This window comes from Cibotium barometz, chromosome 51 (assembly GCF_041138505.1).
Source record: "Cibotium barometz isolate CiBa-2024 chromosome 51, ASM4113850v1, whole genome shotgun sequence".
Taxonomy (NCBI): domain Eukaryota; kingdom Viridiplantae; phylum Streptophyta; class Polypodiopsida; order Cyatheales; family Cibotiaceae; genus Cibotium; species Cibotium barometz.
Genome location: NC_141096.1, coordinates 1,103,146 through 1,175,234, shown reverse-complemented (window position 1 = coordinate 1,175,234; position 72,089 = coordinate 1,103,146). Strand labels below are relative to the sequence as shown.

Here is a 72,089-nt window from a genome sequence, read left to right as displayed (position 1 = left end):
ATGAATGTGATGTGGATGTATACATGTAGATGTATATGTATGAATGTGAATGTTGATGTGGATGTGGATGTATGGATGTAGATACGGATGTGTATGTATGAATGAGGATGTGAAAATGGATGTATGTATGTAGTTGTGGATGTATGGATGTATGTATGTAGATGTGGATGTATGTATGTAGATGTGGATGGATGTATGTATGTAGATGTGGATGTATGGATATGAATGTGAATGAAGAGGTGGATGTGGATGTATGGATGTAGATACGGATGTGCATGTATGTATGTGAATGTGGATGTATGAATGAGGATGTGAAAATGGATGTATGCATGTGAATGTGGATGTATGAATATGAATGTGGATGTGTGGATGTGGAAATGGAGGTATGGATGTATGAATGTAGATGTGGATGTATGCATGTAGATGCGTATGTATGAATGTGAAATTGGATGTATGACGTGGACGTACGAACATGGATATGTATGTAGAATAATGAATATGAAGATGTATGTGAGATAATGTAGTCTATATGAAGATGTATGTGGACGTACGAACATGGATATGTATGTAGAATAATGAATATGAAGATGTATGTGAGATAATGTAGTCTATATGATTGAATGGATGAGAACGAATGGAATGTGGAATAAGTAATGTGGTCCGAGAGTGGATAATAGGGAAAGACAAGAGTTCGTTATAGAAACTGTATTTTGTGTTTGTTTGTAAATGATTGTTTTATGTCAAGAATGCTGGAGAAGCATTTTGACCGTCTTGAGGACTAAGGTCATGAAGACTGAACTGATAAAGTTGCAATTGCTGACGGAGAGTCAATGGAGGACGTCTCGCATAGCAAGGTCGATTGAGGTCTTGACCAGCCTCGGTTCGATTTAAATGGTGAGCTTCCGGTACGGTGGATGAGGGACCAAGGAAGCGGCCTATGAGTGAAGCGCTAGGTCACCTGCGAAGGATCCTAGAGGGTGCTGACCATACGGTGCTCGGGCTCTGGGTCGCCGAAGATACCCAACGTGCGTCGTGGAAGATATTGGAACAAGGAGTAAGAGTTGTTTTCTGAAACCGGGCATGGATCTGGTTGATTGACCTTGCTGGTCCTCAATAGATGAGACCATGGCTCTTTTATATGGATCTGTGGGTTGATCTTGCTGATCTTCCACGCAGATTCCATTCTATTATATGAATATATTGCCGGTAACTATGAGCTAGGAACTATGGAAAAGGCCCGTGAGATAACAGGTGGTGAGCGTTCTGGTTGCCAATGATGCCATAAGTACACCGATGAAAGAATGACTGGAAATAAGGATTCAACCAGAGACTTTGAGGATTGTCATCAGTGACATAATGGTTTTATTAAAGGATTGTTTTAAAGCTAGTTGATGCTAAGAAAAAGGCAATTTCATATTGGGTGTGTAAGTGGTATGACTAGTTTTATGTTTGTATGAACTTCCGGCTAGGGGGCCTTGGAACTCTTTTCCTTGGTACCCGGGACAAAACCTAACCAAATTATTAATTGGATCCCATCACTACAGTGGTTGGCCCATGGGACTGGATGGGGTTAGGCTGGACTGATGGATCCGTAAATCGAGATTTTAATTTCTATTATTACGATAGATGAAGTAAATCCCGAATAGAAATTGTTCTATGGATAGGAATCAACGGCTGTGCCTCTTGATGGGGAAAAAAGCGTTGATCCCAATGATCCAAGTGCAAGTTTCTTCCTTGAATTGACTAAGTACCGTTAAAGGTGCAGTCAGATCAGTTGATCCGTAATGATCTTGACTACGTTAGAGTAAAGAGTTATCCTGGTGGAATCGCCCATGCTTTCCGGGTAAAGGGAGTTTTTCCGATTTTGATTTTGGACAAACCGACGGATTAGTCTCTTGTCCGGATATCCGTGGGCGAGGCCCTGATTGTGAGACCCCTACCCGCGCACGATGTGCTACTTCCGCTGCTAGTACCCGAATCTGTTTGCGTGGTGGAGACCGGGATCTCACAAATTGGGTACAAAGAAGGTCTGCAAGTTTAGAAGCTTCCTTGAAGTGCATGTGTGGAGTTGAGCTCAAGGGGGAGTGGTGAGATATCAAGCTTAACAGAGTGCATGTGTGGAGGAGTGGTGAGATATCAAGCTTAACGGAGTGCATGTGTGGAGTTGAGCTCGAGGAGGAGTGGTGAGATAGCAAGCTTAACTACTGCAATGCACTCATATGGCCTTCCAAGTAGACTCAATTCAAGGTTGGGAGACAGAGAATTATCCTCAAGAAGAGCCGTGAAAAATGCCCTTAGGCTACCAAGAGTCATCCATGCGAGCATAATGCATATGTAGCAAAGAGAATAACCATGTTTGGTCCAAAAAAGATCACAAAGACCCACTAGACATATGTGTGGCTGGTACCTTGTCACACCTCACAAGGCCATATGCACTTCTCTTTCTACAACCTAAATAGGTCTATTGAAGTTGACTCTAGGGTACTTCTAAAGCTATATAGGGCTTATAAAGAACAAGATGCAAAGGTGGCAGTCTAGAACTTTACAGAATATGTTTATAGCTAGTTAGAAAAGCTCATGATAGTGGGGAGGGAATTGCCTCAGGGCAAGACTGCTACTTATGAGGATTATCTACTTAGGCCTCAAAGCCCTTCACCAATCACAGCCCATGGAGAGGCCAGTAAAAGGGCAGACCTCCAATTACAAAAGCACAGTAGGAAAGAAGCTGATGCATCAAGGACAACTTCCCCATCTACAAAGAAGTTAAGAGTGGAAAAGACCACATAAACCACTACAAAGAGGTCAACTAAAGCCAAAGGCAGAAAGAAAAAGTGAAAACTTAGGCGATAATAAATTTAAAATCTGACATCAACTCTGAAAGAACACCCTCTTCACAGAGAGCAGACAATAACCATAAGGGAAGAAGGGAAATAGGAGGTCCAAACAATGAGGCCTAGCAGTAGCAGCCAATGCACAAAAGAGGCCACTACCAACAAGAACTTGTGAGAGAAAGGGCTCAAGAGCCAGCAACCCCAAACTTTGCAGAAGAGTAGAAGAGGAGTAGCTTTGAGGCGCAGTGAACTTGACAGACTTGGTGCTATGGCACCTCCAAGCAATATCCCTTATGTGCATCCATCCATCAAGTATATGCCTTGGATTCTATCCTTTCACCCTCCATTTATTTATAGAGTTATGCCGCCTTAGAATACATGCATATTTGTTTACAGAGTTATGTCCCCTTAGAATACATGCATTTAGTCAACATGCATACTTTCAACAATGGAGGCATGTACCCAGAGCAACTGGTAGTAGTAGGCGCTTATATTCAAAGGGTGTACCCAATTATTGTAAATTACTAGGCTTGGTGCTCCCTCTTCAATATTTCATGTGTAGAGGTTAATGTAGAATAGATAATGCTGAATGTAGACCAATTTGTTGAGCTTACTGCCATAGGAAATGACAACATGGGTCATGTAGAAAGATGACAAATGACAAGATGAGTCATGCAAAAAGATGGGTACATGGAGAAGGCCTTGCTCTTATGCAGGTTACATACAAAGTGCTGCAAACTAGTTCCAAATCCTTAGATAAATGAACATTAAGGAGATTTCTTGGAGTGCCAACTACTGCAAGTATTAAGCTGGGTTGTGATGCTATAGTGGGGTGACCGATGCAAGACCACTTCTAATATCAATTGCTCCTTTTTGGCTATGGCTAGCTCCTAAGCCCTTGCTTTTCTCTCTCGTGCTAATAGCTCTTTGATTTTTGGCATTGTCTTTGGCTGGTTCTTGAACCCTTGCTTTTCTCTCTCTTGCTCCGAAGCTCGTTGATTTGTGCATCTTTTCTTCTAAGCTCCACTGCATGCAAGGAATTCACGTCTCAAGCCATTGCTATAAGTCTTTCTCTTTCTCATCTAAGAGATACTTCTCTTGAATATCCATGATCCAATCCTTATGCACTTTGGAGATAAATGAGCATGCCCAGATTGTAGATAGAGCAACCACATTGTCTTTTTGCTTTGTGTATGTGATCTCAAAATCATACTTTTGCAATGTGGCCCTCCACCTTTGCTTGAGAAAGGAAATAACCCAGTACCCTATGATCATTTGTCACATAAAAGTAATTCCTATAGAGATAATGATGCGACAGCAACCATCTCTTGGTCATACATATATATTTTCATTTTCTTCTCATTCAACTTACAATTCTCATAAGAAATCACACTATGTTGGTATAAACCGGACCTAATTCCTTTCACACATGCATCATCCCTCATGATGAACGGCTTAGAGACATCCGGAAAAATAAAAAATATTTTGAGCCCCTCAAATCTCGTTTGCTATTGCATCCTAAAAGAAGGATGCCTTCTTAATCTTATCTGGTAAGAGGGGTTGCAATTTCTATATACCTCTCAATGAACCTTCTATAGAAAGAAGATAAACCCAAAAATCCCACATTAGTGGGTGTACTCCACTTCTTCACACATTCATTCTTCTTGGGATCCACTTTGATTCCTTCTTTACTCACAATGTGAGCAAGATACTCCACTTCTTGACCCATAAAAGCACATTTGCTTCTTGGGATTAACTTTGATGCCTTCTTTACTCATAATGTGACCAAGATATTCCTCTTCTTGAGCCATGAAAGCACATTTTCTTCTTGGGATTAATTATGATGCCTTCTTGCTGACAAAGTGACCAAGAAACTCCACTTCTTGAGCTATAAAGTTCATTTTCCCTCCTTTACATACAAGTGGGTTGTAAAGGAATTTGGCAATTGCCTAGCCATTAAACTTTGTGGTAGTGTGGGCCTCAACCCACTTGGTATAGTAGTTTGTAGTAGTAGCCACGCCGATGATAAATCACCTTGAGTTTCTCGATCTACTGGAAGAATCTGTCCAACAAAGTCAATGTCCCATTTCTCAAATGGTTCTAGAGACATTGTAGGGTGTAAGGGGATTGTGCCATGGTTATGAACCCCAACAAATTGCTAACATTCATCATAGCCTTATATAAATTTTACCACATCTCTGAGCAAGGTGGGCTACCGCAAGCTTTCTATAATAGATCTTCTTTTGTGATTGTATTTTCCACCGCCTACTGAGAAATGTCTCCTATGCTATGCCAGAGTGGGCTTAGTCCTAACCAAGGACATCCACATATTTGAATTCTTGAGGATAGTGCCTTCATGATCCCGTCTTAGCCTATAGCTTGTTAAAAACGGTTAGCTAAATAATGGGAAATCTCTTTGGCCCATTCCAAAACAATGGAGAGTTTGAATAGCAAGACATCAAGTAGTTTGTCCTTCACTTTGATCACATGGCAGTTCTCCATTGGTGGGGATGTGCAACAAGCCGACATGCACATGCACAATGGAGAGTTTGAACAATAGGGTATCAAGTAGTTTGCCCTCCAGTCATGGTCTCACCATCATGAAATTAAACTCTAGTAGGATCAGGAGTCATTGGGTGATCCTTCCCATGGCACAAGGCTTATTGACCCAGTAGAGAAGTGCCTAATATTCTACAAAAAATATTAATTTCTTTGCCAAAAGATAATGGCGGTATTTATTTACATCGTAGGCCATTGAGAGTCCTTCCCTTTATGCGGTGGTGTGGTTTTGTTTAGCATCATTCAGGGTGGCAAAGCTAATAGTAGGGAAATCCATGTTATGCTCTCCTAGTTGTACCGAAATGTAACCAATTGCCAAGTATCTATGTGCACATGTAAAATAATATCATAGTTGGGAGATCTTAGGATTAGTGTGCTTGATAGGGCTTTCTTGAGAGGTCATAGGATTTTTGACACTCATTCATCCACCCAAAGATGACAAGTAGTCTATATAACGGTCTTGCTATGTCTACATATAGGATTATAAACCTTCTATCTGACATGTCCCATGAAATGTGGATACCCTTGAAGTTACTGGGTCGTGGAAGCTCAAGAATTATCTTCACCTTACTATCATCTTAGTAGAGATGCCATGCTAAAAAATAATGTGGCCTAATATTAATCCATGCCTCACCCAAAATTGGCATTCGAGTGGGTTAAGGGATATTTTGTATAATCTGCATCTTTCCAGTACCTTCCTCAGGCACCAGAGATGTGCTTCTCATTGGGAATCGATGCAAAATCCATGAAAACCTCAAGGAACTCCCTAAGGTATTCCTTGTATGTTATGAACTTTGGAAAGTGCCTAGGGTGTTCGTTGGATACATAACTCTATATGTAGGAGTGTTCTATTCTATGGCAATTGACATAACTCTATATGTAGGAGTGTTCTATTCTATGGAAAATGTAGTCTTATGTTGATCATTTGGGTCTATTTCCACTTGGTTAATAGCCTGAGAACCCATCAAGGAAGCTATAGGCCTCTTTACCTGCTCTGCTACTCAATCTAGCACATACTTAGTAGATGGTAACACGGGTAACCTTTTTGAGGTAAATAGAAATCCGGATCTTTCCATTTTTCTTAAGCACTATGACTATTGGGGGTAGTCATTCCATGTGCTCTATCCTATAAATGAATCTAGCTTTGATGAGTTTGTCAATTTTGTCCTTAACACTTCTGGAGTATTTTGGATTTATTTGATAGGCCCTATGCCTTGATGGCCATGCTCCTTCCATGGGAATGGTGTGCTTGACCCCACCTCTAGGGGTATGCCCTCAAAGCAATCTTGGAATTCAGTGACCTAGGACAATGAGGTCTTTTTCCTCTTTTGGACATAGGTCCTTTTTTCCAATGTATATAGGTTTGGGATCCTTGTCAGGTCCTACTATGTTGACCTCCTTAACTTCACTGAGTCCATTCATAATATTTTCCAGGGTTCCCGTGAGGGGTTCTCTTTGTCCTCTCAAAGTATACAAATTGGTTACCCACATTATAAGTTTGCTCATGCACCTGTCTAAGGTCTTCAGCATGGGTTCTCTCTTGCAGGATGCACTTAGCTTCTGTTTTAACCTCTACTAAGGCTTTATTTTTTACCCTTCTTACAAAGTGAGAGATTTATAGACTCATTCAATCCTACAAGTGAGAGAGATTTATAGACTCATTCAATCCTACAAGTTCATCTCTCTTTGTGCCATTATGGCTTTGACGTACCAAAGCTAATGGTTTTCCTCCTAGAAAAGATATGGGTCATCCTTTTTTGATTTTTTGGGCCTCAACCTATCATCTCCTATTTGCAGATATCACCTTAAAGTTTTGGCACATATTACATTGCTACATCACTCAACATATATATGGAAGCAATTTCCTTGCCATTTGATGCTATGGCATATCTTTTGCCTTGTCTCTTGGGAGGATGTCTATAGTTACAAGAATGTGTATCCAATTTTTAGAGTCTTTTGGCTCTCAAAGTGAGGCAAATCAGAGCTCTCACATTCCTTATCTAGTTAGCACATGTTTAGCTTACTAGTGTTATTGGTGGTTATTAAGTCTTCGAGACAAATGGCCCACCACTCATAGGATGACTTTTCCATGTTCCTAAGTTTAAGGGTTTTGTTCCGTTTCCAATTATAGATGTGGTCTATGTCCTAATCATGGACCATTCGAGTATCTCTTATGAAGGGGCTAACAAAGGATACAACCATAGGAATTAGACTATTTCTCTGTGAAAAGTTCATCACCACAAAAGAGTGGTGAAAACTTAGACCAAAAGTCTTAATTCTTGGAGGCTACAATATCCCCATGGAAATTGCTATGGCCTTCATCAGTTGCTTTTGAACATGAGTTTGTGAGAAATTATATTAAAACCACCTTAAGAACTTGAATAGAAGATGCCCTACTGAGGAAAAATTGAGCCAAACTAGGCTGATCTCATTGTTCTTAGAGGGTTTGAGGATTAAAAAATTGCATAATACATTGTATACCCAAAGACACAGAACACTAGTAGAGTGTTGTGTAGATGAAATAGATTTTGATGATAACTTTACAAGCATCCCTTCCACAAAAAGAAGAAAACCAAACTCTTTGGTCAAAATAGAACCTAGTGTAAAAGTCACAACACTAAGAAAATAGAAGAGCCCAAGAGCGCATAAGACATTGCTACTACGGCAGTGATATCAAAGGGCTAGAAGAAGTGTGTAAAGCCTCTCCTAGGGAGAGAGGCCATTCAAATCTAGCTCCAAAATGGAAAATGACTCTGTGTGATGTTTGCAGAAGCAACCACATGGTGCATGAGTGCCTAGTCCAGAGAGTAAGAGGGAACTAGTGGTGCAAGTATATCATAGAAGATATGGAAATCATGAATCATTTCATCGGCTACCACACACAACAAATGGGTAGAGTAAGAGGGAAATAGTGGTGTGGGTATATCATAGAAGATATAAAAATCATGAATCCCTTCATTGGCTACCACGCATGGGAAGCCCTTACACCATAGAAAGAGTGTAGGAACTAGCCAATGTCATGGAGCCTTGCCTCACCACACTTGGTAGCTCAAATTGAGAGGTTAATCTACCATAAGCTAGCCTATAATTTCATAAATAAGATGTGCCAATCACCTCGTTGATTTCTTGTGCTCAGATACTTGTAGGAGAGCTTATTGCTGTGCAACCACACTCCAAGCTCCGCTCCAATGCCGCCCACCACACTCCAATGGAAGCTGGACCCTCCTTTCTCACTCATTCCTGCATTCACTCTCTCACACACATGAAAGAAAACACACAAGAGATAAAACATGCAAGAGGCAAGCAAGAAAGCAATAGCATAAGAGTATAGAGAAGAAGAGCACTCTATTGCATTAGCATAAAAGAATGAATGGTCACTATACACAATAACCCTTATCTTGGTCCATAGCCTTCACACCTTGGGCGGCCATACTTAAAAAATAGGTCCATGGCTATCCATGACCACCTAGGCTTATGCAAACACCTAATCTAAGAATACAATCTCCATTATTAATCCCGTGGCACGCTTTCTTAGACACACACGTAAAATATACAATGACACTGGAGAGGTGTCCACGATGAGGGTTAACAGGCCCCCCTTCCTAGTGTAGATTCCATCCTTGAAACATGTCAATGAAGATTTGTTGAGGCTGTTGTTGGATGCATGCAATGTTGGAGGTCATAGAAGGTCTAGAAAGCAAAATGGTACCACGAGTAAGGTGCATTTAAGCATAATGCAAACACTAATCATGCACTGAGGAATGATATTTAATGAATGGTCAAATTTTCTAGTTAAGACAAGGATACTATGAAGCTTGGTCCAAATTTGATCTAAGCTAAGAAGGAGCTAAAGCATGCCTCGGGTTATGACCTTAGTCTCGACACACTATCCTTTGGTGAAACCATCTCTAGCTAATATCAAGCTTCTAAATGGAAATGATAAGTGATTATTATAAGGTTTCTCTTTGATTTAAAAAATAGAAAAGTAGGACACCACGTTTGCAGAGACCCAAGCAATGGTCCCAGAGACCTCATACAAGAGTATCTAAGAATCGCTAAGTACCTCCACAGTGATAGGTTTTTTAAAAAGGCCCTTTTTATTGATAGATTTTTAGCCACACAAGGTCCCTTCCCATGGAAATCAAGGCTACAGTCTTAAGGCTCCATCACTAAGAGCCAAAAGTCCTACCTAGATTGCACATGGCGATAGTGGTTATCTTCTTTTGGGTTTTGTTTTGGCTTTTTTTTGGGGTTTTTTTAAAAGAAACTAGTGTCACCTTACAATTCACCTACGAGGCTATATTCTAACTAAAGAGGGTACACTAAGGAAGGTGGAGTACTTGGCATACTCCTTGGGCATACTCCTTTGGCATACTTTAAGGTTGATCTCAGGATAGATGGAACTAGAACCAAAGCCTAAATGTTACCATGTAATAACTAGAAAATTGATAGACCAGATACCTATAGCAAATGAATGCAAGCACTCAAACAAAAAGTAAATGGAGAATCAAAAACAGGAAACACAAGGTGAGGATGGGCTAGAATATACCTGGGCAATGAGGAAAAGTCTGTCATATTGAGGTTGCACATGCATTGAATGTTGTAATTTTGGATTTGGTCTAAATGACAACACCTCAATAACCTATAAATCATACTATTAGCAAGCTCATTCTCGTTAGATAGCCATAGTGCATAAACATGCTCCGTTTTGTCGTCATTTTGACTTTCCCCCTCACTAGGGTGTGCTCCATACATATATGCATTCTCTAGTCTAATAGGTAATGATCTGAGTGCCTCCTCATTGTGATAGGGCATGGGTACTATAGGTAAGTTAGCTAAGTAGCTACCACGAGCTAAGTTGTCTAGGAAATCAACCACTATACTCAAGAAGAAACAAGCAAGTGGAAACGCATATGACATATCTAATGGTGTAAGTCCATAAGTTCTTGGCCTCCTCCACTGCTCTACAAGTTATTCCTACGTAGTTCTATCTTGCTGGGGTCCTCCCATTGGTGGGTAACAAACACACTCTTGATCGTGTCGCGTTGTGGTGTCTCTCCTACCATATGGACTGTGATAGTCCTATCCCATAGCGCTTAAAATAAGTTCTACATTGCCAACATAGGTGGGATGTTGCGTACAACATGCGATGCCTACAGGTAATGCATGGTGCAAAAGGGGATGGAACTGTAGGTGTAGAATAGGTCCAAAAAGGTGGCTTCACAACATATCTCCCCTAGTGGTGCATAAAATAGCATGAGTGGGTCTGGAAAGGGGGAATAATTAGCTGTCCTTGATAGTACCATTCCCAACAATCCAAGTCCAAGATAGGTCACTTGTGTCGGTCCACAAAAAGTACATTCTCTTCATTGTTATATTTGGTATGTGATCCTTCTCATCATCTTAAAAAATAATAATTTGTATGGTTAGTCAGTTTTCAGTATGTGTATGGTTGCTATATTGCTGTACACTATTGGTTCAAGCTAGATTGTCATGGGTTAGCTTTTTTCCAATAGGCTCCCTCTTGATAAGGACATAAACTTTGTCAGGGAGCAAAACATGGAGGGAAAAAGTAATGATATTAGCATAAGTCCCCCCTTCCTATCGTTTATCATACCTTGACCTCGCGGAAGGGATTGTAGGTTTTGTACAACCATTCCTTCCAACTTTTCTCCATCAATGTTTGTTGGCTAGGGTTGCTCTTTGTTCCTTGGTGTAGGTCAACTTCTAGCTTTAATAGTGGTAAAGGGCTCTCATAAGATTGGATGGAGCTTATGTTTTCACCAATATTGAGGAGCAATGGAGTTGACACTTGCGTAGTGGATCTCTCATCTGGGGAGACCAATGGGGTTGGGACTTGGATAGCCATCAATGATTTTGTAACCTTTAGCGATGTAGGGGCTTCTCTATCAATCACCATGTCTTGTGTGATAGTGTTTCTCTTTGGGATCTAGACCTTTTTGGGTGTTGGTGGTGAAGGTTCTATTACAATAGCTTTTCCTTTGTTGGCATTTGAGCTATTGAAGCCTTTATCCATCATTGATGAGGAGGTTTGGGAATTGGTAAGTGGCGGTGGTAGTGAGACTAGGGGTATACTTTTATGTTTTGGTATCCAAACACAGTGGTCACCCTCATAGTATCCTTGAGCTTTCAATAAGCATTTAGGGATCCATTTTGGGGTAACTTGTAATTTGGACTACCTGCACTGATTCTTATGTTGTGGTCCTCTTTCTAGGTCGGTTGAGGTGGTATGGATTGAGAATTTTTGGAAACCCATTTCCAGGTAGATTTGGGTTGCCACTTTGTAGCTCGTCGAATCTGTTCATTCTTTCCATATACAGGTGTCTGCTGATGTGTGGAGGTAGAAGGATCGAGAGCCTTTTGGATAGTGGACACTAAAGTGGAGGGGGATGAAGCTTCCATAGATTTTGTGGATGTTGAAGCTTCCTCCTCTTTGTGACCCTTGAGAATAATGAGAGGTGGTAGTGGTTTATGAGTAGATTGTTTAGTTGTGTAACCCACAGAGACCCTCCCCGTCGTCGACCAATCAATCATACATCCAATAGCCTTCATCCAAGTACGACCAAGCATTATGGGTTCACGTAATGTTTTGGTAGGCATAATGAGGAAGTCTACCACGCCAGTTGCTTGCTGCCATCATAATATATCTCTGTTTGTAATATCCCAAGAACCTTGGTATTTCTACCATGGATACCTTTCACCTTTACAGAGGTATTTTTGAGTTGGGATTTTCCCAATTGGTTCCATGCATCATAGGAAATTAGATTATGACTAGCCCCCGTATATCAAGTGATGCATTATAAAGTGATGCATTATAAAGAACTTGACCATAAGGGCTAGGCAATTGAATGGATGTTCATAGGGGCACTATGTGCTCCTCTGTGTCTCCTTCAACTTTGCCCACAAAGGCTTGTGTAGCGGGTGTAAGTTTTCACTCTCATCATTTTGCAATTTGGCTTCTTCTTTCTCTTGCCTCCTCTTGGGCTTGTGCATTCTTTTGAGTGGCCCTTTCTTGCGGCTTTCTTATCATGTGAAGTACATAAGGATTATTCAGTAAGAGGTCCATAGTATTTTTTAAACTTACTTCCATTAAGGAAACGAATAGTTTCAACTCCGTCAAGAGTCTCAACACGTATAGTACCTTGTGGAGGAGTAACTTCACAAACCCTAAATGGTCCCTTTTCGGTATATTTAAGCTTTTTCTTCTCACCTGCATATGCCATACATAAGCACAAGATCCCCTAACTTAATCTCCTTGTCCTTGAGATTTTTGTCAAACCACTTCTTTCTTCGGTCCTTTTCTGTCAAGCATGTTTTGCACTGCAATTTGTCGCTCCTTGGCTCCTCCTTGGTAAGTTGTTCTAAAATAAATAGCCGATTAGCCAATTCATTACCATCAAGATTTTCAATAATAGCTACCCTTAAGCTAGGGATCATGAACTCCCAGGGCAATACTGCCTCAAGTCCATACACCACCTTAAAAGGCATGCAATTAATTACAGCTTTGTATGATGTGCAATAGGCCCATAAAGCTGATGTGAGCTTTGACTCCTAATCAGTGCGTTGAGTTTCAACAATATTTGTCATTATTGAAATAAGAACCTTGTTGGTGCTCTCTGCTTGGCCATTTGCCTATGGGTAATATGGTGTTGACTTACGGTGAGCGATCATGAATGTGCTAGTGAGATTTTTGATTACATCATTGATAAAATACTAACCTTGATCACTCACTAGCTCAAATGGACATCCAAAGCGTGTAATGATGTTATCATAGAGAAACTTAGTAGTCGCCATGGCATCCGCTTTTTGTGAAGCTCTTGATTCAACCCATTTGGTTACATAATCTGTGCCAACAATGATGAAGCATGCTTGTGTGCCACGTGCAACAGGTCTAATAGGACTAATGAAATCTAAGCCCCATTTTTCAAAAGGTTGATGTAATGGCATCATGTTCTTCTTCTATGGCTTTGTGCATTGTTGGCACTCGTCACATCCCTTAACAAATAGGTCACAATCTTTGAAGAGCATGGGCCAATACCCCGATTGGAATATTTTTCTTGCTGTAACGTCGACTGCTGCGAAGTGTCCACCATCTACTCGTTGTGTTGGTGTGCTTGTTCGATGATGTATAAGTATTCATCCTCCCTAGGGCAGCGTCTTAGTATGTCATTGTTACCTCTTCCATAAAGATTTTCAGTAAATATCTCCTTAGTTCTTTCCTTTTGGAAAACCTTTAGCCAACAAGTAAACAATTTTCTCACTCCATTCTGGAATAGCCTCAACCTTGAATAACGTAGAATGTGGTAACTCGTCCATCAATCCTGATTGGTCCTTTGCCATCAGGTATGCGCCATGATATGTTTCTTGCCAAGCATCACAACTAATGTGAAATCAAACTCGAGAAGAATCAACCACCACCTTGTGATCCTTCTTATGGAGCATGGTTTGTTTACTAGATATAGATATAACAAGGCTTAATGGTTAACATAGAAAACAAATTTGTTAGCAAGAAGGTAATGGTACAATTTCTTTACAGCATAAACCATTGCTAACCCTTCATGCTTATTGGTGGTGTAGTTGATTTTAGTCACATCTAGTTGCCGCTTGCAAAACTAATAGGACACTTCCAATTATAAAGCTAGAGGCATCAATTTGCACATGGAAGATGAGATCCCATTTAGGTGTTGGCAAGATTTAAGCATTGGCCAAGGCTTGCTTCAACGCATCATAAGCTTGTTAACACTCCTTGGTCCATATAAATACAATCAATAGCTTGTACAAAGGGCGAGCTATTTTTGCATAGAAAGGAATAAACTGACAGTAGTAGCTGACATGGTCCATGAATCTTTGGACTCCCTTGTAGTTTGTGTGGAGGTAATTCCATGATGACCTTGATTTTTCTCTCATCAGTGGATATCCCATTTTTGGACACTATATGCCCAAGAATAACTCCGTGTTTCACCCCCACCATAATTGGAATTTGTAAGGTTTTAAGGATATGCAATAAAATTGACACCTTTCAAACACCTTTTTTAGGCACTAGGCTCTCTTTCCAAGACAAATGAATGAAAAAATGATCCAAGAAAGCTTCAAGAAACTTTCTTAAGAAGTCCTTAAAAGTGGTATTCATAAATCTTTGTAACATGGCTGGTGCATTGGTTAGACCGAATGGCATAACTCTGTAAGCATATACACCTTGCTTAGTTTTAATCCCTAAGGATGTTTTGAGGAAGACTTTAAAAACCAATGTTAGCTGGTTGCAAAGGGTAACCTCAATGGTAGGATGTTTACTTTGGATGTTAACATGCCTAAGGTAAAGGCAGCCATGTCTGCATATGGGATAGGTAAAAAAAAAAAAATCTTTGTGGTTAATTTTCGGACTTTTTAAAGCCAACGATGCATTTGCATTCTCGTTTTATAATTTCTTTTTCCATTTGAAAGGCATCTTTGCATATTCATCTCTAAAAGGACCAAGGACACAGTAGTGTGCCATGGGTATGGGTATATATATATATATAGATAATATTAACCTCCTTTGCAAAAAGTTTGTAGTTGCCCAAGATCGGAGCCTATTCTAGATACTTTACATTACAATTGAGTAGCTTATAGAATTTCCTTTACTATCATGTCAATCTCTCTCTCTCTCTCTCTCTCTCTCACACACACACACACACACACACACACACACACACAATCATTGTGTAGATATTGATCTATGACAAAAGTGCATTGGTCATGTGAATACATAATGGCCTGAAGTCTATGCAAGCCCAAAATATTTTTGCAAGTTTGCCAAAGTTTAAGGTTGATGGTATGCATAAAGTATGTGAAGCATGTTAGCTTAATAAAAAACAGACCAAACATGATTTTTCACAACAAAAAACATGTCAATGCAAGGCCATTGGATGTTATATATTTGGATGTATGGGGACTGACCAAGACTACAATAATTATAGGTTACAAGTATTATGTTACATTCATTGATGAGATCACACAAGGAAAGTGTGGGTTTATTTTATGAAGGAGAAAAGTGAGGTGTTTTCTCACTTTCAGAGATTTAAATCCTTATCAAAAAGGAAAAAGGGATACAAATAAAATTATTATGAACATGAACCCCCCCACTGCTGAACTGTTCATGGTATGATGCCTAAACAAAAGCTTACATACATAAAACTAGATGTGTCTCACTTGAAAGTATTTGGGTGTACATTGCATATGTGCATGTTCTTGATAATGTGAAAACAAAGTTAGATCTAAAGCTAGAGAAATGCATCTTCATTGGTTATGCTTTAGAGAAAAAAGGTTATAGATGTTATAACCCTACCACTCATGAGATACTAGTAAGCAAAGATGTTGTCTTTGATGAGATCAGTATCCGATGAAGGCAACAAAAGATGTAGAGATAAGAAGTAATGATGCTACCCCACATGTAGATCAGCAATCACTCATCACAGGATCTTAGTGGACTTGAAGAGTCCTCTAACAATGGATTCAATGTTAGTCCATGGTCAAGAAGGTTAAGAATAGATGTCTTTGATGAGATCAGTATCCGCCGATGAAGGCAACAAAAGATGTAGAGATAAGAAGTAATGATGCTACCCCACATGTAGATCAGCAATCACTCATCACAGGATCTTAGTGGACTTGAAGAGTCCTCTAACAATGGATTCAATGTTAGTCCATGGTCAAGAAGGTTAAGAATAGATATAGATACACACGTGCCATGCAAAGGGAAGGAAAATGTAGATCAACCTTTTGTGTCTGATCTGTTCAATAGGTCACTCACATGTGTTGAGAAATGTGATGCCATTGAGCACAAGGAAGAGATAGAGAGTGAGAATGAGTAGCTAAGCAAGAGAAAAGTCTAGCATGAAGTCACATGAGCAAAGAGAATTATCCCACATGCAAGAGAAAAGCCAAGTTGTACTCTCCTCATATAAAAGGGGGACATTTCAAGCAATGAATTATATCACTTGCACTTATCTCAAGTCTCTTTATGTATCCAAGCTAATTCATCTTGGTGTCTAATTGTATTTGAGTGCATCTTAATTAGCACACACTCATGATGAGTTTTCTTTACGTTGATCCACCTTAGATTAGTATTGTCATTAGTGTAAGATTGTCTTTTGATTAGATAGATGTCTTTTGTTTAGGAGATCTCGATCCATGTATCTCAACGACATGTGGATGGTGAATCTAATGGCTTAGAGTGAGCAGAGCCTTAATGAGGAGCTTGATTATTCAATGTATATTTTTCACTTTATGTGAAAAGACAAATAGAGGCACTGAATTTATTGTGCAACTTTGCACCAAAATAGAATTTGGGCATAGATAATCAAAATTGACACTTCATAGAGTGCTTGCTCTCCAAAAAACTTGAAGAGCCAAAATGGGGCCTGAAACACATCCAAAATTGCACCAAAATGTGCAAGAACCTAGTTCTTCTACTACAACTTTGCACTAAACTAGAAATTGGGCATATACAATCAAAATTGACTTTATAGTATTATTGTATACTAAAAATATACCAAGTAAACATTAATATGCTAGCACATTGAATGTTAAAAATATGTATATAATACCTCTCTGGTGGAAGCCTACTTGAGGCTAGTGTGTAGAGTTTATCCTTTATTAGAGAACCTTGCTTGTTTGATCAATCATAGCTATACAATAGTTGAAAAAACCCATCACCATTAGCAGGGTTAGCAAGTGATTGAATCTTGTACGATACCTTAAAGAGGTCACCACTATTAATAAAAGAAATAGATACAGTGCTCAAAATTATCCATAGCCAAATCCAGGATCTCTTATTCCTTTTAACCTGCCAATGATCTAGAATTTGGCCTTCCAGCCTTTATAGATTAGGCAATCCCTACGGGACCATACACCTCATCGTGGCAGCTGGCAAGGACTCAAGCCGCCCTATTACCCTCTCAGGCTCCATCGCTTGATCCTTCCGCTCCTCAGAGGGATTTCTACACACTAGGGAGGGCTTATTCATTGCACTAGCATGGGCTCGCAGAACTAGGCAACATCATATTACTCACCTAAACCAGCAAACCTCGTCTTCCCAATGGCAGGAGGGATACCTTAGGCCGACTCCAAGCCTTGCTAACGTTGTCCTTCGACTACACAAGCACGGAAATGGGGTTAGCCTTGAGGCAGGGAGAAGATGTACCTATACTCTTTAACTTAATCAAGATAACAATTACTTAAACTAAACCATAGAATACGATAAACACATGAGTCTCTCTTGTGGTTGGTTGTTCTAGTTGCTTATGAGTCTCTCTTGTGGTTGGTTGGTTCTAGTTGCTTATGAGTCTCTCTTGTAGTTGGTTGGTTCTAGTTGCTTATCTCCTTTTTTACTGTTTTAATGATTTCATGGTTTTCCTGGTGGGTAGCTGAGAGAGCGTCACCTTCTTGAGAAAACAACAATATCACAAGGATTTTGGTAATTTTCAAAGCAAGGATAGTGATATCTTTCTCTTAATTAATTTAATGCTAATATTAAAAATTCAATTAAAAATCTCTTTTTAAACGATGACCAAGCTGACTTGGCCATTAATTCCTTATGGGACTCTGAAATGGGGTAGCATCCGCTGTAGCATTCCCTCTAGGGTCGCTATTATGTATGCTTCCCAAGGTGGTATTTTTGGCATCTTTGTGGAGGAGCCACTCTCTTCACCTTCTCGTAGCCCACGTCGCCGCCGCGAATGCAATGCTTTAGTCGGATCACAAATCGGAGCTCATTTTCGCACTTTATGAGCATAAAAATCCTAGGTGGGAACCACTTTTAAGAGCCAGAGAGCCCTTACTAAAGTCACCGCATGGGGGGGGGGAGATGTCCTTAAACTGGAGTCACCGCATGGGGGGGGAGATGTCCTTAAACTGGATTTTGGGGCAAAAGGCTGCACCTACAGGAAGAGAGGGGGGAGTTCTCCTTTAAGTCTATTCACACGTGGGGGGAGAAGAAAGGATTGGACCCAACAACTGGAGAGGAGAAAGTACTCTACACCCGAGGAGGCCTTGCACGAGGGCAAGGACAAGGAAGAGGTAGGGGAGGAGGAAGGACAATTGTGGGAATCTAGGACACATGGCTAGAGACTCCTACAGCAAACCAAATGAAGAAGGATCGGCATCGGCAAACTTCATGGAGACTCAGAATATCTTCTTTGAGAGAAAAAGAGAGAAACCCCACAACCCAACATAGTTACGGGCACTTGTAGTAGCCTTGGACAAATAGAGAGAGAGAGTGTCAAGGACTATGAGTTAGGGACTTAAGGCATTGGTCACGGGCTACCAAGTAAGAGGGAAACTTGGTATAGGATCTAGGTATGCTAGAATCATTCACTTGAGGGGAGGTGTTGAAATATGCAAGTGAATGGGTGTGTGCGGAAATAAGCCCTTAGCTAGAGATTGTAAAAGGGAGTCCGTTAATTGAGTGGGTAGTAGTGAAAAGGTGAGAAGAATCTACTGGATGAGAGAATCAAGGGTAGCATGAATGAATATAGGGGTGTGGAAAGATTCTAGGAAAAGGTGCCCCCAGGGTGAGGTGGCACAAATCAAGGAGAAATCAGTGGTGGGGAGTGGGTGCTTGGCACCTTGTGGATGTAAAAGCTATAAATTGAGGTATTGGCCCAATGAGAATTTGCTGGTTTTTGAGTATCCATGCCTACATTATGCTATTAGATTAATTGTGTACTAATATTACTTTAATCACTTTCTAATTGCTTTCTAATCATGTTGATTCTTGCATTTGATCCACCATAGCCCATCACATTGCTAAAAATTCAACTACTATTTTGGAATCCTTCTTAAGAAGATCCGCAAGGGTGTAACTACCAGGGCATAATCTTTAATGAAAATCCTATACCATCCTGTGATTCCCAAAAATCCATGAACTTTGTGGACTAATTTAGGTGGTGGCCATTTTATTATATCCTTGACCTTGGTGGGATCCACTGAGATACCATCTTGGGAGACAATGAATCCAAGATACTCAATCTGATGAGTAAAGAAGGTACATTTTCTCTTCTTAGCATAGAGTTTATGTCTACACAGTAATTGAGGAACTCTGCGCACATGCTCCTCATGCTCTTCAATCAACCTAGATTAGACTAAGATGTCATCAAAGAAGAAAAGCACAAATTCATCCAAGTAGGGATGGAATATATCTTGCATTAGGCAGTTTAAAGTTGCAGGAGCATTGATTAACCCGAATGACATTATAGTAAACTCATACTAGCCATAACGGGTATTGAAAGTTGTCTTGGGTATATCTGCTTCTTTGACTATGATATGATAGTAGCTAGACCTCAAGTCTATCTTTGAGGAAAACCTTTGTCCCATGAAGCATGTCAAGAAGCTCGTCGATGTGAGGGATAGGATACTTTTTCTTGACAGTGACTTGATTTAGCCCCCGACAATCTATGCAAAAATGAAGAGTGCCATCCTTCTTCTTTTGGAAAAGAATGGGTGCTCCCCAAGGAGAAGTCCTGGGGCGTACAAATCCTTGCTCAATAAGTTGGGAAAGTTGCTCCTTGAGTTTAATGGCTTCAAGGAGAGACATCTTATAAGGTGTTCTTGAGACAGGTTGAGCACCAAGGATTAGCTTGATGTCGTGATCGACTTCTCGAGGAGGAGGTAACCTTGTAAGCTTGTCAGGAAAGATCTCAGAGAATTATTGGAGCCAAGAGGGTTCTACTTCCTTAGTAGGTTGAGCAACTTTGTTGAGTTTAACTAGGAAAACTTGCTGTCCCTTATGTGCTCCCTTAAGAAGTTGTTTCTCTTTAACTACCCTAGACTTGGGTTTACCTGTCTTCCCCTGAACTGATACTACCTTGGCCATGCTCATTTTTAAAAGTGATAATTCCCTCATTATAGTGAATACTAGAATTGTTTACAATTAACCAATCCATCCTAATGGTAAGATTTTAAAATGGCTATGAGTCTGCTCACTAAATCAAGGTTTCCTATATAGTGGTGAGATACTACTTCCTTTTCCCACTAGCTAATTTTACAACCATCCTCCTAGCTAGTTTTTGACCCAAGTTTAATTTTTGTAAGGACCTAGGAGAAAGAAATAAATGGGTACTGCCACAATCAATCAAAAGATGGAATGGCTTACCGTGATGAGTGGCTGGGGTTTGAATTACACCAAATTGTTGATTTGGACCTTGATGTTCTACTACCGCATCATGGACGGTGGCACGCTCTTCTTCAGCTATCTCCAAATTTGGTTCTTTATTTATAGGACAGGCTTCGTGGGAAACTGCTCCGCGACCTCTGCCATGTCAATCACCTCTTGCACCTTAGTGGATGGGGGTATTACATTCGAAACACAGAGGGGCCTCTCTAGAAGCAGCAGCAGCAGTAGCAGCATACGAATGGGGAACAAAGGAGTTGGATTGTTGCCCTCGGTTGTAGTAGGGAGCATTTTGCTGGGGCTTCTTGTAAGATTGATCTTTAGGGTTTTCTTCAGGGTTGTAAGGCCTCTTCTGAGGCTTAGCTTTGCTAGAGTTCAGCTCTTTCACAAGAGTTTTTACTTGTATGAGAGTATCTTGTAATGTGCTCGACCGTATTGCTTTGAGGCAAGAGTCCAAAGGTTCATTCATACCTTAGCAGAAACGAGTTACTTGCTGGGAGGTAGTCATGGCTGGGGCATACTTTAGGAGAGTGATGAACTAGGAGTAATATTCTTCTTCCAGGGTTAAACTGAGGTGCTTGAGGCTAAAGAACTCATTCATCTTGATAGATTCATGAGAGGGGGGGAGATGCCACTCCTTCATAGCTTGCTTGATGTCATCCCATGTTTGGGAGTGTTTACTGACCCCCTTGTCATAGCACCATTGCTTCCAATAGAGTTTAGCATCTCCAGTGAAGCAAAATCGTGCAAGCATGGACTAGTTTGTTGCTCCAGTACTGGCAATTGAGAAATAATCATCCATTGCTTCGATCCAAACCTTTGCATCCTTCTCAATTTTGGAACCTTCCCCTTTAAAGGAGGGATGTTGCATCTGCTTGAGTAGGAGCTTCTTCTCCTAGACATCTGTGTACAACGCATTGGGGAGTGGAGGTTGATCATCCCAACCATTATCGCAAGATTAAATTTTAGTATTACAAGATTCATACATTGTACTACGCTCATGTTTTTAAAAATAAAACTTTGAAATCATTTTATCTCTCAAATATTTACAAGGCAAGTTTTATTACAAATACTTAAGACTAATATAATTAGTCTTATTCATCATAAAAGAAAATCCTAAGCTCAAAACTAAGACATAAGTCTAGAGTGGTCCACATAGGTGAAATATGGGGGTTCTGCCATGGTTTCTAAGACATGAAAGACTGATGGTAGAGGAGGTAGACTTTGGATTAGGTTGCATCCCATAACAAATATTCTATCGACGAGTAAGATCTGTGTTACTTGGTCATATACCTAGCGGTCCTGTGGTATACAATCCCTATCTATGGTCACAGAGGTGTCTGGGAGTACCCACGAACTAAAATAAACGGACCATCTTCAGCTTTTTGATCTAGCAAATCCGAGTGGCGAGGTTTCCAATTCAGTCCGTTAGGATGAAAAAGCATCTCGACCCATGATTCCAAAAGTGATCTCTACCCCACCCTCTTTGAATACGAGAGGGATGAGGGAGGGACAACCTCTCTAGAATCTGCACCATTATACCACGAAATTCCAAATTTGAGGAGTGACAAGCCATCTCGAGAAGATGCACTGGAAGACTAGGAATCTCGAGTATGCATCTCCCTCTTCCTACAATCATTCAACACTTATGATAGTGTGAAAGGGGGGTCATGTATATAGGCCACATACACCAGCACTTGCGATATCTTTATAATACAAGCTTGTCTTGCTCTTGGACATAATTGATTTATGCTCGCCAACGCCAACCCTCCTCTACATACAATAGCGGCTGCAGTCACCAGCCCGTGAGCCCTTTGACGCTAGCCACAGCTGCGTCCTCTCTACTCACACCAGAGCCGCCCTTTCACTGCTCTTCACAGGGAAGGCTTCCAGTAGCTCTGCACGTTGGCCACACACCTCTGGCGTCTCTCTGCATATACGCGCTGTTGCCCAAGAGCCCCCTTCACTGCACCCTGCTTCCCAGAGCCCCAGCTGTTCCACCCCAGGCGGTTCCTTCAGCCAGTCCACTGTGATGACTGCTCCTGCTCCTCCTCTGCGTATGACTACCTGCAGCCTCTCAGTCTCACTGGTTGGAGGGTCACCTGCGCGCCTGTTGTCACCCCTCAGGCTCCTCTGCTCTGCTGCTCCACGGCACTCGCTACTAACGGCTGCACACAAGAGCCCAGCTCTTCACACGGCTCTCCTTCCTTGTGGCTGCCGCCCCCAGTATTATCAGCCTGCCTTCTTCTTCACACGGCTGCCCTCCATATCCAGTTGCAGCCCGTCACCTTTATTTGTCGAAAATTACAAGAGGCGTATCGCTAGATGCAGCCTGAATTCCTCTGTATTTTGAAATCCTACATGACATGAACAGAAGATGTTTTCCATTTTTTTGAATCTCTGGTTCGTCTCCTTCTCTGGTCCTGACTCCCCCCCCCCATTTTCTGCATATCCCCCCTTTTCTCTACCCGGCGGTTTCATCTCTAGGCGGCCACCTTCCTTCACGTGCTAGCCAGCTTCCAGACCTTCGAGCTGGCAGTCCCCAAAAGTTCCACGCATGCCTCGTTTTTTATAGCCACATTTTATTATCATTTCTTTCATTTTTGCTTAAAACCCTATGGATGGCCATCATTACTTTATCCTTTTTACACCAAAGCTCAAAGCTACCTTGTCCTCTTCATCTTTATTTACCTATGCTTCCATACCACTTCAAACACAGCATACGAGTGCCCACTCCATACACCTTCATACGGCTTCCAATGCCACTGTATCTGAGTGGATACCTTCCATATCTGTCCTTGCTACTCAGGGCCCAGATTCCACATAAGTTATTCCACGAACATGCTTTCACTGCATAGACGTGCCACAGCACGACACCCACCCCCTCTAAACCTGCACATCCTCCGGTATGTGCCACACAGGTCCTGGAATTCAGTGTTCATGCATTATTTGCACACCAACATTGGTATATGTACAAGTATCCAACTAGGCGTCTTAAACCCTGTCAAACCTTACCCAGTTGGTATCACCCTAGTAAACATGAAACAGTAGAAGAATATACATAGTGCCACTCACAAGGGGTTATCCTTTGTTGAAACATAGCATGACATCTTGACCTACCCCCCTAGCCTGCAAGATATTTATATCTTAGCAATCACATCTGAATGGTTCTGCTTTCCCACCTGGATCAAATACCAATCGCTTTTGGCATATGTGCCATATCCTTTGCTCATATGAAGCCCTATCCTCACTTAGATTCGCTGCATATGCATAATGACCCTCATCATTCAAAGTGGGATGCTCAAGATTCAAAATAATTTGCTTCAAAATTTTCCTCAGGCCATGTTTGAAGCCTTTGCACCACATATTGTATGGCCACACCAAATAACAACTGCATTAACAGCATGGAACACACACTTGGTAACATCCCATCCAAATCTACCTTGCCTGGATCCAGCTCACCCACTGACAAACATTCATTCTTCTCATCCAAAGACGGAAAAGCATGGTCTTCATTGGCTTCCTCTATGCTATTATATACCTCTTCTTTAGGCTGTTGCAAAGTATGCAAAGCATCCACACCATCAACACATACAAAGTCCAACAAGGCATCATCGAGAATAGCCTCCAGCTCTGGATCAATCTCATCATAATCATTTGGCTTACATAACACCTATACATCCTCACTTGCACAACCGATAGTTGACTAGCATCAAGCATAGAAGAGCCCAAAGCTGATGGGGATCTATTATATACCATGAAATCATCCAATGCATCATCTAAGATAGCATCCCCAATCCAGGATCAATCGCATTGAAGCCATTATCATCTTGCAATCCCACATGTTGATTATCATGAACATTCATACCCCCATAACTATATCCATTTGGTTGCTCATATGCAGCCTCTTGAGGCTCTGTGACCACACTTTGCATATCCTGCATGTTATCTCCCCCAGTATTTCTTGATACCTGTCTGCAGATGGGCTTAGAATTATGGGTCCCTCACCGAAGTACCCTTGAATCTGTATGTCATTGAACCCTGTATGATCCAAAAAGACAGATTCAATTTCCTTCTCCAAATCATCATCATAAACAGGCTTCCAAGCTCGAGATTGTTGCTCACAAATGTGGTTGCAAGGTAACCCTGACACTGATGACATAGCATCACCCTGTTTATTTTTGGAACACCCAGTTAGCATTCCAGGATAACCCAAATCCAAAGAACCTTGGCAACCAGCTTCAGAAGCAACATCACTGTTGGAATCACCCATATCACTCACCCCCTCTAAATCAATCACACATACTTGTGGCCCATCTTGTAATATTTTATTTTCCTCGCATGCATATTCATGTACATCATCCTGCTTATAAGCATCATAACCAGATAAGAATGCAGTAATGATAGCATCTTCTTCTTGTCTTAGATCTTCAAACTCTGCAATCATGCTTTCAGCAGCAAGAAGCATTGGTTCCTGCTGTTCTTCACACATATGATACGACACCTGAGGAATACCCTTCGAAGGAGCACTTTCGTCATGAGAATCCTCAAGTTTGCACAGCTTACATGCTTCACAGCCCAAGAAAAAACTATTAGCAATGTCCTCTTCCTCGTGTACTGGGTCTTGAGCACCTGTCCTGAAGCTCTCTGAATCAAGTGTCTGCTCAAGCATAGGCATACACACATCATGTGGTATGGGTGCGTCTATTTAGCGAGCCAAGAGCAGTGAGCACAGAGCAGTGAGTAGAAATAAAGTCCTTGTGAAAGTGAGCAGGTAGGGGCATGGTATGATGTTAAGCGAGCATGTAATGTTAAAGAGAAGAGTGAAACCATAGTGCAGCTCTATAATGAACAGAACAAAGAAGACTAAAAAAGTTTAAAAAGGACTATTGCAAATAAAGCATTTTCAAATGAATGGTGCGGATATAAAAAATCACTACAAAACTCATACTACTTGGCTCGCTAAAAAGACGTTGAATTGGTCATTGAGCTACTAATAGAAACAAACTATTGTTTGCAGCCACATGGAAACCACAGCGACCAGAGAGCATAGAAATCAAGCCATTAAGATGCACACCAATTTTAATAGCCATACCACTGACACAACAATATAATACTCTTTAGAAACCATAACCATAGGATTTAAAAATTTTATAATCCAAATAAAAATTGTCCAACAATCAGCTACATGCTATTGTAAAAAACATTCAGAAGCATAACATCCATCAAAACATTACTTCCAATAGTCCCAAAAAAATGATTGTCTCAATTAAAAAAAAGACTATCTCTAATGGCATTCTGATGTAGACATGTGATCCTCATAACTGCAAGAGACACTAAGAAAAGAAAATAAGCTTTATCAATACAAAATTATTCTCTACTAACATATTTATCTTTTCAACATGCATACCTTTGCTGAGTATGGTTCTAACAGGTGATCATAGATCCGCTCATCCTTGTCTAACATTATGACATTGCGATCCATAAATGCTGCCACTAGCCCAAGAGTTCCAGTGCCAGCAAACAAATCCAAAATCGTGTCCCCAGGACGACTGAAGACGGAGACGATGTATTTGCTAAGCCGCTGACCTCTCTGACAACCGCCCCGCCATGGTCTACCCTTTCTCTTCACGAGATCCTTTGATGGCACTCTTGAAAACGCACACAAACCATAAAGATCACCGAAAATCATTTTAAATTCTATCTTGATTTGAATGCATACATACATGTCAAAGATAAGATCTTGCCCTACATCAAGATCATCACCTAGTGCCAAATCCCTTAGTTGATCCCCATGCATCACAAAGCTTGTAGCAGGAGATGTTGAGCGAACAAAAACAGCCAATATTAGACAAGTGACCTACAAGCAAAGACACATTGGTTGTTCATGCATTTTCACCTTAAATGGGACAAAGAAGATTTGCACAAATGACAACCCCAAAGAGAACAACACCAATACCTGGGTAGTAATCATTTGCCCCATCTTCTTCCCAATAGGTGGAGTACACCTCACAACCTGTTTATGATAAATGCCAAACCCAACGCTCTGTGCAACCTGCTCAATGGTCACTCCTTCTTCCATAGTGTAAAGGCATGTAAAGAAGCCTCGATCCGAGAGACAAGAATCAACAACTTTAAAAGTAGAGTCATACATGCCATCCCGAATCTTATTCCAATATGGAACCTTGTTTGCAACACAACCTCCAATGATGATATTTGAGGGGAAGTCTGCAAATATCAACTCCACACAGTAATCGGACCCTCTACTCTTGACATTCCCTACTGTGCAAATAACATTCATGGCATCAAGCACTTGCTTTCCCAATGAGGATGCATCCTCCATGTTCAAAAAGTAGCTGCAAGGTCCTCAATACTGACATTGAAGACATAACAGGTTTTTGACATTTAACACACATAGTCTCAAGTCAAAACAATCGGATCACGATAGAGATGAGGTAGGAAGCTCACATACCTGGAGCTTGCAATGTCTTGGTTATGATGTCAGTTGGTTGTATCCCGCCTGCACTACTATTGGATGTCTGTTGTTGACTCTGCTCCCTATTTGCTTCCATTGCTCGATTCACCTCCAATGCACGATTCACTATTTCCCTCCCTAAATTCACTGGCAATGACTTACGAAAAGAAGCCGATGCAATCGATGTTGCATGTGATGTGGATGTGGCCTCATTATGATCAATTTGCTGGCTACGAAGCTCCAATATAGACTTATGTTGGCGATACAGATCAAGCTCCTCCTCAGGCACATGGTTTCTTTCAAGGTCCAACCACCACGGGCAGAAACAAGACTCTATGCTTGACATGGCCTGTTCAATGACAAACATGGGTAAACACAACTCACCCTCAATATGAACATGTTTCTCAATCATGGATTCAAAATGACAAATTCAATCACTTACTCTTCCAAGCTTCAAATCGGCATACATATAAGATTGATTGTCAACACAAAGCCACACACTAGCGAGAGGGGGTAAAATATCCAATTGGTGCTCCTCAATTTCAGAAAGCAACCATCTGCAAGCCAAAGCACAAATGATAAAACAACACACAGAAAGAAGCATGCATGTTTTTTAACAAGGAATATCTGGGTTATGTTGGAGGAAAACCTATAAACGACTCGCCGTGCAGCACTTTGTAGGCCTGGTTGATGGTCAATATCATGGCTAAATTTTATGCCTCCTTCGTGCACTTTGAAAGCCCTTTTGAAGTACTTTCTTCTACATAGAACAACAAAAGAGGTGAATCGGCTCTCACTTGGCAACCTGACTCGATCGGCATTTTTAATATCATTTTGGATTCTCAAACCTAGCTCCGTGATCTGAAGCCAGTAGGAGTACATGTGCAGCCATTCCCTAACCTTTGTCTTATCATTTGGCATACCCTCAAAGTGATCGCACTGCAGCCTGAGAGTTGTCCAATAGCTTGACAATGTGAGCCTTATCTGTGTCGCTGATGCAAGCAGAACCTATCATATTGAGCTTTTCCTCTGTGGCCACATGATTGCTTGACGCGTGCCATGGGAGGGAGAGCACTGCACACCAAAAGGCCTCACCGTTGGAGGGATCAGCAATCCTTGCATATTTTGATGTTTTTCCTCTGTAGAGAACTTCTACCTTTCGAGTCACATTCTCCCTAGCAGACTTGGCAAGTGGTCCATTTGATGCCTCATCAATTTTTTGCTCCATCTCATCCTTGAACAAGAGCCAAGTCATAATCTGGATTGGCAAATGAAACCAACTAGGCCTTCCTCTGGCAGATGCACTCTGCATCTCTCTCTCAACCCATAGCTTGTCCTCATTGTCCAAATGTGCCATGAGAGTTGTTAGGTCGGACTCTCCCAATCTTCTTAGTTGAAATAGACGATCACCAAATGTGGTTGGCACAAATGCATAATCATGCGTCCTACAAAACAAAGAAAAAATATGTTAATATTCTTGAGTACAAACAACTTACTTGACATAGAAGGAGACTCTGATAACAAATTAACTTAGATGTTCAACCTGGACAATGAAAACAAAAGCTCACCCACATCCCTCCGCTCGAACACATAAAGCTTACAGAGAACACAACAATGCATGGACAAATCCCCTTGAAACCCTGTAATAAAACACAAAATTAGGAAGGACAAAGAAGCATAAGAAACTATAACATCCCAATGAGAACTCACCTGTAGAAATGCAGTCCATCCAAGCATTGTGTCGATTATTACCATCAAGAATATGCACCATTTTTCGGCTCAAGTACGGACCCCACTCGGGGTCAAGTGCAAGAGTTTCCTCAAATTGTTGATTCACAGTCCTCCAATGCTCATCCCAAGATTCCTCCCTCTCTTGTGTCAATGGTGTCTCCTCCCCTTCCAAGTCCATAATTGACACTGTGAAAGCTCCCATGCTCTCAATGTACCCACCTAGTTTTTTGAAGCTTCGAGTAAGAGATTTATCTGTTGAGGGAGAAACCTTTCAGATTGCCTCCGTCTGGATCATCCTACAGAGAGGAACACGTGGAGGTGGAGACCTAAATTTGACTCCTATCCTATCTAAAAAAGGCTTGTGGAGTAGATGTCTCTAGAATCTTCCCAAAAATATCAACCTTATTTTTTTCTGCTTGCTTCCTTCAGTTTGGGTTGTGACAACTGTTTCTTCTTGATCCTCTAGTGGATGTGTGTTCTCTTCCCCCTCTATCTCTCTCCCAGTATCCTCAGTATTCTCACCTTCATCCTCATTATCACCACCTTGAGTATTCTCACCCTCATTTTGATCACCTTTATTTTCCTCAATTGCCCCCACAACATTTTGTCCATCCTCCTCATTTCTTTCATCACTATGTAGATGCTGCCTATCCATATCCACCTCCAGGTTAGTGTCATCTATGATATGTACCGCATGCTCTGTAGTAGTAGTAGTAGGGTTTGAGGAGGCGGCTTGCTCCAAAGTGCTAGAAAAATCAGCTTGCCTCCTTGTGTGTCTCGATGAGCTCTCACCTGGGCCAACCTGCACACTCTTTTTCCGCTTAGCAAGAGGTAACTCATCCATTTTTGCACAACAAGAACCTTTCAAGCAAGATGCTCTAGTGAAATGACTCGAACTCATTTGAAAACCAGATAGCCATGCAAAAATACAAGAACAAATCTTCAAATAGTATTGTACTCGTATTGTATAATTAATTGATTATTTTAACAGCAAATTCAGTAATACGACACAAACTTAAAGAAAAGGTGGCACATTCACTAAAGAGATTAAATTCAGTACTGCAACACAATCATCAAACAAAGGTGGCACATTCACTACCCAACAAAATGGCCAACTCATTATAACGAACATAATATCTTTGAGATTATCATATGGAGTGCTTTGGCCCAAATTCCAAGGCATTCAAAGCCGTATTGAATATTTTAAAAAAATCTCCATTGGAAAATATTTACGGAGCCCTTTTCAGGTGTTCAATTCAAGGCATTCAAATTTATTGGAAAATATATAAAGATTCGGTAGCCCAAATCTGAAGGCATTCAATAGTGAGTACTAATAAACTTTAGAAGTGATATTTCGCAATCCAACACTTTTTTAAGGACAAACTTTTTTCTTTTTGTGCTATTGTTCTTTAGATGCACATGTTTGCTGGTCTCCTCTCTCGACTGTGTGAGCCGTTTCTCAACCAAGAAGACATCAAATGTGAGTTGTTTGAGCTTCTTGTATACACAAAGTCTGCATAATATAGACAGTAGTAAGAGAGACAGTCTATGCAATGTGTTTGAGACAGCACCATATAGATAGCATGTTCTTACACTACTCTCTCCAAATTTCTGCCCCCGAAGCTTGAAACGAACTCAAAATCGTGATGATTTTGTCAATGCTCGGCAGCAAAACATCCTATTATTTTGTGCGCTGAGCGCACAAATTAATTCAAGAAAAATAGCAAGAGGTAACGCCGCACATCTCATACTGTGTGTGGAGTGTGGCAGCAGCAAAACATCCTATTATTTTGTGCGCTGAGCGCACAAAATTCGTTCAAGAAAAATAGCAAGAAGTAACGCCGCACATCTCATACTACTGTGTGTGGAGTGTGGCGGCAGCAAAACATCCTAATATTTTGTGCGCTGAGCGCACAAATTCATTCAGGCAAAATAGCACAAATTCATGGATGATGATACCTTTTTGTGTCTCTTTGTTGGGGAGAAAGATTGGAGTGGGGAGAGGGCCCTGCGCATGAGATCACCGTTTCTTTGCTGGGGAGACGTATGATGCTTCATGATCGCTTCTCTGCGTGTGTGTTCGAGGGAAGATGCTTCTGTGTGGAGGACGACTAAAAGCCTTAAGTAATTGCTTCATAAGAAGTAGCCGACTACTAAAAACCCTAAGTTAGGCACTAGACAAATTTTTTTATCCTAACACTAATGAATTTCAACACTAAAATTTAAGGGTTTGGTCAATATTTTTCCGATTTATTTAAATCTATAGCACAGTTATGCTATGGGATCCAACTGGTAGAGTTTTTGAAATCTAACAGGAGATTATGAAAAAGCGCAAGAACTAACACAAAGCAAATATGTGTGTCTGTGTGTGTGTGTGCGTGTGTGTGTGTGTATACATACACACACGTGTACACACAAACATATATACATATATACATGTACTCTTTTTGATACCCTTCATTATGACTATTTTTGCAATAAATATTTTTATTTGCTTCTACCCATAGTCTTAAAATGAGCCTGGTAAAATTGTATTATGGCTAGTATATGCTATTGATTAGAGCAAGAACATCTAGTATTAAAATATTTTTGGCTAATATTCAATGTAAATTCCTTAATTGTTGTTGTGATTGCATTATGCAGGGAGGCTCGTGTTTTCCTCCATTCTACAATGGGTGCATGCATCCGAGTCCCCTTCTTGAATGGCAAATGTCTTGTGTCAATCAACATGATCCGGGGGAAGCTTGGAACTATTGGTGGGATAAATGTGGAGGCCTTACTTGAAATTGGAGGAGAGTATGAGCCCATTTGTCCTTTACACTTGTATGCAGGGATTGGAGACGAGGCATATTTTATCCTGGAGCATTCATTGTCCTCTGTATATATTGCCAAATCAGAGAATTATTTTGAGACCCCAGAACAAGGCCCCTCAACTATATTTCCTCCCGGTTCCCGAAAGAGTACTCCAATGTAAGTGGCATTAACTTTGACTTTGACATTTTCTGTTTTGCATTGCGCATTGAATTAGAGAGCATTGTGCTTTACAGTGACTTGGACACTGAAGAGATAGAAGAAATCAATGTCCAAGCACATGGGTCATTGCAAGAGGAGATAGAGGTCTCTCCTGTGGAAAAGTGCTTTCAACATTTGGAAGAGGAAGATGTTCAGTTTGATACTGCGGTCTCTTGCTTTCAAATAATCCGCATGTTACCTCCTACTGATGTCTTGCACACTTTAATCCATGATTGTGATTACAAAGGCAAGGTAAAAGAGCTTCCCAGAGTTCAGTACATATGAGCTTGAAGGTGGGAAAGGTATGGAAGGGATGGAGCAAAAATACGAGGGCAACATTTGGACAAAGCCACAAACGCAAACTAGGGCCAATAAAACTTTTGTTTTTAGGAAGAGCTTCTGCGGGGGAACCTTCCAGTGCATGAATGAGCACTGCTCCTTTAGGACACGTATGAATCAACCAAACAAACTCCATTGGAATGGGCAACTGATAAAATCTCCAAAATATGGGAATTTAGCAATTGGGAGCTTCGAGAACCTTGAGTGTTTTTTCTGCAAGCATGTGCCAATGTGTCTTAAAGAATGTCCTGCCTGTGTCTATTATTTTATGCCAAAAGAATCAATGCATAGCAGACTATTTATTCATTATGGCAAACATACACACATGGTTTCCAAGGGAATGTGCCGAGCATCGATAGGAAATATCAAGGCCTTTGTAGCACGTGCAGTGGGCATCGACCACAACGCTGGGCCCAGAAAGGTACAAATGATTGTGGCAAGGGAGGTGGTTCTAAGAGCATTCACTGATGATGACAAGGCACAGGGAGAATTCATGACAGAGAGGGAGCTACAGGAGATGTCGCAAGAGTTGCAAAGTTTGATAAATGTCAAAAAGTACGTAGGAAGTGCAATTTAGCAAAGAATGGTATGCAATTATCATCTTTAATACACTAAGTATGCTTTATGAATGCAGGGTGAAGCAGATGGTAATGCAAACACGAAAAACAACACGGCCTCTGGGTGAAGGATATGAAGCCATTCTTAATCTAAAAAGAACATGCCATTTTGAGTTCTTCCATGGTTCTCGATTTCCATTGCAAGCCACCACTACTACTGAGTGTTGCTTTATCTTTAAGATGTCTACTACTGGACTTGGTTCTGGGATTGACATTGTTCGGCGAATGGACAAGGATGGTAATGGGGATCTTAATAAAGCATGGGTCTGCTTTGATCATGTGCATCGAGTGGATACACGAGTGGATACTGGTGGATGGCATACAATGGGAGCACATGTTTATGATCACATGTAAGTTACAAGCGGTAGAGAGCATTGCTTAATTTGTGTCTTTAATATAACTCTGTTTCCATTTGTGGCATGCAGGATTGGTGAGCTATTGACAATAGCAACTTGTGAATTTAGAGAAGAGGATGAGGATGCTCAAGTCATGTTTTGGGAAAATATGAATTTGGTAATGGTGGAGCACACAGGGAAGGTAGCAAATTTTTTTGGGTTTATGGCGGATGAGGCTGGCGCTAACTGGAATGCAGTGAGACGTGTCTTCAACGACGGAAAGGAGATGATTGAAAGGGAAAGGTCATGTTTATGGCATTGGGAAGACAACCTTCGTGTCCACACGCAGAGGTACATCTATAGCCCACATCAAGAAAAGCACAGGGAGATGTGTGAGAAGTGGAGGACTGCCCCAAACAAAGAAAGTGCCCCAAACAAAGAAAGTGCCCTTCAGCAATTTCGCAGGATACGAGCATGGTGGGCAACTGGCAAGGCAGCTGATAGAAACATCCCTAAGCTTCTTAGCTGGTTGAGTTGGTGGCACTATAGGGTTAGTCGATGGGGTCATTTCATTTTAAAGGTAATGTTTGTAAGAGATTATTCATTGTATTATTGTGTGCCTCCTACTTATGTGCACTGCATTGTTTTTAATCAATTTCTACCACTCTCTTGTAGGATGGAGAGCCTATTGTCAATGCTCTTGTCCCAAGGACAAATATGTCAGAGACCAAGCATGCAAGCTGGTTGGCAGGGGAGGGGTATAGGCAAAAGATTAGTCTTTATGATGCTTGTGTGACAGATCTAATCAATGCTTACTTCCAATGTGCCAGACAACTGGCTTTCTTGGAAGGAAAATACACAGGTTGTGGGCCTACATTGGAGCTTTTGGTTGAGAGAGCTCTTTCTCGACAGAAAGCAAGTCCATCCCCAATAGCTACCTCACGAGCAGTGGATGATGCAGTGGCGGGGACCCCTATGTTTTCAAATAGGGTAAAATTCAAGGGTGAGAATAAAACTATTCGATCCAAAAGGCCACTACACGACTCGACAGAAGAAAACTTTGGCAACTCTAGCCATAGGCCTGAGTTTAACTATGTGACAAGAGAGAGGTTAGAGCCTGCAATAGAGGTCGATGAGCAATGCAAAGTTTTAGAGAGCCTTGAAAGTGATGTGCATGATACAAAGTGGGCCTTGCGGAGGATACCAACAGTGAATCGAGTTGAGTGCAACCACTGGGCATCAGGGAAAAAGTGTAGCTCAAGGTTGCGAGGGGGTGATGTCAGTCCTTGTTTTTGGAGTGATTGTCAACTATCCTCCTGGAAAAAGGAGAAGTATTGCTATTTTTGTAATATAGATGTTAGGCACACTTGGAAAATTACAAAGACAATATTACATCCACCAGAGGATGTCCCTTGTGTTTGGCCCATTGCTAAAGGTACCAAGTTACAAGTGAAAGAAGCCTGCAAGCTTATTAGAGCAGGATATGACATTGGTATTCCTCTTGAGTTTTTTCTAGAAAAGGAGCTTGCAAAAGGCACTAGCGAGACAAACAAGGAGGTGAAACAATTTCCATATCGACGAGGAATTTCAAAGGCTGCATTTGGTCAAATCACTGCAGCCTTAGATATGCATGCAGAAGTTGTAGGCAGCCATATACATATAGAAGGGGTAAAGGAAACATTTAGTATTAATCCATTGACCAATGGGAGCCAAGACACATCTCTGATAGAGGTCACTATTCAGAAGAATCCAATGTGTTCATGTGTGGAGTTCAGAGATAGAGTGGCCAAGAAAAGACCATATCTTGCATGCAAGCACATATACTTTGTGTTCTTAATGATTCTTGGACAGGATGTGAACAACAATATGCATATTCATCAAGTTTGTATTTCTGAGAGAATTGTAAAAGACATGCTAACTAAGTCTATTAGAAGTCATCCTCAACAGCTTTAGGAACCTGCAACCCACTTTAGTTGAAATATGTATGGGGGTCATGTCATACCAGCTGAACCGTAGTACTTGTTTTGGAAATGTTTTGGTTATTTTATAAATTTTCCTGTCTATTGTCTTTTGTTTGCTAATGGCTCTCCAACATTGTGAATACTATAGATTCAATATCTTTTTAGCGAGCCAAGCAATATGGGTTTAATAGTGATTTTTTGTATCTGCACCATTGGTTCGAAAAAAAAATTATTGCAATGGTCATTTTAGAACATTTCATGTCTTCTTTGTTTGATTGCTACAGAATTGCACTATGGTTCCACTCTTCTCTTTAACATTTCATGCTCGCTTAACATCATACCATGCCCCTACCTGCTCACTTTCACAAGAACATGAGCTCTACTCATTGCTTTGTGCTCGCTGCTCTTGGCTCGCTTTTTGACCACCCCCGCAGTGTACATGGTATGATTATAGGACCCTGTATGTCTGCACCCTCAAACAAGGAAGACAGATTATACTTGCACAGTTCACCCATTGCATCTTTATGAGGCTGTAGCAAAGCATCGCTTTTGTCACTGTGAAGGCCTTGTTGCTCACTAATGGCTTTTTGCAGTCCTAATTTAGCATAAACAGCCTCCACAATCTCTGTATCAGCCTTGAATAGCAATTGATTATCCTCCATAAGACATGCATCGACAACCGCTTCTAAATTGGCTCGGATCGTTGCTGGAACACTATCACAGCTCACATTATGCCTCATTTCATCACCCTTTTGCTTTTTCTTTTCCCAAGTAAGTTGCTCCTGCTTTAGGTTCATGGAACTCGCATAAATAAGTGCATCTGCAAAATCACTCCATCGTTTGGAGTAATACTCTGCTAGTTCCAGCACTTCATCTTTTAAATCAGGACTTATAAGGTATGCAAAAGATGCAATCATCATGTTTTCTGGAACCCCTTGATTCTTCATCTCTGTCTCGTAACACCTTAGATAGCTTTCTGGATCGAAACCATCAAATATATTGACCCTGTTATATACCAATTGCACTGCAATTTCCACCGCTTCCTGAATTCGCTTTTCTTCTTCAATCTTCCTGAACCGCTCTTCAAGCTCTTTCATCTCTGCATATAAATGCTCCATTTTGCTAGCCATCTCTACGTACTCTCACCCCAGCGGTTTCACGTCGGGTTCACCAAAGCTGTCGTGACGTGGGCGGTGTTGCTGGGGAAGTGCGAGACTTCTGGCTGTGAGAGTAACTTTCAAATCCAGCAAGGAAACCAAACAGATAGCTCTTCAAGGAGCACCACCAACAGAAGCTAGTACCATCAAAGATCGAGTACCCAACTATACATGTGCATCCTCAAAGCCAATATTGGACACATGATACATATAAAAACTGACATTAACATGACTTGTCTTATCTCATATGGCTTTGCACTCCAGAAAATCACCTCATGGTATTCACTTGAAAGATACACATGGCTATCATGGAGCATCAGAGGCTCAACATCCAACAAAACTATAAAATCAAAGCCAACATAGACACCTCATATACATGACCAAACCAACCTTCTTATGGTTCCATAACCCAAGAAAAACCATAAGATTGTGACCTCATGATCTCTGAAAGACATAGATCTTTAGGTCAGCCATGCATCAGCTTCACACCCATTTGCATATCAATCTTGTGGGATTCAAGGGCTGCATTGTGCATCACTGCCTGTTTGGAATCCCTATATGTTAATTCCCTGAACTTGCCACAGCTTTGTGGCTGGAATATGAGAGAGCAATCATTTGTTTAAGAAAGCAGCAATATCATTACTTGACTTGTGTATGGTGTGTTTGGCTGCCTGCACCTGTACTTCAATGTAGTAGAGCTTGGCACTTCTGGCAATACCTGAACCTGCTCATTTAACTCGGCATCATTGGACCACACCCTCAGACCTGTTACAGCTAGGCGCCAGATTCTTTCTTTATTCACAAAAAGCAACTTGAACAAGGCTCGCACTTGCGATATCTTTATAATACAAGCTTGTCTTTCTCTTGGACATATAATTGATTTATGCTCGCCAACGCCAACCCTCCTCTACATACACTAGCGGCTGCAGTCACTAGCCCGTAAGCCCTTTGACGCTAGCCATTGTTGCGTCCTTTCTACTCACACCAGAGCCGCCCTTTCACTGCTCTTCATAGGGAAGGCTTCTAGTAGCTCTGCACGTTGGCCACACACCTCTGGCGGCGCTGTTGCCCAAGAGCCCCCTTCACTGCACCCTGCTTCCCAGAGCCCCAGCTGTTCCACCCCAGGCGGTTCCTTCAGCTAGTCCACTGTGACTGCTCCAGCTCCTCCTCTGCGTATGGCTACCTGCAGCCTCTCTCAGTCACTGGTTGGAGGGTCACCTGTGCCTGTTGTCACCCCTCAGGCTCCTCCAGCTGCTACTGCTCCATGGCACTCGCTAACGGCTGCACACAAGAGCCCAGCTCTTCACACAGCTCTCCTTCCTTGTGGCTGCCGCCCCCAGTATTATCAGCCCGCCTTCTTCTTCACACGGCTGCCCTCCATATCCAGTTGCAGCCCGTCACCTTTATTTGTCAAAAATTACAAGAGGCGTATCGCTAGATGCAGCCTGAATTCCTCTGTATTTTGAAATCCTACATAACATGAACAGAAGATGTTTTCCATTTTTTTGAATCTCTGGTTCGTCTCCTTCTCTGGTCCTGACTCCCCCCCCCCCATTTTCTACATATCCCCCCTTTTCTCTACCCGGCGGTTTCATCTCTAGGCGGCCACCTTCCTTCATGTGCTGGCCAGCTTCCAGACCTTTGAGCTGGCAGTCCCCAAAAGTTCCACGCATGCCTCGTTTTTTATAGCCACATTTTATTATCATTTCTTTCATTTTTGCTTAAAACCCTATGGATGGCCATCATTACTTTATCCTTTTTACACCAAAGCTCAAAGCTACCTTGTCCTCTTCATCTTTATTTACCTATGCTTCCATACCACTTCAAACACAGCATACGAGCGCCCACTCCATACACCTTCATACGGCTTCCAATGCCACTGTATCTGAGTGGATACCTTCCATATCTGTCCTTGCTACTCAGGGCCCAGATTCCACATAAGTTATTCCATGAACATGCTTTCACTGCATAGACGTGCCACAGCACGATAGCGTGTGCACCGTTAAAGCTTTTCTAAGCTTTCCCCCCGCACACCTTTCAGTCATGGTTGCATGGTCCCAATGCCTCCATTCCATTCGGCGGCACCCCGGCCTCAATTTCACATTCACATGTGGTCACCATGCCACACATGTTTGGCCATGAGGGCGAAATGATTTTTGAAGAGCCCTCATCTAGTGGGCCCCCTCCATACATACACCCTGGCGTGGATAGCTACCTTGCGCACACTCACATACCCTCTTCTGTATCCACCATGGATCTATTCCCACCCCCCACACTTGCACCACCTCCCCTTATTCCACAACTCAACATTCCGAGCTTAGCGCACAAGCTCTAGGAAGGGGTGTCCAACACTTGCGCCCACAAATATCACATACAAAACCCGTGGGAAAAAATTTTCAAACTTTTACCAAAATTCCATGGAGTTGGGGCCCCTCCATACATGCACCCCGGCGTGGAGAGCCGCCCTACACACACTTACATACCCTCTTCTCTATCCACCATGGACCTGTTCCCACACCCCACCCTTGCACCACCTCCCCTTATGCCACAACTTGATATTTTGAGCTTAGTACAAGCTTTAGGAAGGGGAGTGTCACAACACTTGCACCAACAAACATCACATACAAAACCTATGTGGGTGAAAATTTTCAAACTTTTGCCAAAATTCCACAGAGTTAGAGATCCCGTATACCACATCGAGGTCTTTAACCAAATTTGTCAGGCATTTGAAATTTTTGATGATGCAACCAAAGTCCATCTCCTTAGACTCAGCCTTGAAGGCAAGGCCGTGCAATGGTTCCAATCCTTGGACCCTTGAAACAAAGGCGCTTTCAAAGTAGTGAGAGAGGACTTCATACTTGGCTTTACACCCTACGGGCCCAAATGGAGCCCTATCATCCAATTGTTCTAATTAGAACAAAAACCCAAGGAAACATTATGTGACTATATCGCACACATTAAGTACCTTGATTCGTGTTGCAAAGAGGGAAAAATTGAATGACAAGCACTTAATGGATCGTTTCCTCTTGGGGTTGCACAATCCAAGACCACACGACCACATGTTGGTCAAGGACCCCTCCACCTTTGATCAGGCCTGCAAATGGGTGATATTTCTCGATGACAACATGCGAGAAAGTTATTCCACGCAATTAGCCGCCACGCCACATTAACAACCGAAAGCTCATTTGTAACATTACCTTCCTCTCCTCCCGGGCCCCAAGTCTTACTGGTGGCACTACCCCAAACTAACTACACACATAGAGTGCCACCACGAACTTCTCCGCCGGTACTAATCTTTCCATTCCAACCGTTGCCTCTCTAGGAAAATCCTATTACTCATGAAGATTCAAACTAGGTCCATTGCTAAACCTGTGGAGCCCACCCACTCTGTCATCCCTAAGGCACCCCAACACATCATCTCCCTTTGTCGGTGCTTGACATGGACCCTAAACCACTTGTGCACACTATAGGTGCACCCACAGGGAAACCATCTCTTCTGTGTTTCCTCTGCCACCAAGGACCCTATAGAGTGGTTGAATGCCCTCAAAAGAAATGCCTGCCCATGACACCACAATGTCATGGATATGGAATTGACCATTACTACAAGAATTACCCTTTGTTATTAGTTTCTCACTCCTCCACAGTGGAAGGCATGCCATCCCTCAATGTGTTGAGCATTCAACATGGAAAGATTTTGACTGTCTCGTTGAATGTCATCACACGGTTACAAGAAAAGCTCAAGAAGGCCTCATCCCAAAAGAAACAATGCTCTAAGCACGATGGCCATAGAGAAGATTGGGTTAGCATCCACATTGGCTCCAGCAGCAAAGACCACATTATCCTTGTTCGGGAGCAATGATCGTGCCAAACTGCCACTTCCCCTTGCAACCCAAAAAAAGCTCACCAAATGGAAAAAAAGGTTAGCCACATATCCCAATTCCATCCTTGAGAAGCAACGTCTTTAGGAAGACCAAGCACCAATAGAGCAATACCATGCTCAACTAGAGCTGACGCCCATTTTTTTCACCTTTGACCGTGCCTGAGTGCGCACCATCCTCCCATTGAACCTGAACTCTCACACTTAAGGCAGGAGCCCTCACAAAAGCTCAAGGCTAAGGATCCATTTGCCAACATGATGTTGACAAATGATGATTTTTTCCCTCATGCACCTCCTCATCCTCCACCCAATGCCTATTCCACAAACGGCCAAGCCCAAATCTCATGTTTACATCGAACAACTTGATGAGAACAGTGACATAGATTTTGACAACAACTCACGAGGTCTGCGCACCAAATTTGATAAAGTGTTTTACCCTCCTACAACAATCAAATCTCAACCTCCACACATGTCAAATAAGAACCAAATTGAACTTCCACATACTATTTCTGGTCCACCCTATGATCAAGGCCTCGCTCTCAAGAAGCTCCTACTCATCAACATGACCTAGCTGGCCTCTCTGCCTTTCTTTCCTCCCAAATCCAAATGCCCATTGGAACCTTGTTAAAAGGTAGTCCAAATTTATAGAATGATCTTCGTGATTGGATGGAACACAAACTACAGGCTTCTATGAGGAGGATGCTACCTCAGATTTGTAAGATTCCTCCTCAGCCTAAATAATGAAAAAGATTTTATCCCAATCCCTTGTAATCATTTCCTATTTCATAATACATGAAAATATTATTTTTCCTTGTTTTTGCCTAGAGAGAAAAAAAATCTAGAGAGAGGTAATTCAATATTCAGATAATTTTAGATATAAAAATTCTCCTAATATCTAAAATATATTTCTCTGAAACAGAAGTTCAAAATAAATTCTCCAAGGTACATTAGGAATCAATTAAAAATGATAAATGGGACCTTAGCCTAAGGGTCTGGAATTTTAGAAATTTCTAGGATTATGGTCAAATTAAGGTTCCTATATAGGGGCCAATAGGATTAATCCAAGTGTTGGGATGAGATAAATCCAATGAATAAAAGAAAATACCCAAAAATGAGTAAATGCTCACATAAGATGAAGAGTTGACTGAGTACAAGGTTTATCAGTTAAAAATTAAGAGATATTACTAAAAAATGAGATATTTTGGAGAAATAATGATTTTTTGACACCTTGGTAAGAAGAGGGAGACCTTTGAGGTAGGCGCCTCCTTCACATGTGTGGAAGGGTTTTTAATTCAAAAAAATTATGATATTTTTATCTCTCCTCTCTCTTGGATCAAACTCGATCCAAAGGGAACCCAAACTGGTCCAAATCTTGTCCAAATTCAGTCAAATTCTAGAACCTAGTTGGACTCAGTTCGTGGCCTCCCTCACCTATAAATAGATTCTCATTCTTTTGTATTCTCATATGTAGCTATACCATGCCAGTATTATATTAAAATAATCATACCTTCTATTATCCCTTTAAAAATCCTCTACTTTTGGGGAGCTTGGAGCTTCTCTCTCTCTTCAACAACTCTTGGAGCTCTCTTCTCCACTTGCTAAACCAATTAATTGGTTGGGGACTTCACTTCTAGAAAAAGAAGCAAGCTAATCCTTGGGTAAGAATGAATTTTATGGTTTTTTGTTAATATTATCAAATGACTTCTCTTCTCAACCCCTCTCAAGCTTGAGAAGTTTTTTAATTGCTTGTTTTAAATTCAAATCAAGCTTTCCCTAAGAATTTTAATGTGTAATCAAGAAAAAGTTAATCTTTATGCTTAATTAGAGTGCTTTCTTATGTATATCTCTCTCTCAAAAAGAATAGTCATTCCTATGGCTAATTCTTTAGCAAAAGAATGCTTCTCATTGATAAATTCTTAATTCAAAATCAAACTCTAAGCTTGTTAAGCTAGAGAATAAGAAAATGGTATTTTCATGCTTTTATGTTAACAAAATAATGGTTAATTCTTTTAGATTATTTATAAGTAGTTAAAAACTACTTTAATTGATTCTAAATGGGAAAGAGATAACCCTATCAATTTGGGAAAAGAGGAATAATGGAAATAGCTTAATCTAGTAGAATAATCATAATTAAGTTTATGATTATAATTAAAATTATGATTCAAATTCATAGTTTAGATTTAAGTTTAAGAATAGATCTTCTATCATATTTGCATTACAATGCTTTATTCTTTTAAGGAAAAATTAAAAATTATCAGTAATAGTAGCGAAGCTATGGTAAATTTTTTTAAAAATAATACATATCTTATTTTTATGCATAATGCTAAAAGAGGACTTCCTACCATATTCTAGGATTGGACATCATATGCAAAAAGAATGATTTTCATCATATTCATGTGAAATAAGTTTTTAGTATTTATGCATAAATATTTAATTAAAAAAAAGAGAAGTTTTTGGAAAATTTATTTTTATATATGCAAAAAGAGGAATTCCCATGATAATTCCAAGTAATTAAATCATAAAAGAGAAATTTTTGGTATATTTAAAATAATAGATATTTTTATTTAATTTTAAAAAAGAGAAATTTTAGATAAATCTATTTTATGCATAAGAAATTTTTAAATGGTAAAAGAGGAATTCCCATGACATTTGGAATTCAATCATTTAAATGCAAAAAGAGAGATTTTAAGCATATTCAAAAAATGTATATTTGTATTTAATTTAAAAGAAGATTTTTTATGATATTTTAAGTAGAGAAAGGTTTAAATTAAATTTTGGTGACAAAAGAGAAATTTTTACCATAATTCTACCTGGAAACTTAGGGTTGATAATTAAATTGGTAGAAAGAATATTCTTAGATATTTTAGGTGGATAAATCACTAAACTGATATTTACTCAAAATTAGATTAAGGAAGAAGATTATTTTTATAAAAACTCGATATTCTCATATAGAACCAGTTCTTAATCTATTACACAGAATGAAATTCATAAAGTTGGAATTTTCCTTATGGTTAGAGTTCAGTAGATTTTTATCTGAAGAAAATCCTTAGGAATCAAAGTCAGAAGTAAACCAAATAATTTTGGTTAGACCACGTCTGAGAGGGGCGGCCAGTAAACTACTTGCGTATCTCTTGAATTTGAATCAAGCAAAAACCTTGTGACCAATTCCAATTCTTGACATAAAGAATAGACTACTATTGAATAAGCATAGTAGCCAAAATCACCAAGAATCTAGTTGGAAATTTAGATTACCCTGATGAGAGATCAATGATTCTCATTAAGAAAAATCTGGATTAAGGGAAAAGGGTTTTGTGGAACCAATCTCGAACCGGGAATTCTACTTGCATAAAATCTCTGTTTTCTTTTAAAGGACTGTTTTACGCCAGAATGATGGAGGAAGCATTTGGTATGTGTTTAACTAAGGAGAGACTCATTTGCAAAGTTGTTTGGCGGGAGTCGTCGAGGGGGACGTCGCTCGCGGCAAAACCTGCTAAGGTCTTGACCAGCCTCGGTATAGTTAAAATGGTGTGCTTTCAGTGCGATGGGCGAGGACCGATGAAGCGGTCCCTGAGTGAAGTGCTAAGACACCTAAGTAGGATCCTAGACGGTTCTGACTAGGTGATGCACGAGCTTGCGGTTGCTAGGACACCCATGCGTATGTCAAGGAAGATACAAATGAATTGAAAAGAATTACTTTTGTGAAATAATGAAAATTGATATTGGATCTCGTTGGTTGACCAGATGGTCTTAACGGAGAGTCCGGATGATATATTTTGTAAATAATGGACTCAATATTTTGGAGGATTATGATCAGTAATACTATGATTTCATGGAAAGATTGTTTCAAAGATAGTCGAATCTATTATAATGGCAATTTCATATTGGGTGTGTAAGTGGTATTCCTACCTTAAATTTTTCTTGAAGTATCGGGGGGCCTAGGAACACTTTTCCTCGGTTCCCGGGCAAAACATAGCCAAATTTTCATAAAGGAATCCCACCAATACAGTGGTTGGGCAGTTGGCTAACCCATGGGCCGAGAAATTCCTGCGATACAAATAGTTTTGATTAAGTTACGTTAGTTAGATTAAGTAGTAGAAGACCCTTGTTTTGTGGGAGGGAATCAGCGGAGACGGCTGTGCCTCGCTCTATAAAAGAGGAAAAAAGTGGTGATTCTTTGAACCAAGTACAAGTCTCTTCTTTGATCTGACCATGTGACTTTTGGGTTCGATCGGATCAGTTTGGTTAGTTAAGACTTTGACTCGTTAGATAATTCTCATGTTAGATGATTTTCCTGGTGGAATCGCTCGTGCCTTCCGGGCGAGGGAAGTTTTTGCAAGTTTGGTTTTGGAGAAACCACCGAGCTAGTCTCTTGTCCGGGTATCCGTGGGGGTGAGACTCCGAGTGTGGATCCCTGCCCCGCGTGAGAGGCAGACAACTGCTTCTACCTGCCAAGGCCCTTGGAGGGGGCATCGCGGAGGGGGCGAGGCTGTCTCACAGCCAGAGCTTTGTTGAAAACTAATAAGGAAAAATAAATTCTTATTAGAAATTTATAATAAAAACTCAGAAAGAGCATTTACATATTGTATTTTTATTCCTTAAGCTTCATTAATGAAGATTTTTAATCAAAGAATTTGGTTTTATAGATGGAAGTTCCACACTTATTCGGTATTCTCGATCTCACCCAGTCATCACAAGATATGACTGCTTTCACCTTCGAGCATCTCATCTCTTCCACTACAAAACTTGAACGAGCCAAGCCAGACTCGCAAGCCATTTTGACATTTATATTTCCCAGACCCAACGGAGAGACTGCAGCATAAGTGGTTTGCAGGAGGACAGTATGTCTAGGCCTCTTGCGACCAGTGTTGCATGATGCTAAGGTTTAAAAAAATCCGAGTAACAGATCTTGGTCAAGAATACCAAGGTATCTTGCGACCAGTGCTGCATGATGCTAAGGTTTAAATCAAAATAAAAATTTAATAATGTATCATTTTTGGCAGAATCATGAGACAAGGGAATCATGGTTGACAGCCAGATGAGGAAGAGCTTGATCCCCCGACGTTCGCAAGGCTCTTCATAGAACTCAGCCAAGAACCTTCTCAAAGGTTGACAGCCAGATGAGGAAGAGCTTGAACCCTCGACGTTCGCAAGGCTCTTCATAGAACTCAGCCAAGACCCTTCTCAAAGGTGAAGGGGAGAACTTGGGCGAGGCTGTGGAGAAATGGGTTGAAGCCATGGAGGAATATTTTGATGTCACTGGATACAACGAGAGGAGAAAAATGGCTCTCGCTAGGCTAAAGATTGTGGAAACAGCCAGGGTGGCATGGAGAAACCATTGCGACACCAACCATCTGGATAGGAATACCCAGTCCTGGAATGATCTCAAAGCCTATCTAAGGAAGAGATTTTGTCCCCCCGAATTTTTAGAAACCAAGATGAATGAACTCTTAGAGCTAAACCAAGGGAGCAAAACTATTGAAGAATATCATCAGGCATTTGCTCTTCTCCTCAAGTACTCACCACCGTTAGACGAAGAGCAACTTATGGCCAGGTTCTTTCGGGGAATGAATGAACCTTTAGACACCTTGGTCAAGAATGCCAAGCCAGTTTCCATGGCTGAAGCTGTAAGAATGGCAAAGGACTTTGCCAAAGCCTTCATCGTTAAAGTCCCGCCAAAGCTAGCTCCCTCATCCTTCAAGAGATTCCAGACACCAGAAAGTTCTTCCAACCTTCCTCCTCCAAAGTGACACCAAGGTCCCAACTAGAATTTGGAGTCAAGAAGTTTCAAGAATGAAGGAATACCTTTTCCTCGAAGCTCTTTCTCAAGAACTCCGGCTCTTTCAAGAATGCAGAGGGAAGAGCTTCGAAGTGAGAATAGGAGCTTTGGATGTCAGGGGTTTGGGCACCAGCTCCTCAAGGATTGCCCATCTCCTTCTATGGGCCAAGGAAGCCAGGGTCCCAGAGTTCAGAGACAGACTGCTTCGTATCAGTTCAATCAGGGTCCCCCGCGCCACAATCAGGGAAACCTTAGAAGAGTGCCAGCTCAGCCTGTAGCCTCCATGCAAAGTAGTCTCCGAACCCCCTCCTAGAATTAGGAAAACCAAAGAGAGATAGTTCCACCTCAGACTGCAGCAGCTAGAGCCGTCACTATAGCTGAGGAAGTGGAGGAAGAAAAAGGACAGATCTATGCCGCAATTGAGCATCAAGGGAATAATCATCAATTTTCAGTCCTCCAGACTCCAGCAGAGTACTAGGGTAAGCAATTCAAGCTTTTGATTGATTCAAGCAGTACTCATTCTTTTATTTCCCTAGGATGTCTGCGTAAGTTAGTCCTAAATCAAAAATCAGCACAAGAAGTGGTACGAGGGTAAAATTGTAATATACATTAGGGTTTGCTCATGTGTGTGTGTCTCCTCCCCCTCTACCGTTCTTTCAACATGGTATCAGAGTCTTGTGTTGTTTATTAGGGTTTATGAGTGAGTGAAGAGAAGAGGGAGAAGAAGCTGTGAAGAGAAGCTGTGAAGCTTGCCATTGGAGCTGTGAAGCTTGGAGCACACCAAATACTATCAGATCTGAGAGCTTGGCCTACCGGGTAAGGTCTTCTAAACATCCTTGTGCGGATTGCAGGTGATACAGGCAAAAACAAAGCAAAATAGAGCAAATCAAAGCAAAGAGAAATTCTGGTTTTTGAAGCTTTCCATTAAAGCTTGGGAACATTGATGTATGGTGGAAATACATGTAAATCTGGTAAAAGACATATGTATTTGACAAAGAGGGATGTATTGGCAACCCATATGCAAGCCTTGAACAAAATTTGGAGCAATTTACATGCATTTGATTGAGTGAAATTACTGGTTTTTTTGAGCTCTCACAAAACAGAGAAGAGGAAGCCCAAATTTGAAGCATTTGGAGTGTGATTTTGACTAAAATCCAACCATTGGTGGATTGCACATGTACCTAGGTGTCTTGGGGACTTATTACTATCATCAATTGACAACACAAACCTTCCCAAATCCCCTAAATGCAGGCGGCGCAGACTGCAACAGAGAAACAGAGCACATTTTGATCTTTTTGGCTATGAGGAGGTCGATTATTACTCGGTTGCTTGATACATTTCAAGTTTTCTTTAGCAATTGGATGCTTTATACTTTGGAGAGGAGGGCTATGTGATTTGTTTGGTCAATTATGCCTAATTGTGCTGGGAATGAGCTGATTAAAACAGGCTGTCCACTGGTTGCAGAGAAACAGAGCATTTTTAATCGAGCAATTAATCCTTGGTCTTTTACAATTGGACAAATTCCTCTTACATGGAGTTGATGGACACTAATGCTAAGCTAATGAATGCTTGGTTGCTCAATTTGGACAAATATTGAAGAAATTAGAGCAAATTTTCTACTGGTTTTTATGGTTTTTTTGGTTTTTCCAAAAACAGAGAAAGGGGTTTTCAAAAATTGATATGTACACATGTCACATGGTGTTGATACTCAACATTGAGGTTGATTAGGTGTCAATGCAAGTTGCCCATACTTGATTGCACCATTACATTGTGATTTGGAGCCTTGGAAGGCGTGTCAATTCAGGGTCTCCCGCACTGAGTGAGTCAGTTCATCTTGGATGATTACAGGTTGATTTTCTACATCAAATTTGGAGTTTGTTGGCTACCTTGGAGTATCTGGAACATTCTTTGGAGTGTGGTTGAGATGAGGAAGGCTCATTTACATATTTGAAGTGTGCGGAAGGTGTATGCATTGAGCAAACATGTCGGACAATCCAGTTCAGATTGTTGGTGAAAAGCTGGATAGGAAGAACTTCCAGGCATGGAAGTACAGGATAAAGAGTTTCTTGAAAGGGAAAGGATTTTGGAATCTCATTACAGGTGCTGATGAGCCTGAGCCTGAGCTACCTCGACAACCTACACAGCAGCAGCTTATTGCTCATAAGCAATGGTCAGAGAGAGCATTCAAAGTGCTGCATTATTTGTCTATATGTATTTCTGATGCTATGCTCATACACATACAGGATGCTGAGAATCCCAAAGATGCATGGGATACTTTGGTCAAGATGTTTGATACAGATACGAGTGCTTGTAAGTCTCAATTGCGACAGCAGATACACAATGTGAAAAGGAATAAAAGGAGCATACATGATTATGTGCAAGAAATCAAGAAGTTTGCAGATGCATTGGCCACAATAAATGCCCCCATGCCTGATGATGATTTGGTGGATATTACCTTGCGTGGTCTTGGCAAGGAATACAAATCATTTGATACATCTATCTCAGTGAGGAGTACAGGTTTACCCGACTTCGATGAGTTGGTTTCCCTCTTGCTGGTTGAGGAAATCAAACTCAGTGATTCATTTTTGGATGCATCTACTAGCCATGATGATGGCAGAAATCACGCTTTCTACTCGCAGAGAGGCTTTAGAGGCAGGGGGAGATTTGCATCACGTGGACGTGGTGGTAATGGTCGTGGATGGCAAGATAGGCCTCCATAACAGAATTTTCAGCCTTCATATGGTGCTCGAGGTGGTCGTGGATATGCACCTCAGAGAGGCAGAGGTAACCCCCGTGGAAGAGGACGTTGGCAAGGCCAACAAAATTCAATGCAAGATGTGGAATGCCATTATTGTGGCAAATATGGTCATATGGCGAGAGATTGTTTCCACAACAGAATGATTTGAGAGGGGGAAGAGCACAACGTGGTGGTCATTATGGTGGAAACTATGCACAACATGGTGGTAACTATGCATCAAGTAGCAATGATGGAACTGCAAATCATTTGTTTGCCATGAAGCATGTTGTGGGTTCTATGACAACAAATGCTGAGAATGATGATACATGGTATATGGACTCAGGAGCATCAAACCATATGACATGTCATGGTATATGGACTCAGGAGCATCAAACCATATGACATGTCATGGAGAATGGTTTGAGCATATGAAGCCTATGGATGTAAAAGGCTATGTGGAAACAGGTGATGATACCCAGCATGTCATTACACATGTTGGGGAAGTGTACCATTGGTTATGCACAATGGTCAGACAAAGTCTATGTCAGATGTGCTGTATGTGCCTTCGATCACTAAAAGCTTGGCCTCAGCAGTTGGTCAAATGGTGGAACAGGGATTACAGGTTCGTTTCAACGAGCATGGTTGCTTCGTTGAGGACTTCAAACATGGATGTAGAGTGATTGCTAAAGGCAAGAAAGAAGGCAGATTGTTTAAGCTGGATGCTGGAATTCCTGAGCTAAAATCAGCCATGTTCTCCAAAAGTAAAAATGTGGTACAGGACATTGATATGTGGCATAAGAGGATTGGACATGTCAATATACAGAGATTAAAGAACAAACAAGAGGCATTGTCAATGGATTGCCTAGGTTCAAATATGATGGACATATGCATGTTTGTGAAGCCTGTCAGTTTGGAAAGCAGGCAAGGTTGAGGTTTCCTAGAGAAGGAAATATGAGTAACAGGCCACTTGAGATCGTACATAGTGATGTATGGGGTCCTGCACAAAACCCATCTATCAAAGGCAGTTTATACTATGTTACATTCATAGATGATTTTAGCAGGATGATATGGATATACTTTCTCAAAGAGAAGAGTGAAGTGTTGGAAAAGTTCATGGATTTCAAAGCTTTTGCAGAAAAGCAATATGGCTGTTGGATTAAATGTCTGAGGAGGACAGATGGAGGTGGTGAATACACCTCAAAAGCTTTTGAGCATTTCTTGAGGAAGCATGGAATAAGAAGACAGTTGACTTGCAGGTATACACCTCAGCAGAATGGTGTGGCTGTGAGAGAAAGAATAGAGTTATATGTGAAGTGGCAAGGGCGATGATCAATGAAAAGAGCATGCCAGATTACTATTGGGCAGAAGCATGTGCTACTGCAGTGTATATATTGAACAAAACACCTACAGCAGCCATTCATGGAAGCACGCCAGAGATGCGGCTCACAGGTTACAGGCCAGACATTGGACATCTTAAAGTTTTTGGATGCATAGCTTATGTACATGTGCCTGATGAAAGAAGAAGGAAGTTGGATCCTAAAGCAGAGAAATGTGTATTTGTTAGATATGCACAGGATCGAAAGGCATACAAATGTTATAATCCACAAACTAGACAAGTGGTCATCTCACGAGATGTGGTGTTTGATGAGCTTGCTAGTTGGTACAAAGCAAAAGATGAGGGAGTCATTGAGTCACTTGAGGCTGATGTGCTTGTGAACTTGCCACAAGCAAGTTCTAGTTCTACTACTATGTCTGGGCCAGCAGCAGGCAGAAGCTGAGAGTAGCAGTGTACGTCCATGGTCAGGACGTTTGAGGCATGAGAGTGTGAGCACTGGAGTAGTGCTATGGATAAAGGCAAAAAGAAAGTCGAAGGAATTGGAATCATAGGTTATGAGTCATCTAGTTCTGAGAGTTTGGATGAGGAGCTTGGCATACCTGTTTTACGCACACCTGGTGCGAGGCAGGATAGATATGTGCCACCACATGCTAGAGTTACAGGTGTACAGAGTGACCCACATGCATTGCGGAGATCACAAAGAGTCAGATATACTGTTGACAGATTGACATATAGAGATTTTGCTATTGACTATGCATATATGACATCTATGGTGAAGCATGTGGAACCTACATGCTATACAGAGGCTATTGGAGAGCATGTATGGGAGAAAGCAATGGATGTAGAGATGGATGCATTGGTCCATAATGATACATGCGACTTGGTTGCATTACCAAAGGATAAGAATGTTATTGGATGTAAATGGGTTTACAAAGTGAAGTGCAAATCTGATGGTTCTATTGAGAGACATAAAGCAAGATTGGTAGCAAAGGGTTATGCACAGACCCAAGGTTTGGATTATGATGAGACGTTTAGTCCAGTGGCTAAGATGGGCATAGTGAGAACAGTCATTGCTATGGCTGCAGCTAATGGCTGGGAAATGCATCAGATGGATGTCAAGAATGCATTTCTGAATGGAGATCTACAAGAGGAAGTGTACATGGCACAGCCAGAAGGGTATATACACCCTAGATATCCCACTCACGTATGCAGATTGAAAAAGGCATTGTATGGTTTAAAGCAAGCACCTCGTGCTTGGAGTGATAAGATGAGCAGATATCTTATCTCACTTGGTTTTCAGATTTCTACAGCAGATTCTTCACTCTATGTGAAGAAGATAGAGCATGGGATTGTTTTACTAGTCATCTATGTGGATGATTTGATTATCACAGGTGATCATGGTGCAGATGTGATGCATGTTAAGAAAGCTTTGAGTGGGCAATTTAACATGAAAGATCTTGGTGAGTTGAGATACTTCCTTGGAATTGAAGTGGTAAAAGATCATGCAGGTACATGGTTAGTACAGCGCCAATATGCATTGGATATGTTGGCAAAGTATGGCATGACAGGGTGTAAGCCTATGAGTACACCTTTGGAGCAAAATGTGAAGTTGCAGGCTGATTATGGCGAGGAATTGGATGATCCTTCTATGTACAGGAAGATGGTTGGTAGTCTCATATACATGACTATCACACGCCCGGATTTGAGTTATGCTGTGGGGCTAGTCAGCCAGTTTATGCAGAGCCCCAGGAAACCACATTTGGATGCAGTGAGACGCATCATGAGATATGTGAAGACCACAGCACATTATGGTTTATTTTATGAGAGTGGTAAAAGCTTGGACATACATGGCTACACAGATGCTGATTGGGCAGGTAGCACATATGATGACAGGAGGTCTACTAGTGGATATGCTTTTACACTTGGAAGTGCTGTGGTGAGTTGGAGTAGCAAAAAGCAACCTACAGTTGCTTTATCTAGTACAGAGGCTGAGTACAGGGGTGTAGCCATTGCTACTTGTGAGGCTATATGGTTAAAGAGTCCCTTGGTAGATTTATGTGAGCCTATTGATGGCAAAGTTGTCATTCATTGTGACGACATGAGCAGTATACAGTTGGCAAAGAATCCAATGTTTCATGCGAGGACCAAACACATAGAGGTCCATTATCACTTTGTCAGAGAAAAGGTGCTGAATGGTATAGTTGATCTTCACTATGTGAAGACTGATGAGCAGGTGGCAGACATCTTTACGAAGCCACTTAGCAGGGAGAAGTTTGAGTACTTCCGGACTATGTTGGGAGTACATGGGATGAGCTTGAGGGGGAGTGTTGAGAGTCTTGATATCCCAAGCTCATCTACATCGTCATCGGCAGTACATCATGAGCTTGAGAGGGGCTGTTGAGATTCAAGCTCGATGTCAGTGTGAGCCAGTTATGCTATGTGCTGGTAGATTAGGTAGGAACATGTGTGAGACATAAATGATCGCGTGTCCAGCTGGTCATAGTGTGTGGACATTAGCTAGGGTTAGTAGAGTGTGGACACAACTCATTGTGTGTTGTGTGGATTATGGATTATGGCATTATGCTTTGTGTGAGAGTGGACATGGCTTCCCTCTATGGTTAGGGTTTGCAATATACATTAGGGTTTGCTCCTGTGTGTGTGTCTCCTCCCCCTCTACTGTTCTTTCAACAAGGATGAGGTAGAGGTTGTGGACATGGTCAAGGTGGTGGCCGAACAAGTAATCAGAATTATGGTCAGTAATAGCCCAACAGTCCCAGGATTGACAAGAACAACATATAGGTGGAAGAGGCCAGTTTAGAGGCAGGGGGAGTCAACGAGGTTGTGGTAATTAACAAAGGCAGCATAATGATACATGAGGCTATTTTTATTGTGGTAAGCCTGGGCATGTGCAGGTAGATTGCTATAAGAAGCAGAGTGACATGTGAAATGGAAAAGTGCAGCAAAACAACATGCATCCTCTAGAAGAAATAATGAGGATAATGAGAGGTTGTTTGTTATGCAACATGTGGTTAATGCTGTGTCTAGAAATGATGTAGTAGCATGTAAGGATGATGTATGGTATGTTGATTCAAGTGCTTTGAACCATATGACAAGTCATGGTGAGTGGTTCAAGGAAATGAAGAGTCTTGAAAGACTAGGTTTTGTTGAAACAGGGGATGACACTACTCATTTGATTGCCCATGTTGGAGATGTGCCATTGTCTATGCAGGATGGTAAAGTGAAGTACCTTGTAGATGTACTTCATGTTTTGAACATTACAAAGAATCTGGTTTTTGTTAGCCAGATGATTGAGCAGGGTTTGCAAGTTTGGTTTAACCCTGATGGTTGTAATATATAGAAGAATTTAAAGATAAGTGCAAGTTGGTTGCAAAAGGCAACATAGTAGGTAACATGTTTACATTGAATGTGAATATACCTGAAATGAGTGCTGCAATGTTTGCAAATGGTTCAAGATTTGTTGTAGAAGATACATACATTTGGCATAAGAGAATTGGGCATGTCAATGTGCAAAGAATGAAGTCTATGTAGACTAAAGAAATTGTGACAGGGCTACCTAAGTTTAAAGTTAAAGGTATGCAGAAAGTTTGTGAAGCATGTCAATTCGGAAAGCAAACAAAACATGTATTTTCAGATGACAGAAATGTGAGCAGGAATGTACTAGATGTTGTGCATTTAGATGTATGGGGTCCTGCAAAGACTATGTCTATGGGTGGCTATAGGTACTACGTAACATTCATTGATGACCACGAGGAAAGTGTGGGTGTACTTCATGAAGGAGAAGAGTGAAGTGTTCACTCATTTTTAGAATTTCGGAGTTATGGCTAAAAAACAGACAAGAAAGCATGTGAAGCGCCGAAGGTCAGATGGAGGGGGAGAATACTTCTCTAATGAGTTCTCTGAATTCTTGCGAAAGAATGGCATTCAGAGACAATCAAGATGAAGGATTTGGGAGAATTACGCTACTTTTTGGGAATTGAGATCACAGAGACAGTATTCATTGGATATGTTGTCCAATTATGGGATGGATTATTGTAAGCCAATCTCGATGCCATTAGATCAAAATGGCAAGCTTAGTGCGGATGTAGGTTATGTGTTGAAGGATCCCACTATGTATAGGAAGATTGTGGGAAGTTTGATCTTTGTCACGATCAGTAGGCCAGATTTGAGCTACACTATTGGCTTAGAGATCCAGCTTATGCAGGTTCCCGCAAAACACATCTTGATAGTGTGCGACACACACTTTGGTATTTGAGGGCCACTATTAATTATGCATTGTTTTATGCAACAGGTGTACCATTGGAGCTATATGGGTACACAAAGGCAAATTGGGTAGGTGCATCTTAGACAAGAGATCTACCAATGGATTTATGTTTTCATTGGGGAGTACTGCTGTGACATGGAGTGTTGAGATATTGAGCTCATCTAGTGAGGCGATGGACACTGATTGCCTGGGGGATAGGCCCCACACTTACACCACTGGCATGGTTGGTGAGATCATGGGTGATATGCGGCTAGTGGGATGACAGCAGGTTGTGTGACGGCCATTCTAGAGACTGGTATAGTTATAGCACCAGCTCATTTAGTTGGGTTCACACTATAGAGAACCCTAGTATGTATTTGGTTGAGTACCTTTTCATATTGTGTGTACTCTTATCCTTGTATATTGTGTGTTGAGTGTTGTGTGAAGAAGAAGATTTTCAGCCTCTCACCTTGTGTGTTCTCTTTTAGAGTTTTGTGAGTGTGTGTGTGCGTGTGTGCTTGCAAGAGCTCAAGCTCTCTTCTCCCTTACATCTTTTCATGGTATCAAAGCTTGGTTTATGCTAAGGGCTGAGCTGCAAGCAAGAGAAGCATAGGAAGCGGTACGAGGGCAAGAGCTTCAACTACTCTTCCCTATTTGTGTTGGCGACTACACCCTTGTCGGGAGCTCTACGAGAGGCACCAGCAAACGATCTTTGATTGAGGAGCTTTCTTCGCGGGAGTAAAGCTATAGGAAAATTTTTCGTGCCAAAAACGCGTTTCGGGCTCATTAGGACCTCTGTTTTTTAGAAAGGAGGCAATTTCGAGCACTACGGGTAAGTCATCGATTCTATGCAGCAAAAATCTATTTTAAGAGCTGCAGGAAGACAGATTGGTTGTGCAGACATTGTGTATGCTGCAAGGAGGTCAACAATTGCCATTGGGTGTATGTATGCACATTGAGGTCACTGGTTGTGACATTTGAGTGTAGTACAGTACCGCTGTAGAAAATACAGCAGTTTGTGTAGGACAAACCAGAGTGCTGTTTCTGGTAAATTTGGGTGTCTGGCAAGATGTCAAATGATGGCATAAACTAGATTGTTGCTGAGAAGCTTGATAAGAACAAGTTCCATACTTGGAGGTTTAGGTTGACAAATTTCTTAATGGGAAAGGGTTACTGGACATAGAAGGTGAGCATGAAGAGGCACCGGCGCGGAGATACACTGGAGATCAATCTGTAGATGTCAGATTACAGGACACCATGATTGGGCACATACAAGATGCCAAGTCCCCCAAGGAGGCGTGGGACACCTTGGTAAAACTCTATGAAACGAATACCAAGGCATGAAAGATACAGTTGAAGAATGAACTTCATACTATGAAGAAAAAGAGTTGGTCTATGAATGACTATGCTTTGAAGATCAAGGGTAATGTGGAATCCCTTACATCTATTGGTGTTTCAGTAGATGATGATGATAAGGTGGAAGTCTCTCTACGTGGTCTCGGGCCACAATACAAGGCATTCAAGATGTCTATTCAGACTCGGGAAAACATTCCCAATTTCACAGATTTGGTGTTTATGTTGATTATAGAAGAGAAGAGCTTGGGTGAAGACCAACAGTCTTCACAAAACAAAAACAGTTCAGAGCAAGAGGCCTTCTACACAAGTTCAAGAAGAGGACGAGGTAGAGGAGACTATGGACGCGATCGAATAGGTAATTAGAATTATGGCCAGCAATAGCAACAACAACAACAACAACAACAGTCCCAGAATTCACAACAACAACAACAACACGTAGGTGGAAGAGGCCAATTCAGAGGCAGGGGGAGTCAAAAAGGTCATGGAAATTGGCAAAGGCAGTATAATGATACACATGGATGCTTTTATTGTGGTAAGCCTCGACATGTGTGCAGGCAGATTGTTATAAGAAGCAGGCTAACATGCAAAATGGGAAATTACAGCAAACCAACTATGCATCCTCGAGCAAAAACAATGAGGATAATGAAAGGTTGTTTGTTATGCAGCATATTGTTAATGCCATGTCTGAAAATGTTGAAGTAGTAAATAAAGATGATGTATGGTACATTGATTCAGGTGCTTCGAACCACATGACAATGCATGAGGAGTGGTTCAAGGAGATGAAAAACCTTAAAAGACCAGGTTTTGTGGAAATAGGGGATGACACTGCTCATCCAATTGGCCATGTTGGAGATGTGCCATTGTTTATGCAGGTTGGCAAAGTGAAGTACCTTGCACAGATGTACTTCATGTTCCGAACATAACAAAGAATCTAGTTTCAGTTGGCCAGATGATTGAGCAGGGTTTGTAGGTTCGGTTTAACCATGATGGTTGTTATGTTGAAGACTTTAAAGACAAGTGCAGGTTGGTTGCAAAAGGCAACAGAGTGGGCAAAATATTTACATTGAATGTAAACATGCCTGAAGTGAGTGCTGCGATGTTTGCAAATGGTTCAAGAATTGTTATAGACACATACATTTGGCATAAAAGAATTGGACATATGAATGTGTAGAGAATGAAGTCTATGCAGACTAAAGGAATTGTGACAGGGCTGCCAAAGTTTAAAGTTGAAGGTATGCAAAAAATATGTGAAACATGCCAATTTGGAAAGCAAACAAAGCATGTATTTCCACGTGATAGAAATGTGAGCAGAAATGCACTAGATGTTGTTCATTCAGATGTATGGGGTCCTACGAAGACCATGTCTATGGGAGGCTGCAGGTATTATGTGACATTTATTGATGACCATACAAGGAAAGTGTGGGTATACTTCATGAAGGAGAAGGGTGAGGTGTTCACTCATTTTCAGAATTTCAGAGTTATGGTTGAAAAGCAAACAGGGAAATATGTAAAGTGCCTAAGGTCAGATGGAGGGGGAGAGTACTTCTCCAATGAGTTCTCTGAATTTTTGAAGAAGAATGGTATTCGGAGACAGTTTACATGCAGATACACTCTGCAGTAAAATGGAGTTGCTGAGCGGAAAAACAGGCACATTGCTGAGACTGCGCAAGCATTGATGGGAGAGAAGAATATGCCGCATAGCTATTGGGCTGCTGAGGCTGTTTCTACAGTAGTTTACATCATGAACATGACTCCAACTGTAGCCATACATGATGTAACTCCAGAGGAGAGGTTTACTCATCGCTCTCGCAGAAAACCTGATTTGTCTCATATGAAAGTCTTTGGATGCATTGCATATGTGCATGTGCCAGATGAGCTGAGAACTAAACTGGATCCAAAAGCTGAAAAATGTGTGTTTATTGGATATTCCCTTGAGCAAAAGGGATATAGGTGTTATAACCCTACTACACGTGAGTTGAGGGTAAGCAGGGATGTTGTTTTTGATGAGATGAGCAGCTGGTATGCTCTGTTGAAAAAGAAGGTGTTGGGGCTGATGTGAGTGGAAGTGTGGTTGCACAGAATGCAAGTCAGCAACAATCACAGTCTTTGAGTGGACCAGGAGAGTCCTCATCTAGTGGTTCAGTTGTTGATAGACCATGGAGTGGCAGGCTGCGTCATAATACCAGTCTTGCAAATGTGATTAGTACATCACATAAAGGTAAAGAGAAAGTGGTTGAGCCCCTTAGTATGCCTGACATTTCTGTAGGGCATTCTCATGTTGATGGAGAGTCTAGTGGCTCAGAGATGAGCCTTGATGAGGATCTTGGGATACCAGCTATGAGAACACTTGGTGTAAAGAAGGCTATGGAAGCCATGAATGCAAAGCTGCAAAGATTTGGGAGAGTGAAGAATTCTATGCAGAGGTTTACCTATGATGGTTATGTGGCACATCACTATGCATACATGGCAAAAGTTGTACAGGTTGTAGAGCCCACATGCATTGATGAGGCTGTTGGAAATGTGTGTTGGGAGAAAGCTATGGATGAGGAGATGGATGCACTATATAGGAATGAGACTTGGGATTTAGTGCAATTGCCTGAAGGCAAGAAAGCCATTGGATGCAAGTGGGTGTACAAAATAAGTACATAACAGTGATGGAAGCATAAGTAGGTCCAATGGCTTTCTTGCCTGAAGGCAAGAAAGCCATTGGATGCAAGTGGGTGTACAAAATAAGTACATAACAGTGATGGAAGCATAAGTAGGTCCAATGGCTTTCTTGCCTGAAGGCAAGAAAGTCATTGGATGCAAGTGGGTGTACAAAGTAAAACATAACAGTGATGGAAGCATAAGTAGGTACAAGGCTAGATTGGTAGGCAAAGGATATGCACACACATATGGCATTGATTATGAGGAAACTTTCAGCCTAGTTGCCAAGATGGCAACAGTGAGAGTTGTGATAGCAGTGGGGCTGCATCAAAGCAATGGTCTTTACATCAAATGGATGTAAAGAATGCATTCTTGCATGGGGATTTGTAGGAAGAGGTATATATGTTGCATGGGGATTTGTAGGAAGAGGTATATATGTTGCAGCCACCTGGTTATGAGGATGTGAGTCATCCCTCGAGCATGTTTGCAGGTTGAAGAAAGCCTTGTATGGTTTAAAACAAGCACCAAGAGCATGGTCTGACAAGATTTTTGAATATCTTGTCACTATTGGCTTTCATGTACCAATGCAGATTTCTCGTTGTATGTGAGACATAGTGATAGAGGGGTTGTGCTTGTTGTCATCTATGTGGATGACCTGATGTGGGTTGTGCTTGTTGTCATCTATGTGGATGACCTGATCATTACGGGGGACCATGATGCAGAGATCTTTGATGTAAAGATCTTGCTTAGACAAAAGTTTGAGATGAAGGATCTAGGGGAGCTCAGATATTTCTTGGGCATTGAGGTGATTAGTAGGTCACCACATGGTATTGGATTACTGCAGAGACATGTTGAAAGAACGGTAGAGGAAGAGGAGACACACACACAGGAGCAAACCCTAATGTATATTGCAAACCCTAACCATAGAGGGAAGCCATCTCCCTTCTCACACAAAGCATAATGCCATAATCCATAATACACACAACACTCTATGAGTTGTGTCCACACTCCTCCACACACTATGACCAGCTGGACACGCGGTCTTACACATGTTCCTACCTAACATGCCAGCACATAGCATAGCTGGCTCATACCACTGACATCGAGCTTGAATCTCAACAGCCCCTCTCAAGCTCATGATGTACTGCCGATGAAGATGTAGATGAGCTTGGGATATCAAAGCTCTCAACACTCCCCCTCTCAAGCTCATCCCATGTACTCCCAACATAGTATGGAAGTACTCAAACTTCTCCCTGCTAAGTGGCTTTGTAAAGATGTCTGCCACCTGCTCAGTCTTCCAATACTGTAGATCAACTGTTCCATCCATCACCTTCTCTCTAACAAAGTGATAATGGACCTCTATGTGTTTGGTCCTCGCGTGAAATACTGGATTCTTTGCCAACTATATACTGCTCATGTTGTCACAATGAATGACAACTTTGCCATCAATAGGCTCACACAAATCTGTCAAGAGACTCTTTAACCATATAGCTTCACAAGTAGCAACGGCTGCACCCCTGTATTCAGCCTCTGTAGTACTAGATAAAGCAACTGTAGGTTGCTTCTTGCTACTCCAACTCACCACAGCACTTCCAAGTGTAAAAGCATAACCACTAGTAGACCTCCTGTCATATGAGCTACCTGCCCACTCAGCATCTGTGTAGCCATGTATATCCAAGCTTTTACCACTCTCATAAAGTAGACCATAATGTGCAGTGGTCTTCACATATCTCATAATGCGTCTCACTGCATCCAAATGTGATTTTTTGGGCTCTGCATAAACTGGCTTACTAGCCCCACATCATAACTCAAATCCGGGCGTGTGATAGTCATGTAAATGAGACTACCAACCATCTTTCTGTACATAAATGGATCATCCAATTCCTCGCCATAATCAGCCCGCAACTTCACGTTCTGCTCCAAAGGTGTACTCATAGGCTTACACTCTGTCATGCCATACTTTGCCAACATATCCAATGCATATTGGCGCTGTACTAACCATGTACCTCCATGATCTTTGACCACTTCAATTCCAAGGAAGTATCTCAACTCACCAAGATCTTTCATGTCAAATTGCCCACTCAAAGCTTTCTTGACATGCATCACATCTCCACCATGATCACCTGTGATAATCAAGTCATCCATATAGATGACGAGTAAAACAATCCCATGCTCTGTCTTCTTCACATAGAGTGAAGAATCTGCTGTAGAAATCTGAAAACCAAGTGAGATAAGATATCTACTCATCTTATCACTCCAAGCACGAGGTGCTTGTTTCAAACCATATAATGCCTTTTTAAATTTGCATACATGAGTGGGATATCTTGGGTGTACATACCCTTCTGGCTGTGCCATATACACTTCCTCCTATAGGTCTCCATTTAGAAATGCATTTTTGACATCCATCTAATGCATTTCCCAACCATTAGCTGTAGCCATAGTAATGACTGCTCTCACTGTGCCCATCTTAGCCACTGGACTAAAGGTTTCATCATAGGCCAAACCTTGGGTCTGTGCATAACCCTTTGCTACCAATCTTGCTTTATGTCTCTCAATAGAACCATCAGATTTGCACTTCACTTTGTAAACCCATTTACAGCCAATAACATTCTTGTCCTTAGGTAATGCAACCAAATCCCATGTATCATTATGGACCAATGCGTCCATCTCAACATCCATTGCTTTCTCCCAAACATGCTTTCCAACAGCTTCTGTATAACATGTAGGTTCCACATGCTTCACCATAGATGTCATATATGCATAGTGCATAGCAAAATCTCGATATGTCAATCTGTCAACTGGATATCTGACTCTCTGGGATCTCCGCAATGCATGCGGGTCACTCTGTACACCTGTAACTCTAGCATGTGGTGGCACATATCTATCATGTCTAGCACTAAGTGTGCATAAAACAGGTATGCCAAGCTCCTCATCCAAACTCTTTGAACTAGATGACTCATAACCTATAATTCCAATTCCTTCGACTTTCTTCTTTCCTTTATCCATAGCACTGCTCCCAGTGCTCACACTCTCATGCCTTAAACGTCCTGACCATGGACGTACAGTGCTACTCTCAGCTTCTACCTGCTAGCCCAGACATATTAGTAGAACTAGAACTTGCTTGTGGCAAGTTTACAGTGACACCCTCATCCCTTTGCTTTGTACCAACTAGCAAGCTCATCAAACACCACATCTCGTGAGATGACCACTTGTCTAGTTTGTGGATTATAACATTTGTATGCCTTTCGATCCTGTGCATATCCAACAAATACACATTTCTCTACCTTAGGATCCAACTTCCTGCTTCTTTCATCAGGCACATGTACATAAGCTATGCATCCAAAAACTTTGAGGTGTCTAATGTCTGGCCTATAACCTGTAAGCCGCATCTCTAGCATGCTTCCATGAATGGCTACTGTAGGTGTTTTGTTCAGTATATACACTGCAGTAGCACATGCTTCTGCCCCCAATAGTGATCTGGCATGCTCTTTTCATTGAGCATCGCCCTAGCCACTTCACATCCTGACTCTATTCTTTCTCTCAGCCACACCATTTTGCTGAGGTGTATACCTGCAAGTCAATTGTCTTCTTATTCCATGCTTCCTCAAGAAATGCTCAAAAGACTTTGAGGTGTATTCACCACCTCCATCTGTCCTCAAAAATTAATCCAACAGCCATATTGCTTTTCTGCAAAAGCTTTGAAATCCATGAACTTTTCCAACACTTCACTCTTCTCTCTGAGAAAGTATATCCATGTCATCCTACTGAAATCATTAATGAATGTAACATAGTATAAACTGCCTTTGATAGATGGGTTTTGTGCAGGACCCCATACATCACTGTGTACTATCTCAAGTGGCCTGCTACTCATATTTCCTTCTCTAGGAAACCTCAACCTTGCCTGCTTTCCAAACTGACAGGCTTCACAAACATGCATATTTCCATCATATTTGAATCTAGGCAATCCATTGACAATGCCTCTTGTCTGCATGTTCTTTAATCTTTGTATATTGACATGTCCAATCCTCTTATGCCACATATCAATGTCTTGTACCACATTCCTGCTTTTAGAGAACATGGCTGATTTTAGCTCAGGAATTCCAGCATCCAGCTTAAACAATCTGCCTTCTTTCTTGCCTTTAGCAATGACTCTACATCCATGTTTGAAGTCCTCAACGAAGCAACCATGCTCGTTGAAACGAACCTGTAATCCCTGTTCCACCATTTGACCAACTGAGGCCAAGCTTTTTGTGATAGAAGGCACGTACAATACATCAGACATAGATTTTGTTTGACCATTGTGCATAACCAATGGTACACTTCCAACATGTGTAATGGCATGCTGAGTATTATCTCCTGTTTCCACATAGCCTTTCACTTCCATAGGCTTCAAACATCCAGCCATTTGAAAGTACAACTAAACCATCAAAAATACAACCCATTTTTGAAAATGCTAAAATATCTCAAAAAACACTAATTTTTAAACTAAAAAGAGTACGAGCTCCTAAAAAGCTAAAAAAAAACTGTTAAAAAGTGCAAGTTTTACACTTCAATACTTTGAAAGATGATAGAGCTGCTCATAAAATCACACATTTTTTGAGAAAAAAATACTCAATTTGCAATAAAATAATAATGTCCACAAAATTGGTTACAATGAGAGGTCTTATGCCTCTCGTGTTAAATCTTTGACTTTCTCCAGAAGAATTTTTTTGGTTTGTTCTCGTAGATGACCCGACTTTTTCAAGGTAAAACCATAAACAAGAACTTCCACATCCTCCATGCTTAGGCTATCCACGCGACGTTGACTACGATTTGCTTTCTTTCCCTTTTTATTTACTCGAATCATCTCTGGATAATATTTTCCTGATAATGCATCATCTCCATTGACCTTGTACCAGTGGACCTCAATTGAGCTTACTTTTCCATTTTCCTCAAGGACTTTAAGTACCTTTGCCAACCAAAAAGGACATCCGCTTTCATCATCTGTTGCTAACACTGCAATCATTGCACCTACAGTGAGCTCCTCAATATTTCCTTCCCACATTTCCTTCTCTTGCAGTCGTCGTTGACTAGTCCTTCTAGCACCAACATACGCTTCGCGAGTCTCCCCATGCACCAATGTTTGCAATTCTTCAGGCAATTCTGTTTGTTGATTTGGCATTTGAATATTATCATCACGGTCTTCAAGTTCTTGTACTCTCCAAAGAAAGGGCTCCAGATTTATCAGTGATCTTGAGTTGCTTTGAACTTCCTCAATCAAGATTTCTTGCTCATGAAAAAATGTATTCCACCATCCAAGTGAGCAAGCTAGAAAATACACATGTGCTGATTGTATGGTCTCTTTAATTTCTATCAAACATTGCTGATAATTGATGGCTCGCTTTTCTTTTTGAGCTTTTGCTGCTTCAATGCTTGATGCCAAAAGCATTTTTGCTGCCTGAAGAATTTGTCGTTCTGGGACACTGAGTAAAAACTTCAAACCATCCTGAGGATGCCATGCCTCTGAGTTAGAGTACTTCTTACACCACAAACGTGTTTCAGCTTCTTTTTCTTTTATTTTGAATTGATGTTGGAAACTATGGTCATTAAGCTGAGCGAATGCAGGGCTTGCAAAATCTCCACCTGTTGCAAACTCTCTAAAATCATAGGTGCCTTTCAAAACATGAATTTTTGGCGTAGGATCATAAGCTTCTTTAAGAATTATGCACACCTCTGGAAGGTCAAATGCACTTTTCTTAGCAAGTTTGACTGAAAACCTACTAAACATCTGATCAATTTGATCATGAGTGTGACCCACCAACAAAAATCCAAGTTTGACCTTTTTGAAAACTTTCTGTTGCACCAACATACTCAAATAAGCAAGCACTATTTGATTTTTGTTTTCCCTTGCCGTATTATCTAGCTGCACATAAAGTGTGCTAGGTAATTCTCCTTGCCATTCACTTACTATTTTCTGAATTATGGTGATGGTCAAGTTAGGGTCGTTGTGTAAATTTGGAAAGTTTATAAAAACTTTTGACGTCATGATGCCATTAAAGATGAGGGCTCCAACAACGTGTAGTTGTATGAAATTCTCTTCCTTCAAATTCTTTGGAGCACGCATAAAATGGGGTATCAATGTCTTCTTTTGATCCATTCCATCTATGACTATTCCCAAATACATTTCTTTCTGCTCAAGGCACTTCTTTCGATGCTTTGCTAGCTTTTGACGCTCTGTACTTTGTTGTTCTCGATGAGCTTTAAGTGCTTGTAGAATAGGACCTGAAAACTCAAAACAATGTAAAGCTAGTTTAAATTATACCACTTGGAATTCTCATTCATAAATTAAAACGTACAAAAAACACAAATCAAACATACCTTTTTCTTCAAATGTCTTTGCAACATCTCTTTTGGCTTTGAGCTCTGCACAAATTTGACAAATCCCCATTCTAGTTTTCTTGGGAATTTTCACATCAGCAAAATATTGTTTCCAAACTCTAAGAAATGAAGTAAATGAAAGAGATGACATGTTTCTTCCTTTCAACGTTTCCACGTAGAGGTTGTAAACTTCTCCCTTTGTAAAATTATCAGGCAAATGGGTGAATTTTGAATTTGGCATGCGCTCACCATTGTAAGTGACAAATCGTTCCATCCAGCTCTTGAGAAAACACAGCTGAGGAGTCTCACGTGTACTAAATGAGTACCGTGAATCTTCTTCCACCCGTTGCAACTGCTTTAAGATCTTTTGCATCCGCTGATTGCTTAAACAAAACACTTGAAAAAAACACTTTCGACACACAATCGTGCCAGAAACTGTATATTTTATCTTCTCTCCAGACCTTAATAAAAAACCATGTAATGCTGTATTTTGTTGAGCACGTTTCAAAGCAAAGAAGTTTTCACGTTCCTGCTTAATTTTTCTGAATCCAAGTGTCCTCAAGCAGTTGTTTTTACAACAATACACCCTACATGCCTCTCTCAATGCATTGCGATGCAAAAACTTGTCTTTTCTTCTCAAGGGAGTGGTTGTCTCCACACGAATAGGCTGAACTAATGATGGAGAAACTGGAACATCGGTATCAGAATTTGATAAATTAGCAAATAGTGGGCTTGTAACATCATCATCACTGATAGATTGGCTCAGACTTTTAGGAGTGAGTACGGATACAGGCACTTGTAAAGAGCAAAATGAGCTTGAGAGAGACTTTTGTTGCCCTGCCATGACTAGGAACTTCAAACCTCTAAGTTTTTCTAAAAAACAATGGTCTAAGCTACAAAGTGGAGTGTAATCTCAAATCCAAATAACTTACTTTTAATGCTTAAATTCAAAAATAATAATATTAATATAAATATTAAAATTTATTAATTATTATAAAAGATGGGACTTAAAAGATGAGAGGAAGTCCTTTTTAGAGACACATTCCAAGGGTCTGCCGCTAAGAGAGCCACAAGAGCATTTTTTTTAATTTGGAGCATTTTTCTTGAGTTTAATTCTGTAAGGTATGCATTTTCTTGATTACTTTGTTATTTGTTACAATTTTAAATTTTTATTTCATTGTCATTTGGTTCAAAGTTTGCTATGAGGAAATTATGGCTAGGAAGAAAAACAAAAATATTATCTAAGAAGGTAAGTGATTTCAAAAATGGACTTTTTTTAAAAAGGAATTTTTTTGAAAGAATTGTTTGTCTTTTAAATACACAAAAATACCAAAATGAAGATTTCATACGTAAATTAAGAAAAAAAGAGGTTGAAAAAATAATATTTTATAAAATAAAGATTTAATCAATAATTTTTAAAAATTATAATGACTTCATTTTTGAAAAAGCTAAATCTTGATTTGTATTCTGGAATACAACACAAAAATCGATAAGTCGCCATGTTTCTTGTGTATTAAGTAGTTTGTATTCTAGAATACAAAGCTTGAAGTCACATTTTTTTAAATTTAACACTTATGCACTTTGAGATTGTATTCCAGAATCCATTGCTTGTACAAGTTGTATTTTGGAATATAGCTTCTCTCAACACTTGAGTTGTATTCCAGAATATGAAGCTTTTACAAGCTGTATTCAAAAATATATTTTTTCTCTGTACTTGAGATTGTATTCCAGAATACACAATTTCAACAAGTTGTATTCTAGAATACAACTTCTCTATACTTGAGACTGTATTCTAGAATACATAGTTTCAACAAGCTGTATTCTAGAATGCAACTTCTTTCTGCACTTGAGTTGTATTCCAGAATACACAGCTTCAGCAAGTTGTGTACTGGAATACAACTTCTCTCTACACTTGAGTTGTATTCTAGAATACAGAGCTTCAATAAGCTGTATTCTGGAATACAACTTTTTTTTACACTTGAGTTGTATTCCAGAATACACATCTTCATCAAGTTGTATTCTGGAATACAACTTTTTTTTACACTTGAGTTGTATTCCAGAATACACATCTTCATCAAGTTGTATTCTGGAATACAACTTCTCTCTTCACTTGAGTTGTATTCTAGAATACACGGCTTCGGCAAGCTGTGTTCTACTGTAAACCAAACTCAATGTAAACCATTAGAATAGACCTTCATGCAAAAAAGATTTGCTTTTTATCTAATTTTAGAAGACATGTAAAGAAAGCAAAAGCTCTCGAGTTCGCGTCGCGCGCGCGACTAAAAAACAGCAAACTGTAGTTTTCACATAAAAAACAGAGGAGGAGCAGCCCGGGAGTATTTCAACCAGGTGTCCTGGGGTTTTACCCCCCTTTTGAAGCCAACGGAACGGTCAGAATCTCCATCAGAGCAACGTAGCAGAAGATAGATTTTGGGATAAAGCAAAAGCTCTTGAGTTCGCATCGCACGCGCGCGGCAAAAAAACAGCAAAACTGTAGTTTTAATATAAAAAACGGAGGAGGAGCGACCTGCAAGTATTTCAGCCAGGCGTCCTGGGGTTTTACCCCCCTTTTGAAGCCAACGGAGCGGTCAGAATCTCCATCAGAGCAACGTAGCAGAAGATAGATTTTGGGGGTAAAATTTTCTCAAATTGTGTTCAAGAAAGAGGTTCTGTAAGTACTTTGATGATACAAAGGATCCTAATTGTTTTGGGTTTAATCTATTCATCTCTTAGTGCTTTCTCCTCTCTTTTATATCTGTGTATTGTGGTTAGAAGCTTCTTGTGAGTTGTATTCTGGAATACACAGCTCTAGAAAGTCATTTATTGAAATTCAATTACAAAACACATCTTTGGAGGAAACAACCTGTTGTATTCTAGAATACATCTCTCTCTCTCCCTCTTTTTCTCTAGTGTGCTGAGGAGCTCTCTCTCTTACATTCCTATCTCATGTTTGCTTACACATCTAGGTCCGTTCTTGCATGGAGGTTAACACACACTCTCTCTCTCTCTCTCTCTCTTTCTCTCTATGTCTATTTGTTCTCTTTCACTTTTTGTCTTTCTCGTTTGTTTGCCCTACATACATGTTTACTAATCTTAAATGTTGTTTCATTTAACAAATCATATTTTTGAAAAATATGATTTTATCTCTATTTGTTTATCTTAGCAATGAGATAATGATTTTTTATTGTCTTGTTTAGGTTTAAGATGGCCTCACCAATACGTGATGCTCGAACTTCTAAGAAGCAAAAGAAAAGTAATCAAGCAACTGCATCTGTCCCTGTGGGTGGCTCAGGACGTTCAGGAGTCTTGACACCTTCTCGATCTCAACCTGCTCCAGTTAGTCCTCACTTTCAAGCACCTCGAGTGACTGTGACTCTTCCAAACCCTGATAGACGTCCAAGTGAGCCAAGAAGACAACTTTTAGCAGCTCACCAGTTTCCAGAGTTACAAGATCAACCACCATCAAGCAGAATGGTTTTAGCTACTCATGGACTTCCTCCATCATCTCAAGGAACCACACCTTTAACTCAACATCAGCAGAAAAAGTCTTCAAGCATGGAAGCTACAACTCTGTGGAGTAGTGCAAGAGGTAAAGCACGAGAAGGATTTGCTTGGACAATTCAATTTGGCATGGTAGGTAAGCACAAGACAATCGTTGAGCCAAACACACCTTTCCTTTCTATTGCGGAAGAAAAAGGAGACTCTGAAAATACAAAGTATTTAACTTATGGTCGCATTGTTGAAGTCAAAGAAAGTATATCTCGTGGGATCATTCATCATCTGGTAGACAACAACAAAGGAAAGTTTCTTGCAGTTAGAGTTTTCTCTGCTAATTTTCGGCTTGAAGAGATGAATCCTGTTTCTACCCAGCAAGAGTTTAGAGATGCAATGATTACTCGCAAACGGGTATGGATATCTTTCTCTCGACCTTTTTTTCATTAGTGTTAAAAAAATTTCTTATCTTTGTGTATTCTAGAATATGTAGAGAACTGTTATTCTTTTTTAAGTTTGTTTGAGTCATGTCTTTCAAACTCATATATTAGAATACGTAGAGGTCAAGTCAACTGTAGTTTGCATGTATTCTAATAAACATGAATTTTGTCTAGTCTAGTTTGTATGTATTCTAGTATACACGTAGTTCAAAAAACTTCTTGTCTTTGTGTATTCTAGAATACATTGAGAACTATTCTTTGTTTTTTAGTCTATTTAATTCTTGTCTTTTTAGCTTATATCTTGAAACACTTAGAGGTCTAGTCAAGTCTAGTTTGTATGTATTCTAGTATACAAGAAGTTTGTCTGCTCTAGCATATGCTAGAATGCATTCTAGTATACAAGAAGTTTGTTTTGTTTAGTTTGAATGAATTTTAGCAAGAAAGAAGTTTGGCTTACTTTTTATGTCTGGTTTAATGAGTTTACCATGTATTCTAGTATACAAAGAAATGGTTAAAGTGTTCTTACTTTTGCATAAGTTACTCTTTGGTTCTTACTTTTAAGTTCACTCTATCAAGTCTTAAAATCCTCTTCTACTTAGAATGACTTTTTCTTTTTCTTTTTTTGTAGTCTTTTTCTGAAGCATTTCAAGAGCATCATGATAATTTGTACAATTCCAACCACTCCACTGATGATTCTGATTATGAAGAGAATGAAGGTACAGACATAGATGACTCAGAAGAAGATGTTGAAGTTCTTGAAGAGACTTCTGGGTCAAAGTCTCAAGATGTGAGTGATACTTTGCTTTCTGGACCTGGAGCTCCAAAGTCTGATCCTTCAGAATCTTCTGGTCTTAATACCATAAGAAATAAAGCCAAAAAGTTTCATATGGTTGATGAGAGACCCTTAATTTTACTAGTGTCTAATATAGAACGTCCTCCATTAGATCCTGTTTCAAATAAGAGACCACTAGAAGTTCGAACCATTGTCCCTGGACATGTGAGTAATCTTAAAGTAATGATGAAGGAGAAACCAACAACAAATGTTTTACCCCTTCTTGTTCTTGTGGATAAGTCTTCTTGTGTTAAGAAAGAGAGTTTTGAGAGATCAAAAATCAATCAATACAAATACTTTGTCTTGGGGGGAACTCACTCTCTCATTGCTAAAAAAGAGTTATGTGCTGAGTATCCTCATGTAGAGAGCTATAAGACAGTCCTAGCATGGGTCTATGCTGGGTTAGGTGATGATGATGCAAAGCTACTTGCCCTTGATCACAACATTGATTCCGAGATGCGACTATCCATGTCTTTCTTACAAAAGATAAGATTTTTTCACAATGAGTGGATCAATCATATTCAGCAAGGTCATAAAGTTGATGAAGCTTTCAAAATCAAGCTTTGTGAGCAAGTTGGTCTTGTCACAAAGAAGTCAAGCAAAGCTGGACGCTCTGGAAAAACAAATGTTCGAGGTCATGACAATTTCTTTCAGTTAGCCTTTCGTGATGGAGAGATATGGGATCTACAAGAAGACATTTTCAAGCTTTGGGAGGAAGGTAAAATCAAAGGGCAAAAAGTAAAGCTCCCACTTGGAAGTCAAAAGGGCAAAGGAACAGGGAATGAGGACACTTTGAAGCCAATTCCTGAAGAAATGCGTATTACGAATTGGCGAGCAATGCAAGGAATACGCGAGAAAAATATTATCATACCCATCTTGGCACGAGTGAAAGGAGGTTCTTTGACACTCGATGAAATGGCAAAGGAATTAGAACAGTACGTTGCTAATTCTTCTTTTTAAATCTTCTTATTTTATTTCATGTAAAGTTGTTTTTTTATTTTGTGTTTTTTTGAAACAGGCAAAAGACTTTCTTGTACATGCAAAGAATCATGATTGAAAAACTTAATTGCAAGGATTGGAACGAGGTTCAAATGTTTCATCCCATCACTAGTCAGCCAAGCTCCTTAGAGCGTTTCATTTATCTTTTCAAAAATGCAGTAAGTAAACTACATATTTGAATAGATTTTTTTTTATTTAAGTGTTTTTGAAGGTTTTGTAAAAATTTAGATCAAATATTTTAAAAAATTGATTTTGATTTTTGTATGTGTATTCTAGAATATATTTAATGTTTACTTGTTTTCATTTTAACAAGTCTCGAGCACCTCGTGCTCCCATAAAGAGCATTCCTCAAGAGTTTGAGCAACATTTGAGTTGCGCAAGGGCAGAGCGGAAGAGATTAGAAGAGGCACAAACTTTGGAGACCATTCAAGAGGCAAATATTTTCATTTCTGATGATGTGTCTGCAGAACCAGTTCAATATTTTGTTCATGAAGGCAAAGTAGAGAACATGGAATCGTTTGTGACTGCACAACATTTTACTTTAGCCATTGCTGATGCTCCGTATGGATTTAAGGCACCACACTCAATACACGATGAAGTAAAGTATGGTGTAAGTGCGTATAAAAGAGTCATCGACGCTTTCAAAAAGGTCACAACGGCTGAATCATGGGCACTGGTAATTTTTCATGCTCATGATCAAATCTCTGCTGCAGAGAAAGCATTCGTTGACAATCAAATGGTCCATCAGCTATGCATATGGTATGTTAAATTTCAAGCATTCTTTTGCAAGTTACAAAAGCTTAAGTTAAAGCCTAACTTTTTCTTTTGCAGGACAAAGCCTAACATCAAAGGCTAACTTTTTCTTTTGTAGGACAAAGCCTAACATCAAAGGCTATAAGCTTGACAGACTTTCTTTTGCTGCCGAGTTTGCTACCATTGGTTTCTGGTCTCCTGCGGGTCCGAACAGTAAAGGAAATTTTAATTTTGCTTCGAAACCTAACCGAACAAATATTTTTGATAGACCAGGCGTGTGTCGAAAGCTCAGGGATCTTTCTGGTGATTCAAATGAGATCATGAATCCTTATCAAAAACCACAACTTTTGATGATGGATTTAATTGAGCTTCTATCTTTAAAAGGAGAGTGGATCATGGATCTTTTTGCGGGGACAGGTAATCATGCAACCTTAACTTATTACATATTTTATATTGCTCATTTAAGTGAGCTTTACCATGTTGATTCTTTTTTTCTTAGGAACAACCACTATTAGTGCTCTTAAAAAAGGAAGGAATGTTGTTGCTATTGAGCTAGATCCAGTTCAAGTTCGTTTTATTCAACAACGAGTCACTGCAATGAAAGAATTACCGGACGAGTTTCAAGAGGTTGGAATGAAAAACATGGCAGCAAACCCAAGAGTGGTGGATGCATCTGGAGAACCTCAGCCTCCCTTTGGACCTGATGATGAAATGCAGTTTGCAGATCTTGAGCCTTATGAAGATCCACATACTGTGGATATTGATATTCCTCTTACGGAGTCAACACCACTCATTGTAGGACGCGAGCAAACTGATGAAGAAGTTAGTCATGAAGAGGAGGAATTTCCTATGCTAGAATAGATTTAAACACTTGTAGTTTCAAACAATTTTTGGTATTTAAATCCTCATTGGGGGTGTTCAAGGATTTCTAGGTTTTGAGAGTGTTTTGAACAACATTTGTTTGTATTCAAAACTAGCATTACAAATCTTTTTGAGGAGCTTGCGTTTTGAGATTGGTTCAAAAAATTAGTCAAATGTTGTCTC

At 40.6% G+C, this 72,089-nt stretch overlaps 2 protein-coding genes across 2 annotated transcripts; both read right to left on the bottom strand.

Annotated features, from left to right (window-relative positions):
- Positions 1 to 25,692: 25,692 nt before the first annotated feature.
- LOC147609194 (uncharacterized) lies at positions 25,693 to 36,638 on the bottom strand. Its single transcript, XM_086787659.1, has 3 exons — positions 36,574 to 36,638; positions 25,967 to 26,207; positions 25,693 to 25,880 (listed from the first exon to the last, which is right to left on the bottom strand). Exons 1-3 carry the CDS (start codon positions 36,636 to 36,638, stop codon positions 25,875 to 25,877), a joined length of 312 nt encoding a protein of 103 aa, XP_086643785.1. The 3' UTR covers positions 25,693 to 25,874.
- A 3,546-nt stretch (positions 36,639 to 40,184) lies between these two features.
- On the bottom strand, positions 40,185 to 65,024 carry LOC147609193 (uncharacterized). Its single transcript, XM_086787658.1, has 3 exons — positions 64,530 to 65,024; positions 64,321 to 64,433; positions 40,185 to 40,250 (listed from the first exon to the last, which is right to left on the bottom strand). Exons 1-3 carry the CDS (start codon positions 64,900 to 64,902, stop codon positions 40,185 to 40,187), a joined length of 552 nt encoding a protein of 183 aa, XP_086643784.1. The 5' UTR covers positions 64,903 to 65,024.
- Positions 65,025 to 72,089: the final 7,065 nt, after the last annotated feature.

Coding starts and splice junctions, on each gene's coding strand:
- LOC147609194 (XM_086787659.1), bottom strand. CDS start 36,638: ATGTCTTTCAGAGATCATGAGGTCACAATCTTATGGTTTTTCTTGGGT. Junction 26,208..36,573: donor GGTTATGGAACCATAAGAAG/GTTGGTTTGGTC, acceptor TGCGTTTTCAAG/AGTGCCATCAAAGGATCTCG.
- LOC147609193 (XM_086787658.1), bottom strand. CDS start 64,902: ATGCAAAAGATCTTAAAGCAGTTGCAACGGGTGGAAGAAGATTCACGG. Junction 64,434..64,529: donor AAAGACATTTGAAGAAAAAG/GTATGTTTGATT, acceptor TTGAGTTTTCAG/GTCCTATTCTACAAGCACTT. Junction 40,251..64,320: donor AAGAAATGTATTTGGGAATA/GTCATAGATGGA, acceptor GTGAGAGTTCAG/GTTCAATGGGAGGATGGTGC.